The sequence below is a fragment of the Rhopalosiphum maidis genome, chromosome 3 (assembly GCF_003676215.2).
Source record: "Rhopalosiphum maidis isolate BTI-1 chromosome 3, ASM367621v3, whole genome shotgun sequence".
NCBI lineage: Eukaryota > Metazoa > Arthropoda > Insecta > Hemiptera > Aphididae > Rhopalosiphum > Rhopalosiphum maidis.
In genome coordinates, this window is record NC_040879.1 from 11,518,404 (window position 1) to 11,590,492 (window position 72,089).

The 72,089-nt window shown below is 28.9% G+C and overlaps 2 protein-coding genes and 1 pseudogene across 2 annotated transcripts; 2 read left to right on the plus strand and 1 right to left on the minus strand.

Moving 5' to 3' along the window:
- Positions 1–9,336: 9,336 nt before the first annotated feature.
- On the minus strand, positions 9,337–18,706 carry LOC113559717 (cullin-3-like). Its single transcript, XM_026965461.1, has 12 exons — positions 18,623–18,706; positions 17,783–18,004; positions 17,527–17,716; positions 17,237–17,331; positions 16,995–17,174; positions 16,720–16,914; positions 16,401–16,577; positions 10,622–10,792; positions 10,408–10,548; positions 10,199–10,323; positions 9,589–9,823; positions 9,337–9,518 (listed from the first exon to the last, which is right to left on the minus strand). Exons 1-12 carry the CDS (start codon positions 18,704–18,706, stop codon positions 9,363–9,365), a joined length of 1,971 nt encoding a protein of 656 aa, XP_026821262.1. The 3' UTR covers positions 9,337–9,362.
- A 9,834-nt stretch (positions 18,707–28,540) lies between these two features.
- Positions 28,541–36,637, plus strand: LOC113559718 (annotated as a pseudogene).
- A 6,635-nt stretch (positions 36,638–43,272) lies between these two features.
- On the plus strand, positions 43,273–50,544 carry LOC113559720 (peroxidase-like). The gene is made up of 11 exons (XM_026965462.1): positions 43,273–43,341; positions 44,896–44,992; positions 45,109–45,373; positions 45,464–45,690; positions 45,894–46,052; positions 46,138–46,337; positions 47,946–48,547; positions 49,285–49,438; positions 49,831–50,007; positions 50,092–50,281; positions 50,351–50,544. The coding sequence occupies exons 1-11, from the start codon at positions 43,273–43,275 to the stop codon at positions 50,542–50,544; spliced, it is 2,334 nt and encodes a 777-aa protein (XP_026821263.1).
- Positions 50,545–72,089: the final 21,545 nt, after the last annotated feature.

Genomic DNA, 72,089 nt, shown 5'->3' on the forward strand with positions numbered 1-72,089 from the left:
ATATGCCAGTACGTACATTTTAATAAAATTGATTGTGGTTAAGGTTTGAAAAAATACATTTGCAAGAATTTTGTTGATATCAATGAGTATTTTTTTTTACCATATCGTATTATGATAGTTAAAGAACCCCCACATTAATTTGCCCCGAGTCATGACCCCGAAAAACCTACGAATAGTCCTGATTGGGAGTTCAAAATACCGCCTTTTAACGTCTAAACCGGTCCGCGCGAGCGCGCATCGAACGAAAAAGATAATTCCAGAGCTTTTACCCCCTCTTCGCTGCAGTGCCGTCGATTCGCTCGACCGGGTCCGTATTGCCGTCGTACGTGTATCGCGAATACCCGTATAGTCATTTTTCCGCCTTTGCCAACGTCCGTGTACCTATCTAGGCATCGAGAACCATACTCGCGATCGGTGGAAATCACGTGGTTTTTGTACAACGCGTTTTTTATTTTATTTTTTCGGTAATCTATTTGCGTCGGCCATACCATTGTTGCTGTGCCGATCACAATGTTAACGTATCGTTTTAGGTTACTTCGCCAGGTACAGTTTTCCTTGTCCTCAGTTCAGGACGTGGACATAAAAACAGTTTCGCCGATTGTACTACGTGCGTGCCACTTATATTCGTCGTGTGCAATTATTAATAGCTGAATTTCCAATATTCGTATATTTATTTGAAAGTGCCATCTCGCCGATATTCGACGTAAGCATAATAAATAAGTGTGTTATCGGTATCTTCGTAGTATACGCAGACGGCGCATCGACGTTACTCGCCGCCTTTGCAGCCGTTGTTGGCGTCGACGACCTATAAATACCTATACAGCGAATAAGGGTCATTGCCTGGATACACATGGTCAACAGATTGTCTGCGTAGGATCGTCGTCACCGTGGGATTATCTACCTACCGATCAACAAAGATAAGTTATATAATTTAATATTATTATTATTATTATTTACACAATACTATATATTTTTTTAAATTTTATTATCGATATTATTATTTTGACTGTTCGAAAATAAATCTTCGTCAGTTGCTAAATAATTTAATTATTATTTGTCAACATGCAACATGTCAACATTCCATATTAATAATAATGCATTAAATTATATATTTGCATTATAATAATAATAACGGTTGTACGGTGCGAATTATCGGGCCAACTACTTCGAAGAGTTTAACAGCGCAGCGTAAACATTATAGGTGTATTTATTATTAAAATTCGGGGACTTATGCAATTATGCTCGATCAGTCGCCTCTTAATTATTTTTTTTAACTTCGCAGTTATAGTAGAAGAAAAGCTATTGAAACGACTAAACGAGTTGAAAAAGTTTATACTTTTAAAATTTTTTAAAAATACGACAATATTAATATACATTATACATTCGTATAAGGATGAGTTAAGAGAACCGTCACACGCTTATGTTGTCTCGGTCTTACAATAAACGTACAACATAACACGTTTTATGTTTTCAATAATTCATTTTATACTGTGAATACTGTAATAATTTTTAAAATTAGAACGAATTTACCTGTATTATAAATTTTAAAGGTAATATCATTATCTCTTCGTGCAGCGGCGGCTCGTAGTAATTTAGCACAAGAGTGCGATGAAAAAATTTAAGAACTATAATACATCACACAAAAAATTAAAATGATAAAATAATAATACAAAATTAAACACGTCGCGCGTCGTTGCCGTCCGATTTGAGCGACAAAATTCACCGCACATCATAAGCTTCTATAGCCGCCGCGCCATCGTGATAATATTATTATTACTCGTATATTAATATTATACCTAGAGTTTATACGGGAAACTGGTATTTTTATGTGCAATTCAAAATGTCGCACAAGCTGCAGCGTTGCATAGGCCTATATAGCTATCCATATACCCGTATAATAACATCGCGAGTTCGTAACGATATTCTAATAAATTATGTAAATCGTTTTAATAATAATTAAAAATATATATAATTGTTAATTTGTTAATGTATAATATACTATGTACTAAAATATGTACCTATTTATTTTGTAAATAATATATTTGTACTATAAATTGTTAATTTCTGTAGGGAGTGCGACCGCACCATCGCACATATGCACGAGCCGCCACTGTCTTCGTGTTATTATTATATTAAATATTCACTCCAATATTATATTGTTCCGACGAGCCGTTGATTCTGATTAAGAAGCTGTATAGTGATCGCGTTCTGTTGTGCTCGTTAATAATTTTCCGTCGATAAAGTCAGGGCTTGATTTACCAATTCGTGGGCCCTGTACAATTTACAATTTTGGGCCCCAAGTTGTCCATCTTTATTTTCTTCAATGCTGAAATAAAAATGTACGCATAATATATTTTTAAACTCATGCTGTAGGTATATAATTAGTATATAAGTAGTTGGATCATAGAATAAAATTGTATTGTTAAAAATATGGTTATTATTTTTAATATTTATTCAAGTAAAACAAGTAACATAATTATTATAAAAAAATTATCAAAAATAATTCACAAACGACTAATAAATATACAAATAATACGATTGACGTAAATCGCAGAACTGAATACACCACGAAAATACGCAAGACAACGTCAATAGTATTATATTACGATTATTATATTATTATTATATAATATTACGACGATAATAACGACAATGAGATTTTGTTATCGTTAATGCTGACTAAAGCCGTCGTTTTCGAGAAATCCCCATTATATTTTTTACATACTGTGCAACCCACCAAAATATCCAAGTAAAATTGTGTTTTCTCAAAATATTTTAGTTAATTATATAGTTAATTTTATATGACTGAAGTCGGAGGGGCCCCTCTTACGAGTGGGTCCAGTGCAAATGACCCATTTGTCCTTGCATAAATATGACCCTGGATAAAGTATAGCTGACGGTTCTTGTGAAATCGCGCGTGTACTGACTGCTGGGTAGGTATAGCGAGTTTATTCATCATGCCGATTTTTATAAACGCGATGGCGCTCGGCAGCGCTTGGAAAATCCCAACACTGCACCACAAGGACACCGTCCTGGCGACGTTGGAGAAATGCCCGGCGGCGCAGGAGAAAACCCAACGATATCACGCGGTAAAGGCCCAGCGCGGCACGACGGTTGTTGATGTCGTCGGCGTGATGGGCGAGTCCTCGCCACGTATGTCATCGGTTCCACCGGTGCTCCCTCGACTGGTTATGACCTATGATTCTATAACCACCTGGTAACTAGTAATCACCACCTATTAGTGACCAAATATGTTCGGTTTTAGCTCATACCGACACTCGGTATTATATTGTTGCGCTCATAACAACATTACGCGTAATGTAATAATCATTTATCGTCATTTCTAGGATTCGGAACTTGTTGCGCCAAAAATTATCGAATTAATTCCGTCAGTATAAACTATATTTTCTCCAAACTCTGTAATATATAGACTAATACGAGTTATACGACTAATATTTGATATTTTTAAACTCATGAAATAAAATACACGAAATTATGAATAGGTTAACTGATAAATCGGCTAAAATTCGTTTTCGCTTTTATACCTTAGTAAAGTGAAATAAAAACACAAAAATAAATGTATTACCTGATACAATATTGTACTCGTTGCACTATAAATTTCAATTTAAAATTTGATGCTCATTATATTTATTTCTTAAATATATAGTATTTTTATATTTCAAAAACAACAGTGATCGAGTTCAGTTGAACTTTAGTATTATAAGTATTTATAAGTAATTATCGTATTGTTTATTTTTATCGTAAAATTCGTAACAAATTACGGTGACGGATGACGGTTAATAATCATCTAAGATAACTAAACAGTATTTACAATATAAATTTATATATCAAATGGTATTTGATAACTCTAAAGTCAACTTCAGCATGGAACTTTTATTAACTTTACATAGAAAAAAAAATTCCAGATTGGACTATTCAAAAACTGTGAGCTTCAAATTTCAAATTAAATTTTTAGGTACTCATTATAATTATACTAATTATTATTAATATATAATTTAAATTTTAAATGTTCAACTTATTTTAATATCACTATAAAAATTATATGATTTTAAAAAAATATATTTTATTTTTGTAAAATCAATTACGTTTATGGTTTGTTAAAAAGGTATTTTTTTTACGCTTATGGAATATATATTTTTGCGATTACGGGCTACAACCTAAGGATGGTATAGAATTTTGCATTATTTTTTATGATACATAAGATTTGGCTTTTGAAGCACAAAATGTGATTTGGTTATCTCAACTTCATATATAATATAGTTTATATTTTGCATTTGTTGTACTTTTTAAGTTTTGGGTCATATTTTAAATTTTAAAAGCATTTTTATTTTTTAAATTCAATTTAAATCTAGGTATACCACTAATACGAGTATTTTTATTAGTTTTCAATTACACTCGATGTTTTTAATGATAGTTATAAATTCGTAACAGAAATACTATCGTAATTCAACATCAAATTTTTATAAAGATAATCTATTAAATAAATAATTGCTGTCGATAATAAAACTACTTTAATAATACAACAATAATATTCAATGGTCATCTTAATCGTTAAAATAAATTATAGCACTGTGGTGAGTACTTAACGTAACTACGTATGGTTTTGGTAAATACCTATTTAATCAGTATTTTAACTTTCAGGAGTGCTTATCGACATATTAATACAATATTGAATATTCAGAAACAAAAACAAGCCCAGTCGAGTTGTATGAGACTGTGTGTTTTAAATTCGGCGGAGCCGAATTTTTTAAGTTATTTTTAAGTTATTTTAGCGACATTAACATCTAAGCCCTTGTAATCATAATAATCGAGTTATTAAGTTTCTAATCGTAATTCTGTTCAATAAAATAAATAATATTAGCCATAATATTATGTCAATAAAAATATATTCAATAATTACTTAATAAGGAATTATTTAAATCTAAAGAATATAATCTATCATTTGATTTAATTTCTCGGCAATTGGGAAATTTTAAAAGTATATAAATGGTGACCTAACCAATCCATGCAATATGTTTAGTAAGCTCTTTTCTGGAATCATTGTTTCCTTCAGAATTCTCTGTGAAGTAATAAATCATAAACATAATCTTAATAATAATTTTTAATGTTTTTATAAATATATAAAAAAAAGTCAATAGAATACAGCACAAAACTGTAATTTAGAATGAACTAAATAGTAAAACAAGTTTAAATAATTAGAATTAAGTAATGTCAATAAATAAATAAATAAATAAAAATATATAAATATAAACGCGGGGTGGGCTTTAGAAATAAATAAAATGCATATGATTAATAAGTCTAGTCTGCTTAAAATAATCTGTATGAAAATAATATTGCAAATAATCAAATGTATAATACCTATTATATTTTAAAAGTAAATTATCCACTATTAAACTATTGTTTAATAAAAATTAATTACCAAAAGTGATATTAAATAACTATCTAAATATACGCATAAATGAAAAATCATATTTTTCTAAGCCCTTCCTCTTCTTAGTTTAAAATCAATAAATATAGATAAAAATTTAGGTATAAGTGAATTAAATTTTAAGAAAAAACCAAACTCACTACCAACAGTTTCATCAAATAATCTGTCATTGTTGAATAGATCTATCATTAAATTATCGAATTTATCTTTCAAATCCAATAAGCTCTGAAATCATAAAATGTTATACTAATTTTAAATATAGTTAATTAATTATAATATCCATTTAGAAATATATTAGTTTTAATAAATACATTTACTGTTAAACAATATTTATGTATTAGGTTAGTATCTGTAAAAATTATATTACCTGAATACAAGTGATAGCATCAGAATTCCCTTTTTTTTCTAATACAACTATTGTTCCTATTTCACGAAAGTATGGACACATACTTTCAAACATCACTTTTACACCATCATTCTCAGAACTCAAAAAATGGTACATCCATTTCAAATCCTCATTTTGGCTGTTCTTCAACATATATACAATACCACAATTTTTTATCTGAATAAAATGATAAGTATTTATACAAATGTAGAATTTGAATTTTACATGTACAATTGTTGAAATATTTATGTATTATTAAAATAATATAATATTCACCTCTAAAATAGTCTTCATATTTTTTATAACGAGTTCTGTTTTAATAATATCATACATTTCATTAACAGTTTTTATATCTAAATGAAATAGTATTCTGTCCATTTCTTCTGTTATTTTGGCATCAATATTTTTAAAATAACTAAATGCGCAGTATTGAAATAAATAGTCCTCACTTAATGGCTGTAAGTAATATAATGTTAAGGTTGAAATCAATAATTTTATTGTTGTTCTTTTATTCTTACTTGGAAAAACTTAGTTGTTAATCTCATAAACAATAATTTTGCATAACCTTTATAAAAAGTGTCCATTTTTAACATAACACACATTGTAAAAAACATCTTTGATTAAAAAACGATCAGAATTTAATAATATATTATCTCTCATTGTAGCTTTTGGATATGTTAAATGCCAATAAACTAAATTTATTACTTCTACATTAAGATCAATATGTTGTAGAGTATCCTTAGTATTAAACAAAGTACAGTAGAATTTTGATTATCCAAAAGCCTATCAACCAGATGTCCGATTAACCGGACGAGAAAAAAAGAACTATGAAGCAAACTATAATATCATCATTTTTCAAAACAAAATAAATAATGTGCCAAGACGGTTATTTCTTTTTTTTCTTTTAAAATATGTTACTGTAATTAAATCTTATTCTTTTTCAGTTAAGTATTACAATAATTAAAAATGATATAACTTTTGATATATCTGATGTCATATTATGTAGAGCATGCATATTGTAGTACTAAAAAACTAGTAAAATTGATTACAGTATTACACTAAGAAACATTAAAACTGCACTAAAAATAAATGTTTTGTTATAAATGTTTTAAATTTACTGTTATAATATAAAATTGATTTAGATAGAACTTTTATCTGACCTAACCTAACAGTAGAATAATTTAATTGATTATAATTTCTCATAAAAAAATTAATTACCATTCAATTTTAAGAAAAAACCAAACTTACTACCAACAATTGTAACAAATAATCTGTCGTTGTTGAATAAGTATACCATTAAACTATCAAATTTTTATTTCAAATCTACTAAACTCTAGAAATAAAAAATGATATAGTATTTTTACTTATTAAAAAAAAACATACTCCTTATACTTGTATATGATAGGTTTAGATAATACTAACCTATCCTTGTACAATGTACATCTCATCAATCTTGACGCAAATGGTAAATTGCTATAGCTATTGCCATGAGCTTTCTGCGTGAAATCAAATTGTATTGTTTAGAATTCAAAGCAATTGATGATATTTTGCATAATAATTTTGGGTATTTTATTGGCTAAGTGGCCAATATACCTACTTTCCTACTGAATTTATTGCATTAATGCTGTAGATGAGTACCCTAAATATTAAAAAAAATATATTACCTAGGTAATTTAAGTTTAAGCGTATAATACGAATATTCACTATAAATTAAATTTCAATAAATTATACTTACTAATATACATATACACTTGTAAATAAAAACATACTTGTGTATTGTTTATGATAAACTTCTACAACTATACAATTGATTTTCACAAAAAAATAATAATAAACAAAGTTTATTAGCTTATTTATAGATCTACCTATTGTGTTGTTTGTCAACTACTCTACTGTGTGAAGTGGACAACTGACATCAAGCAACAAAACTCTGCCTAGTCGTAGTGTACCTGTAAACCTACTGTATAACTAAAATATTTATTATGGATAAGCCATTTACTATTTAGGTACTTACATTAATGATAGGCTATCACTGATAATTCAACCAGAAATAATCAGAAATTAGAGAATCACTTGCACGCTATGTAACTGTTTATATACTTACCTATCACCTATGTAAGATATGTATTTCAAACTAAAACCATAGGAAGAAAGCCAAGGTCACTATGTATGTTTAAAATTATTTACACCAAAATACTCTTTTTGGATGTTCTTAAGAAAACTTTTTTTGTCGAATTGATAGGTTTATAGTAAATTTAAATAATATACTTATACATTTAAGCTAACAAATTAGTAAATACACTCATTAAGTCATAATACAATATTAAATTTTAAAATATTATAAAATATAATATAGATACAAATTTCTAGTTTGTAGCTCCCTATCGCACATTATTCTTAAAAGTGATATTTTATGCATCATTTTAAAAACTATGTACACTTAACTAATAAATCAAAAGTCTTATTTAGTTATGTTACGATTGTTATTGTTATACATAATACAAAATTTACATTGGTTTCTTATTATTGTATATTTCAGTGTGACTTTATTACAAATGTTCATGGGCTGTTGGCGTACTCAGAATGGCAGAAAATTAGATTTCTTATAAGATTTTTTCTATAGTCCCAAATAATAGGTAATTTTTATATTTTGTGATACTTGATAAATAATTTTTGATTTGGTACCTTTTTTTATATATTTATTTCATCTACAATTTTAGTACTATAATATAATTACTGATATGTGGACATACATAATAGAATAAAAAATAAAAATAGAACGATTATAATATACATTATATTTATTATTTCACAAAATGCAAATATATTGTGATGAGGACATTAAACGATAGTAAAGAATTTCATTTTAATTCTTTTGTTACTTTTTTAAATATTAATAAAATTAAAATAAATACCTATACAATTATATAAATTAACACTTTGTACGACAGTAACAATAATAATTAATTATATTCTAATAAGAAGTAAATTTTTCATGATTAAAATATAGTAATACATAATTTCATATTTCATAAAATAGTTACATAAAACCAAAAAAACAAAATTAAAACAACATATATATATATATTATTTAAATATTTAAAAAATTAAAAACATCTTATTTTATTAGTATATTTAGAGAAAATAAATATTACTAAGTTATGTTTTTTCACCTAACTAAGTGAATATACTTACATTTATTTATTTTATGAGATACAGGTTCATGCCCAAAACTTAAATCGTACAATGATTTGTCTTAAGTAAACAAATAAAAAAGAGAATAAATATAATAATTACGTATACATAATATAATATAAAACATTAAATAATTTAAACAAAATTAAATGAAGGGTTTTCATTAACAAGTTGTATGATGCAGCTTAATAACAGGTTATTTTTTAATAATTAGTGGAGAGGTATAAGAAACAAGGTATAGTCGAGTGTTCCTAAAAGATATGTTAAAGTTTAGAAGGGAACTTTTACCTAACTTATTAAATTAAACTGAATCCTTTGAATGTTAATAAGGAATTATTTAATTCTAAAGAATTCGTTAATAGAAAATCTATCATTTGATTTAATTTCTCGGCATTTGGGAAATTTAAAAAGTAAATGGTGAAATTGCACCAATCCATGCAATGCGTTTAGTAAACTTTTTTCTGGAATCATTGTTTCCTTCAGAATTCTCTGTGAAATAATAAATCACAAACATAATTTTAACAATACTTTTCATAAAAAATAAAAATTAATAAATTACTTCATATGTTAAAAAATCATATGTATTGAACATATCAAGCACAAACATCTGGTAAGTTGTCACTATAACTCTGTACTTTCGTTCAACGCAGCACTGATTATTGGTTGTTGAATATTCACCATCACATGAACGTTTACTTGACCTTGGCGCATCATAGAAAATTGCGTCCAATTCAACTGTACCAAACTGAGGTAATAACTTTAAAGTCTTTCTGCCTTCTATTTTTGAATAGAATCTGTTGAATGATAATGGTTGATCGTTATAATACATTACCAATACATTATATAAATAACATCTATATTTATAGGCATTTAAAAAATTAAATTATAGATTGGAAACCATTGATGACATAAGAAGTATAGTTTATACAAAATAATATTATTTTCTATATAATAACTTATCATCTATTATTAAAAATTATCTACTACTAATTATTATTGTACATTCTAGATTCTAGGATTTTAAAAATGGCCAAAAACTAATTTTTTAAATTACTCTCCAGCCACATTTTTTTTTATTAGATATAAATTTATTCTAATACAACTGGTATTCAATGTTCATAACAAAAATGTTTAAATAATAATATACAATTTAATATAAACTTGTTTACGTTTTGAAATCATTAAAAGCACTCAAAGCAACTGATGGTACTCTGCACATTGATTTTGGATATGTTACTGGCCAATAAACTGAATTTATTACTTCTACATTAAGATCAAAAGGCTGTAGAGTACCCTAAATATTAAATTAAGTATATTAGTTAAAATTTAGGCATATAATATGAATATTATTTGTAAATGAAATTACAATTTTACTTACTAAAATACACTTGTTAACAAAAACATACTCCTTATACTTGTACATGATAGGTTTAGATAATTCAAACTTATCCTTGTACATCCCCTCAATCCTTGATGTAAATAACGAATTGCTATATCCGTAGCCATTCACATATGCTCTCTGCGTGAAATCAAATTGTATTATTATTAAAAATTTTTATAATCTAAGTTATCTTGTTTAAAATTTAAGTTACTTTAAGTTTCATGATAACTCTATTTTCTACTTTCATATCGACATTCCTATAATAAAGTAACCTCTCGGCTAAATGAATTCGATAGAACTTTTCAAAATTGCTTTTATCTTGAAGATGTTTAATTAGAAACACAACTTTGTTCATTTCAATTTTGGTAAAATTTCTGATATACTGAAATAATTTTTAAAATAAAAACTAATAAATATCTAGTACCCATAGAATATTCCAATAAATACACAAAATACAAAATTTAACAAATAAATATTAAATATACCTATATAAATAAAAAAACTCAAAAAATAAACATCATTCACTAATATAACATTTAGGGGCCTCGCTACTGTCGTCAAAAGACGTTAAGTTTTGACAAAATTAAAGTTAGTTTAAGATGTTCGATTTTGATTTAAAAAAAAATTCTGAACTCGGCAAAAAATTGTCTATAAATTGTACAGAATAACTGAATACTTTGTAATAATTAAATCTTATATTCTAATGAAGTGGTAATAAAAACCTAAGAAAATATAATTTTTTTCAAAACAATATTAAATTTAAAATTAAAATTAAAACCGGAATGTTTCATACTATCTACAGACATTTTTCTGCTGAATTTAAATATTTTTTCAGAATTAAGATTGGACAACGTTAACAAACTTTAATTTTGTCAAATCAATAAGGAAGTTGTCGTAAAATTCGTAGTGCATTTTTATTGCTATTGAGTTATTGACATGTGTATGCGCGTACTCCAGTCGGTACTTGCATCGCATTTCACTTACACTAATAATCATTAACAACTAACAGATAGATCTCGGGCGGCTAAGACGTGATTAAGAGTTGCCTAAATGATGTACCTTAAATAATAACCGTAGCGAGGCCCCTTAAGTTATATTTTTAAAAATTCTAATTGTACAAAATATAAATAATCATTATAATAAGCTGTATATTTTTAAATGACAATTTCTTCAGTTAATTTTTTTTAACTCTGAAAGCTAATTGTAGTGATCCGTAATTTTTATATTTTTATTTTCAATTTTAGCCTTTAACAATATTGTGGAACTGTTTGCATATTATTGTTCTATTTTATTTTTATATCACATTCTTTGATAATATTATTCAATACTGTCAACATAGTTTTAGATGTCAACTTGAATAAGTGAACAGGTGGATAAGGAAGTGAATAAGGCGATTCGTTCAAAGGTTACAGCGTTTTAAAAATGACGCGTAATGTCATGTAACTCTACGGCGGCTATGTACGTTATTTTCCGGTAAAAATAAGACGCATTATCTGTTAGTAATTATCAAACGGCTGTTATTGTTATTAGTGAAAATTATTTATTTACATCTAACACGGACAAATTCTAGAAGTAAATGTTCATGAAGACATTAAAATATAATCTTTCATAATAGCCTGTTCAGTTGTATCGCCATTTATCAATAGCCGTGTGGTTGCTACGTCTACTTAACAGGAAATAAAGATTTTCAATTTAAATAAGTTACGATCGGTAGTCGATAAATATTTTAAGGCTCAACTGTTATTTGTTAACAATTTATAGTAAGTATAATAGTTATTATAATTTATAGTATAGACATTCAATTTAACTGTATACACTATACGTAATATATAATAATATTATAGTTGTAGTACAATATAATATTAACTTTCATATTTTGATAAAAGAATAAAAAAGAATACTTTTAAAATACGAAGAATATAAAATATTAGCAATTTTAGATAATAATGTAATAACTATAATACCGAAAATTCAATAGTTGGAGATAAAATAGTTTATTCCAAACCTTTAGGCAAGTATACTATAAAAAAACATTTATGAAAACAGAAGAAAAATGGAGAATGGATGTTATGAATAAAGTACATATGATATCGATGGAAGGCTATTCTTTCAAGGATCATTGGAGGTACATGAAAAAAAAATAAAAACCGAAAAGTATTATACAGAAGTCAAAGCCGGGTATCAACAAATTAAAATCCAAAAAATATTCTAGATTTAGGTGATGTAAATTCTATATTCAATTAGTTGGTATCTTTATTATAATAATATATTTGAATTACTAAAACTAATTTCACTAATACTATGCTAGAACGCGTGCACACTTCTATATATGTTGCATACAAACTACGATCAGACCTAATTGAGATTTTCTAGTCGGTTTTCAGTATTATCTTGGTAGTAACTAAGTTCGGAACGATTCGTTATGTCTAGTATATAATCTTATCAATTTGAACCCAAGTGTAAAAATGAAAGGAATTCAACAAATTTGTTTAAAAATAATAATTACCACAATGTATTAAATTTTTCTCGTAAATTATTTTTGAAATCCAAAGAAAAAATGTGCCTAAGTGAACCACAAAATAAAGTTACGATACTTGGCTTATAAAGAATTTATTGTACGGATAAATGCATGGATAACGATCGGATCGATCGGTAAACGCAATAGAATAGTAATTCCATTATGTAAAATTCATAAAATTAAACTGACGTATTCAAAAGAAAATTGTGTTTAAGTAGGATTTCGGCCCAACGATAAACTTCCTACCTAATTACTAACAGTGTGTAAAAATGTGTTTTTTAAATTTATATTGTAATTATATATTATTACTTTATTGATTTTTTTTAGAACAAATATTATAATAATAAGTTAAAACAGTTAATAAGAGGAAATCGCACCTGAATATGTTGTCTCCGCCTTGCACACGTACGTCATAATAAATGTTCACCAGTTTCAATAGTGTGCCTTTATAATTTTTATATTAGAGTGAATTGACCTATTATTAAACTTTTAGGTAAGAACATTATCGGTGTTCTCTCCTTGGGTTTTTAAGATATTATAATTTTTGAATGAATTTTGAGCATTTTCAATTATTTATATTTTTCATACTCGTAACTCACTTAAAAATTAAAATATCGTAAAAACCCAACGAGAGAACACAGATAATGTTCTTATCAAAAAGTTGGATAATAGGTTAATTCACTTTAATATAAAAAATAAAAGCACACTATTGAAATTGGTGAACAGAAATTTACTATATCGTACGTGTGTAAGACGGTGACAACACATACGGGTGCGACATCCTCTTAAAGGGGCCTCGCTACTGCCGTCAATTTAAGCTCTAAAGACGTAATGTTTTGACAAAATTAAAGTTAGTTTAAGATGTCAAATTTTGATTCTGAAAAAATTCTGAACTCTGCAGAAAATTGTCTATAGATCATACGGAATACTTTGCAAAAATTAAATCTTATATTCTAACGAAGTAGTAATAAAAACTTAAAAATATGATTTTTTTAAAATCATTATCTTAAATTTAAAATTAAAATTAAAACCAGGGACCTCGCTATGGTTATTATTTGAGAGACAGCATATAGGAAATTCATAATCTCGTATTAGCTGCCCGAGATGTATGTGTTAGTTGTAAATGATTATTAATGTAAATAAAATTCAATGCGGGTACTGGTTGGAGTCATCGACGGTTGCCACTCTCGTACGCGCATGCACATGTAAATAACTCGATAACATTAAAAATTCACTATACCAATTTTACGACAACTTACTTATTGATTTGACAAGAAAAATATCTGTAGATCGTACGAAACTTCCCGGTTTTAATTTTAATTTTAAATTTAATATTATGATTTGAAAAAATTCATATTTTCAAGTTTTTATTACCACTTCATTAGAATAAAAGATTTAATTTTTACAAAATATTCCGTACAATCTATAGACAATTTTCTACAGACTTCAGAATTTTTTTCAAATTTAAAATCGGACATTTTAAACTAACATTAATTTTGTCAAAACTTAAGAGAATGCCAGCGTAGTATTTATTATCTCTCTCTAACCCACGCGCAACATAGCAAATTTTAAGTTCACAAAAATTACTATAACCATATTAATTTCTCATATTAGAGTGAAATAATCGATTATACAATTTAAACTTAAGTACATTAGCTAGGGTATCTCATAAGCATTTTATTATATTTTTATTTTAAAGCGAGTTATGAATTTTTTAAGATATATAAACAATTTACAATTTTAAAATACTCACAACTTGCTTTAAAATAAAAATATAATAGAACACTTATGAGATGCCCTAGAATCTAGATAATGTTCTTAACTTTAAATTGTATAATAGGTTAATTCATTTTAATTTGAGAAAAATTAAAACAAAAAAAAAAAACAAAATTAAAACGTAAAATTTGCTATGTCGCACGTGGGTTAGAAAGAGATAACAAATACTACGCTGGCATCCTCTTAAAGTCTTTTGACCTCAAATTAACGGCAGTAGCGAGTAATAAAATACATTGTTATTTGCTATAAATTTATAAGTATTATTATTTGTATTAAATTAATAATATATTATATCGCAACTATAATAATACTAGTTTAGAAATACACAAGAAATTTTTATGCTTAAGCTTAACGTTGTTTAAACAAGCAATATAATAATTCAACAATCAATCAACTGAGAACGCACCAGATTCTCGTTAGCAAGCGTAAACATGTACGCCGCCGTCGATGAGTAGGAACTTATGACGCCACGCGTATTTTTATAATTGCTGTAACTCGGAAAATATTCAACGTAGACAAAAATATTATAGGTACTATTTTTTAACATTTTCTAATTACAAATCAATTTTGAATAATTTATGATCCTTTAACATTAATTTAAAATGTATATCTGTGGTTATAATGTCACCTCCTCCAGATAACAGACTATATTTTTCATATGTTTAAGTTTAAAAATCACACAATTTAGCCAAATCACAGTGTCTTAAGCTCTTTTCACAAGATGATAATCATAGATCATAGTATTACATATATCTAAAAATACTGACTAGTTAATATTGCCTATAACCATATGTAGTATTAGTACTAAATTGTTCACACCATAATGTATACTATAAAATGTACTAGAAAGTATGTTCTAACAGAAAAAAATACGAAGAACACAAATGATAAGAAAAAAACTATATTTTGTATACTATAGTATGTAGTTAAAAGCTACATTTTCTTTTTATAAAACTAAATTTTTTATGTTATAAAATAAATGTTTATACAGGGTCTTCTAAATAGTATGTGACAGATGATTATCCTATGAAAAATTTAGGAAAACATTACCCATGTGAAAACAGTTCTGAATCATTGAGGTAGTCTAGATGAATTTATATTAATTAACTAAGACTGTTAATATAATATCACATTTTTCATTGCAATTTTGTATTGATATTATAATATTTGATAATACATTTTTTTAGAATTTTGACTGAAAGTTTCAAGAATATTTATTTGGCATATCTGTCTTTATATAATATCTACATTTTATATTGATTACTTTAATTTAATTTGATTTCTCGCTTTGTTATATAATATAAAATTTATAACTTTTTTAAACGTTGAAGTTATATTTTAAGGTTATTCATACATATGTCGATCTACATATTGTATAAATGTAACTCAACAGTTTATTTAATAAATTTGCACTAGTGGATGCCATATCATTTATTTTTACTAATTTGTTAGTTAGTTAGTTAATTAAAAAAGGAGGACAATAAACTCAAATGTCTAATGTGTTATAAAACGAACCAAATTTATTAGCATTTGGGAGAATACGTTGTAGACCTCAGGTCATGAAGTTTTAATAATATAAAGATTATGTATATATTATATATATATTATATAATGATAATTACCTTTTCATTTTTTAATAAAACAACTATATATATAATATATTAAAATATAAGCATATATTAAAAATTATATTTACCATAGCCCTTTCTCTTCTTAGTTTAAAATCAATAAATATAGATAAAAATTTAGGTATAAGTGAATTAAATTTTAAGAAAAAACCAAACTCACTACCAACAATTTCATCAAATAATCTGTCATTGTTGAATAGATTTATCATTAAATTATCGAATTTATCTTTCAAATCCAATAAGCTCTGAAATCATAAAATGTTATACTAATTTTAAATATAGTTAATTAATTATAATATCCATTTAGAAATATATTAGTTTTAATAAATACATTTACTGTTAAACAATATTTATGTATTAAGTTAGTATCTGTAAAATTTATATTACCTGAATACAAGTGATAGCATTAGAATTCCCTTTTTTTTCTAATACAACTGTTGTCCCTATTTCACGAAAGTATGGACACATACTTTCAAACATTACTTTTACACCATCATTCACAGAACTTAAAAAATGGTATATCCATTTCAAATCCTCATCTTGGCTGTTCTTCAACATATATACAACACCACAATTTTTCATCTGAAGAAAATGATAGGTATATATAAAAATGTAGAATTTGAATTTTACATGTACAATTGTTGAAAAAATATAATATTCACCTCTAAAATAGTCTTCAAATTTTTTATAATGAGTTCTGCTTTAATAATATCATAAATTTCATTAACAGTTTTTGTATCTAAATGAAATTGTATTCTGTCCATTTCTTCTGTTATTTTGGCATCAACATTTTTAAAATAACTACATGCGCAGTATTGAAATAAATAGTCCTCACTTAATGACTATAAGTAATGTAATGTTAATGTTAAAATCAATAATTGTATTGATATTATTTTATTCTTACTTGGAAAAACTTAGTTGTTAATCTCATAAACAATGATTTTGCATAACCATTAAAAAAACTATCCATTTTTAACACAGTACACATTTTTGAAAAATCTTCAATTAATAAACGATCAGAACTTAATAATATACTATCCCTTATAGTAACTCGTTTCATTTCTGACAAATTTTGTATCATGCGGTTTTGTACCTCATCATCCTGAAAAATCTAAATAACAAAGATAACGTCACTATAATATTTGATAAATAAATATTATTCAATTTAAAAAGGTTAGGTTTTTTAAATATTACTCACCATACAACGAAACAAGATTAGTCCAAGCTTGTCAAAATGCTCTAGTTTGTTATGGCCAGAATGAATACTCTCCATATAATCCATAACATTATTTATTGTGGTTAGAGCTTCTATATAAATTTCCCAAGCAGTAACCAATGACTTCAAAAAAGTATGATTGGGTGCATTTAAGACATGTGGCTTTATCTGTTTACAATAAAATATGGGCTTTATTACCTTGAACTGTTTTGTAACCATATAATAAATACTTACTTCATTTTGTAAATGGTTTATAATAAACATTTTAACTCCATAATAAAAGTTGATACGAGAAGTATATCCAAAACATGACACGAAGCGGGCTTTTTTATATAAATTTGAATTAACTACTGATGGTCCCGTTTGTAAGAAAAATTGTTTGAAGTCTTCCAATAATAAATTGCTAATCATGTCTTTTTCCGCTAGAGAGAACGCAGCCATGAATACATGTAATATCTGAAATAATATTATTTTATTATATCAACTAATTAGGTACATCTATTGAACACAGTATTACTAAAATTATTTTAAAGAGATAAAATATTTGACTTAATATTCCAATCAAAAGTGTAAAATGATTTCCTACATTCCTAAACAACACAGCTTATAAAAGTAGTACTCATACAATTATTTGTGTTATTAACCACTATCAAAATCTTATAATGTATAACCTCCTACATGAATACTATGTATACTATATATTGATTAGTCTCATTGGATGTATAAACAATTAAATACATTAAATTGATATGATACATATTAAAAATTAAAAAATAGTATTATTTTTATTATTTATATTAGGTACAATATAATTTAACATCTTTGAAAACATATTACAGAGCAAACTAAACTACCTATAACCGAGTATCTCATGCATTTACAATTTCAGTCACGATTTTTGCTAGACCCAGGTTTCATTATAGTATTTTATTATTAATTTAGAAGTTACATCGTTAAGATAATGCTTTATTATCATCACCGTCAAATTGTTTGAAATGACCATAAATGCGTTGTAGACAATAAGTATGCAGTAGATCGTATATGACAAAAATACTTAATAAGTATAATTAAAGCTAAATTTAATAACATTACTTCATCTGGATTGAAATTTTCATCGATTACAACATCTTCCGCCAGTTTGTCGTTGTTTAATTCCATTTTTACCGCAAGACAAATGTTAAACTGAAGAGTTGACAAAAGAGGAAGTAGAAGTGCAAGATTTCACTTGTAACGTTACAGCAAAGTGTGTTGACTGGTCTGTGCGTAGCGATTTGCGTTAGTGTGTAACTCTATTACAAAATAACGCCCTGGGCGAAAGAAAATAATTACACACATTTATAATATATACATATATTCCATTCGAAAAAGGAAGACGCCAGGAAGCAACTGATTTTCATTTGCAGTCCACGTCAGTACGCCCAATTAGTGACCGGGGTGGGTATGGACAAAGTGCGCAGACCTGGTGTCTTCCAATTTGGAATTTTTATAAGTTTATATACCGCAGGCGCCTACGCCGTACACATACTTGGAACGGTGCTAGTTGTTTTTTTCTTTTTATAATATAGCCGGTTTAAATAATATGAAAACGAAACTTTTTAGAAAGAAACCGAGAAAAATAAATTAGGAACATAAGAGAGTTCGTGATTTGCGTCCTACCGTAAACAACAAAATGCCACTAACACTAATATCGCCAGCGTCCCGACTTCACTGAACTGTTGGCAGACAGGCGATAGGTAAGCTTTACTCTCATACGCGACAACAACACCAATGATATCATCGTTATTGTACTCGGGCAATACGTATTCACCAAGGAGGATATAAACAAAACAGAACAATAATAGTATAATAATAATAATAAATTATAATTACGTTTTTATTATTATTATTACGTTACAATACGATTATATTACATCGTTTTCTTTTTATAATATTTATTTATTTTAATAATTTATAAGCCTACCTTTACGATACCTAAATCCACAAAACGTATAGTGACGTGGCAGCGACAGCGCACACAAAGGATTATGTCTACGTAGTGCGCCAAAGCTTGTATAGTATACAAAATCGTGTATTCGGGGCCCACTCTGTACGTGGTCGTCTACCGCGTCGGAGCGCGCTCTGCATTAAAATGGTTCGTGAAAGAACACAGAACCAACGCGTCCGATCGCTTTTCCCGACGAGGCGGTTCGACTTTCGACTATAATAATCGATACGACGTACACGCGCCGTACACTCATGACGCAGCGTATGTATGTATTATCATAAAAAAAGTATTGAATCTAAGCCGCCGTCCACCGATAAACACGGTTGATTATCAAAACATATTTTCGCTTAATTAGCATCGTTATAATATTACCCATGTAAATGACATTATTATTAGTATGGAATATTGAGAATTGCATATTGTTGTGTCTTATTTATTTACATAACATGTTATGTGAATATTTATTATTTACTTTAAAAATATTAATAACACATATTTTCTACACACTTGAAGCATAGACACGTTTACATTTTAAAGTAAATAAAACAAATAATGTACCTACGCAAGTACGCAAATGTTTTAAGGCGAAACATATAATATACCGGTATAGTGTATACATTTATATTTTATAAAATTATATACCTAATCTCTACCTATATTTAAAGTTAAAAATTAATAAGACTTGGCCGAAATGTGTTTTACGTGGGTTAAAAAACTCATAGAAATCGTTAGTAAAATTTTCAAATCTTAAATATAAAAAAGAAATGTTTTGACTACAAAAACAGTAGGCACAATATTAAGAATAATTAAATGATGGTTTTACTTTTACATTATACCTTTGCAGAATACACGTATTAAAATATTTATTTTACATTGGTGTAAATGTTTTTAAGTCAGAGGTGTCTAACCCGCGAACCGTGCTTGATAATTTTAATGAAGACCTCGCTTGGATTTTAAAACTGACGATTAAATGTATAGTAGAGAAAAAATTATTTTAAGAATTAGAAACTCAAATATATTATAAATTAGATAAACTTTAAACGATTTTAATAGTGTGTTGAAGTGTTATCGTAATAAACTAATAAATTAGTATTCGATAGCGATGTGTTATGTAACACGGCCGTCGGGCACATGTTATTACTTACCGATACGAGTGATCAAATGTACGATCAGCTCGAATCGATTCAAACAACTACTCACATGTTGTGAAATAGGGTAACTATTGAGTGAAAAAAATATTAAAACGTCTGTTAAAATAATTGTGCGATTCATCTCCTTCGCGTGATTTTATATTAGGCATTACCTGGTATCTCGAACGGCTATCTAATATGTATTATGTACCTATCCCGCGCATATCGAGCAAAATTACAAGATTCATTTTAAATGCATCACATCGTAGTCATCGTATATTAAAATAATATGTAATATATACTATGCCAGCTGATTTATATTATTCGACCGGATCCCAAACAATTTATTTTAAATTAGTTGTTTAATAATTTTTTTTTAATTCTCGTTGAAATAACAATATTCTACTATGTCAAGGGCACGTAGAATGTAGATTATATTATAATATGTTATGGATTGAATCTTAACGACTTAACGGCCAAAAGGGCACGTATACATTGTGTATAGATAATATAAGAATCGAGAACCGGGGTCTATAATATAACCGGAGGACACCAGATTTGATTCTTTTGAAAAGAAAACGTGTGTGTCCTGCATGACATTGAATATTTGAACGCACACCTTGACCTGCATTCTATTATGTACTCTCTCAATATATTATATAACAGAAAACAGAAAGCGATTTACCATTCGTTTTAGAAAACCTTAATATACACGCACAACGCTACACGAATAATAATCAGATGTCGGTTTTTAAATTTAAGGAAACGAAAATAAATGTATTTGGTGACGAGCAAAAGACTATTACTTTAATATATTATACTGCAGTGCACAAGACTACACAAGGCGTGCAATTATAATATGTGAGCGACTCATCACCACAATTGTTTGAAATACATTCTAGATGGCCGATTGTAAATTGTACCGATTTTCATGTAGTCGATTGGCTAGTTCGTTTTACATTTTTACTCACAAAACACAACACGATTTCACTTTATGAAATATAGGTGTTATCCTTTTAACAATTTTTCAATACACTTTTTAAAATTATTAAACATGTATTTTCCCAATAGAAAATATGTATAAAATAAAGACTTATAATTTTCAAGACGGGCATTCTATTTTATATTATAAGAATATAACAATTGGGGGTATTTAATGTAAATTGAAGTATATATGTAATTATTACGTATATAGCCGTATTTATTACGTATATACTTATGTCATAATATGAAATAATTTTTGACAAATTCAACAATTTACTTTTGTTGTCAGTCGTAAGTCAGTAAAATTGAGAAGGGAAATTGTAAAAAGGTAAGACAGGCGCAATTGTTTTGCAGTGAGTGGATCTTAATGTTGGTCGATTGGATTTATATTACATGAAATTCCCTCGGTACTTTTAATTCAGCTGAAAAAATAATGGGAATTGTACCGACTACAACTATTTTTAGTATAGATATAGATGCACAGAAACTGTTGACTGTTTTAGATAAACGACATCATTACGCCGGCTCATAAATATAATATTATCGCAATATGATTATATGAACGCATTTGACAAAATATTATTATTATTAGTATAATACCTATTATATTAATATCAATAATATTATTGATATTAATAACATTAGGCGCATTTAGTTCGTCCGTTGATTTTAAGATAAATAAATTGAACAAAATAGTTAGCAAATGTGATAAAGTTTTGTTTTATTCAAATAATTTTAACTTTTATAAACCAAATGTTTAAAAGTACGAGGAAAATAACTATTAATCATTATTATTGGTTATATATTTTTTAAATTAATGTAAAAACATAAAAGTATCAATATATATTAAAATTCAATTAAAATTTAATGGGTGGAGTTAATATTTCAAGTAAAAAAAACATACCTGTGAAATTTACACGAAAAAAGATTTTAAAAGGTCATAATTTGCTCCAATTTACATGCACTCTCGTAGATACGTTCATATCATTATGTTATCTGTTACTTAATTACGTTCTAACTTAAAAACATTATTTTTCATATCTTGCCATATTTTTAAATACAATTTTCAGATTGTATAAATATCTAAATATTGTGTAGTCGTCTAGATAAAGCCGAACGCATTATTCGTGTATAGTCGTTTGGATAAGGCCGGGTGCAATTCTTGTTACCTACCCACTTATCGATGTTTTTATTTCGAAACGCAATTCGTGTACAGCCAAATATATTAATATGCTATTACATATTATTTACAAATAGATCAGATCAGCTAATAAATTTGACCAAATGACTTAACAATATTATAAGTTATAAGTATTGTAAGATGGTAAGTATTATAGGTGATCCTTACCCTTCACATTTACTCATCAGTGGACTGTGATTTATTTTTTTACCTACAGCGGTTCTAGTATTACGTTTTTGATATGGTAATCGCTTGGTGTAGCTGGTACTCTTCTAGACACAGAGGCAATCGCCCTTTTTTCAAATATAAAATTGCAATTGTTGTCTGCTGATATACCATGCAGTATGATATCGTTCAATTATAACGTACACCAATAACGATTTAAAATATCAGTTATTATATTAAATCGTGACACCAATATACCGCGAGGCGGCTGTGATGCGGATACAACCGAATTTAGAAAATACAGATGCGCAGCAATAATTTTTTGAAGTGTTTATTGTGTACATAGGTAAATTGGCGACTCGCGGGAGGTGATTAAAGTTTCGCCTGTTGCGTTTGGCGGTAAACTCCACTTGACCACATCAATCATATTATAGTCCCTATTCCATACCATTGTTAATAATTTATATTAGTTACGTACGGAAGTGTAATGCATTTTAACGTGTTAAATATAGATGTTATAATATATATATATTATATCTAAGAATCTAACGAGTGGTGTTCGGTGTGTGTTCCAGTGCCATGGCAGCACAGCCGTAAGCCGTTATATACCTATTTAAAAATTAAAATACGAATACCTACATATACCGAAATATCTATTTTATTTATTTATAAATATATGGATGCAAATATACTGACGGTATAGACACACGTCAAACGAGAGTAACAGTAATAATAATATATATATAATAATTTATTTTAATAGCTATGTGTCTGACCTCTGGCGTAATGTATACGTCAATTTTTGTCCATTACGACAATATGTCAATATATGACTGAATAAAAAACATTTACATACGAGTTAAGTATTGCGTAAACGGCTTTCGTGAATATTGTTGTAGGTATACCTTGTAAATCTGTTGACACCATGCGGATTCGTATAATAACCAATACAATATGTTATTACAATAGTATAAAACACTATTACCGTTCATAATATTATATCCTTCGTGTATAATATATCAATAATATGTATTTTACGGTAAATAACTACGAGCATTCTATCGCCGTATTTTACTGAAAATTTTTCTATCGAAACCAAAACCAATTGGTCCAACAAAAGATAGATATTTAAATTATACACGAAATAATATGTGATATTATCGTTATTGTTATTTTATATCATAAAATCGAAATGATCAAAACCTTAATATTACAATTTGTACACACCACCTAGAATATCTAGGTATACAGTATACACTATACCAGTCACCAGTGATCGGCAACCCTTTTGGACTCTCGTGCTACATTCACGAACTGAAAAGAATTCGCGGGCCGGATAAAAATATAAATTTTACATTCTTAATTTATTTACTATGAAAAAAAAAAATACTATTTAAAACATTGAAATAATTGAAATGAATAACAAAAAATTTTTTTGTCGTTCTAACACTTAAAGCGGGCTGTATATACAATAGCGGCGCAGGCCGGATGTGGCCCGCGACCCGCCGGTTGCCGACCACTGCACTATACAGTATACACGTCTTATTATTATTATAATTTTGGATCAAAGCGTATGGGCGCAGGCAAGCGGTAAGGACTGTAAGGTCCCCTTCGCGTTGTGAACACGCTATACGCACACATACTATACAGAAACTCGTTTATTTATAAAGCGGCACGTTTTGTGAGTACGTACGGGATAAAATATATTATTATTATTATTATTATTTTGTAGAAGTATAGAGTGTACGCTCCGTGTCGAATTTTACCAGATGTTCGGGCTCCTTGTCGTACGATGCTTAACGCGCGCGGCACACACACAATCGCGCAGGCACATATTGTGTACCATGGGTTTGAGTATTATTTATTTTACCCGCTTTCAATTTTTGTTTAGGTTTGACAGTACGAAATAACCTACGTTAAAATATTATCATCCCCTCAACAGATGCTGTACATGTTCGGTCCGTCGCCGCAGGGGTGTCGGTGGTAGAGGTATGCGTACTACATCGACATATCGTATATACTGTACGGCGTACGCTGTTATACGTACACGTATACACTATATTGCTATTCGCGTGCGTTCTTGTATGATATTATAATATTATTTAAGTACGAGTATAGTGAGTATACTGAGTCAGTAACACTGACATTACAATATGGCCGTATTGGTCATAACATTATACACCTCACAGGAAATGGAATTCGAACGACTCGTAAGTTGTTGGTGCCCACGGGAGTGGAATGAACGGTGACAGAATAATATTGACTCCGAAGAGCCATTAAAATTATTTTCATTGCACACCGCATGGCCGATGTTTCGAAATAATAAAATAATATTATATTTTCACGTGCGAGGCACATTGTACGCATTGTGAATGATATCACTAGTATCACCGATATGGATAACAAGTGGGTACTTCACAATCGTCGCTGTCGGTCGGAATTTCTTTAGCTATTGTTGGACGGAAATATCGAACTCGTCGCGCTGTAAATACAAAATCGCAGGTCGCCGCCGAAAATGTACGACGAGAATTATCGCTCTACAATAACATAGTATAGTCTCGCCGCGCCCCGCGGTCCCCGTCGTTCGTTGACGTCCACGAACATTCAGCTTGTGCTCGTCGCGCTGTACAATACAACGCATTGGTCGCCGCCGAAAATGTGCTGTGTGAATATTATCGCACTTGAACAACATTATAGTCCCACCGCGGCTGCAGCTGCCGCTGCTCAATATAATCATAATACGATAACAATGATAATATTATAACCCGTATGGCGTATATATATATACACGTTTGTGTGCGTCTCGGACCGCCGCACCATACAGTATACACGCGAGCACGTACGTGACCTCGTTACACTGTGTTACAGCCTATGGGCGTTGGTCGTTCCGCTATCGTCTAATATTTAGATTATTCTTATTGCATTTGAATAAGATTGCCGGATGATATTTTGCTTCGAATATTATTGTTTTACAATACAGTTCTGAATCATTTAAGTTATTTCGAAAGAAATATAGACCCATCATGATTCAGTCACTATAAGAATTAAGAAGTATAATACTGAGAATATAATTTTATTTTAAAATGTACTTATGGAGTTTGGCCGCACCAGCGCACCTTTTTCCAATTATTGTGTCATGTCCGTGAATCGACGTTTCTTACGATAATTCGACGGGACCTATATAGTTATAATATTTTAGATTAGATTATTATAATTCGTTGGTATGTGGAAGTATAATGCGTAAAACTCGAGTACATTGATTTTGATTATTTCGAATATACAGACGTCGGTGATACATATTTTAATAAACTTTTTGATAGTTAATATTTTATAATTTTGTATTTAAATTAGAGTGTTATAAAATGTATGTATAGGTATTGTAGAGTACTCGGCCTACGGGTTAGATTAAATTAGACTATCTGTGAAACCAACTCTAAAATAGAGGATCATTCTGCTGTACAGACAGTACATACGTTCAGTAGGTATCTAGTAAACCTCGTCATAAAGCAAGTCACTGTAATGCATGTGTTAAATTTGAATTCAATGACAAATCATTACATATGAAAAACGATTCTGAACAAAGATTCTTCGTCTATCACCTACGTATTATTGAGTATATTTTATGATGTATTCATATTTTATATTGCAATTTGTATTGTACAACACTTCAGTTTAACTTAGGCCCTAAGGGCTAATAAAAATCAAAAACGAATTACAGTGATAATGGGTTCGAGCCGTTCGAGGTATAAATAGACAATAAAATAATATAATTATTATACTTATTTTTGAAAATGTGATTGTGTCGTTTGTGATACAATATTATGTGTATACTATAGTTAATAGAGACCATCGAAAGCGGCTGCATACGAATTGCGTCTCCGATATAAAAACTACAATTAATAACGTGAACGAAATAACGCGATTTGATTATATCAAATATAATAATATTTAATATTGCTATATAGCTATTGACAGTCCCAAGTCTGTATAAAAAGGGAAGGAAAATAATGTATTTACATAGAACGTAATTTGCGAGACGGAGACAACACATGCAGATTTGACATCCTCTTATGTCACTGATAAAGTTATATTTTTAAAATTAGCGCGAAAAAAAATTTAATAACACGATCGTAGGTAGAAATATTATAGTTAAAACTAACTTAAATCTAACCAATACATATAAGTCGCATGTATACTACATTTTTACCTATTAAATTAGTAGAACGAATTAACTATTATAAGTTGAAATATTTTATTTTATTTAACTGTTGAATATAGTTGTCTAAAATTGTTCTCATACGTATGCAACTATTGTTATTGTTATGGGTTTTTCGTATTGTTACTTGTCCGTGTCTCCGCCGTTATCACCATAACGTCCATATACACCTAATGAAATAATGCAATCGTACAGCTACAAGTTTAGCCACGAGCCCACGACATTACTGCATAAGTGCGTTTTAATTGCAATTTTTTCAACAATAAGACATTACAATTTTTAATAATATTTGATCTCGATGAAAGAACGAGAAATCAATGATGGTACGGTAAATATTTTCGTAGGCATTCGTAGAACAAATGAAACACAAATACAGTGAAAACTCTTTACAGCGATAAACTCTATGCAACGCAAACATTAGATAACAACGGTTGGTTTCTACATGGGCGCGTATCGTACGCGCGCGTTTTTAGTTTACACTGATCGAGTTCATACGCGCCACACCGGCGAGGGAAACGCGCGCATGTATTTAACCTATGTAACCGAAAACGCGCGCGTACGATACGCGCCCATGTGAAGCGGACCCGAGGTCACATAACCCATTAGTCGATCCATTCTCTATAACGTATAGTCTGTACTCTGTCTGTAACGAAACAATGTTGTATGTTTCATAGCACAATTTACTTGTCAAGTATTATAAATTATAGAAATAATCGGCAAAAATGCGGCCATTTCCAAGAACTATTGCATTCTTTCGTTATCTACTTTTAATATCGTAACAATATCATTATTATCGATACCGAATATATTCATTTTACCGTCGACGTAATTTCTAACAAACATTTTGTTTGTTTTCTTAAACCCTGTCTACTACGAAAATTCTCTCCGACGAAAGAAACCCGTCGGTCTCTTCAGATTCGCCATAAAGAGTTTTCACTGTATGAACAAAACAAAAAAAAAAAAACAAAAAAACGAACGAATAAATAACCTTCTAGTCACAGGGATCCCCCAACAAGTCGTTTTTCGTAATATTATTTTTGTGATATTTAAACGTGTTCTCCCGAGTACCCGTGGCTACAGAACTCGCATCGATTACGTAACATGACTGATCTATACGCGTATAAACGCATAACGTACCCGTATACCTATTGTGGTATGCGAAATTATGCATAATAGCAATATGTGGTTTAGATGTGTTATTTTTTTTTTTTGAAGTTAAACTTCTTTACGCAGGGTAGTGAGGAAAAAAAAAGCGAACGGGCGGCCGTACGAACGCAAACACGGACATGTCGTTGTGCGCAGCCGCGGATTGTCGTAGCTGTATTTTGTAAACATGGGTTGTGTCGTTAAGCGACAGTAATTTTGGTTGGGTTATTAAACAAAGAATACTCAACAATAATATTAATGAGATAAATATTTAGATAAAAACGGAATGATCGTCCGAGATGATTTCATACGGTCGTCGGGGCGGCGGTGCGAAGCGTATCAGTACGTCATATACATAATATCACATAATAATAATAATATTACGTATTATAATTTCTTTTCTTTCTCTATTATCCTCATTACCCCATTCTATCCATGCCTTACTTTCTTTTTCACTCACTCAGTGAGTACCGTTCAAAAGAAGTTTAACTTCCCGCGCGCGTACTGGTAACACACACACACACATACACGAGTTTTTTTTTTTGTTATCGCCCGTGGTAATGAACAGAAGAACGCGTTTTCGTTGGAATCTCGTCGTACGCAGGTATGTATACAGAATGCAACCGTACACAGTTTTGACGAGTCGACGGGCGCCTGCATAAGATATTCTAGAACACGGCGCATATATACGCGTATACACACATCGATACGGTATATGTTGTACGCAGGTGCCTGGACACAGTGTACAAGGTAAAATCTGACCCTCCAAAAACACCGTACACATCGGAGTAGTCCGAAATGAATGTTTTTGGGAAACTAGCGTTGACGATGTTCTTTTACCTTGTTTTTCTATCGAATGGGTAATGGATTTACCCAAGTGGGCCGTCGTTTAAGTGACGGCGCGAAGAAGAGCTGGCATTCCTCGGAGCACCTGCGCGCCACGCCGGCGCCGAATCCTGTTGCTGTACGCATACATACACACACACACACACACACACACACACTCAAAGCCTGTGTACGTTTACTGCGCCTACTGCCGCGGTTATACGCATATGTTTATACCGACACGTCTCGATCAACGCGTAGAGCCGACGCCAGTCGCGTTATTTACATATCTGTGGACACTGACGCCGCGGGCACGGCAACGGGTCGACGGTCGCGCGGGGTAGTAACGCGACCGGTTTCCAAGCAAAACTCATTATATCTTACGTTGGGGTGTGTCTCCGGGTGTCGGCTCGACGCCAACGTCCTGCGGATAATCGGCGTCTACCTCCGCTGTCGTCCCCCTCGCACTTGCCCGCACATTTCGTATAACATTGTGACGTAACACAGTGAACGGACAAAAAAAACCGATGTCTCGGGTGTCCCTATGGGGTGGGTACAGTTTGTCGTGTATACAAATGACCTGGGACGTCGGACGTGCTCGTGCGGTCCGCCCGCGACGTGTACGGCGGCCTGTTGTATTGTGCTGGTGTGCGTTGTCCGACGGCCGGAATTCGACCGGAAAAACCGTTCAAACCGTTCGAAATAAACGCGGTCTAAAACAATACCGTACACCGCAATTAGCTCACGTACCGTTCGATATCGGCGTTTGTGGCCTTGTGCTTTTTCTCCATTTTATACGTATCGGCAAAATTACTATCGGCAACAACGAAAATATGTGTCGACGATTTTTTTTTTCACAGCTATATCACACTCGATGATACAGGTGACGGTTTTCTCCGGTATTACGCGTGCGGACCGAGTTATTTGTCAAAAATCGATAGGGATTCATTAATTTCTCAGCCCAATTCGAAGACATCGACACCGCGGGTCAATATTGTCGTATTTTTATGACGAACATTTAATACGATAAAGGCGGTTGTACAGAAATATTTATACGTACAATGTTTGGTACAACGTTCGCTCTAAGCGCGTTTTTCAAAGATTAACAATTAATGTCAACACCACAACACCTGTTGAACGATTTTTATTTTCCGTCGTTTCGCGGACACGTTTGACATTTTAATTTGTGTAACGACATTTATTCTTACTTCTTAGTGATCTGGTCGATAAGGATGAACCTGTAGCAGGTAATGATTTTGTTCATTACATATGATTAATATAAATTCCATAGTACATATTTTTGCTTTGTTCGTATAGCAATACGTTTGGGGCCGTTTGAACCACACAATAAATTTACATGTTATATTAATTTAATTTATTTTTATTTAAAAAAGTATACGAATAGTTTGATATTACCTATAACGATTAACACTGATATATAATTTTGTCTAGTAAAGAATACGAATAGGTAATGAAATCTTAATAGCGTTTGATTATTTATATTGAACAATAGGTATGTATAATTCCTACTAACTATACATTTCTCGTAACCGTATTATTTTTTAGTTTTTTGATAGTTTTACAGAAATTCTGTTTTAATTAAACGTCGCGTCGTATAATTCAATTAGCGATTTTACAGATTACTGTTTTAATTTAATTATAATTTTAACTTACTAAGGAGGTGTGTATGCGTAAACGTATAGTGCATAGTGATGATAAGAAAATATGATACACTGTGCAAATTTTAGCTGTGTGATTAAAGAATGATAACAATAAAAAACATTGCATAATATTGTATAACAATCGAAATATCGAATTGATTGTTTGAGATATTCAATGCAAATATTTATTCTTTTGATCTATCTACACTCGTTCTAGATCGATATAAAAGTATAATATCAGTATTGAGTATGTAATATCATGTATAGTATGCATTGAGAACTAATTGTAAGCCTTCTCTATTTTTTTAAAAGACATTTTATGTTTTATTTAATTTTAAATATTTCAAAAATGATATAAGAAATAACGCTATAGGTTAAAGGTTAAAGAATATTGCGATATTATTTATCATGCGGTTCTTAAAAAATAATAAAACCATTAAGAATTAACTTAAATTTCTCAGTAAACCATAAATGTCCTATATCTGCCACCGCAATGTGACACAAAGACATAAGAACATCGTAAACAAATATTTTGGACAACAAATTACAAAAAGATTGTTGATTATTGGATTAGCCGTGGAATAGTGAAACAATTTAGATGAATCAAATTAAAATATATTTTTTAACGTTAGGTACTTAAGGATGACAATTTTTTGAAATGCAATTTTACGGTCATGGCATGTAGTCAAAAATTTCCAAACCCTTTCTATATCATTGGCAATGACGATAGTCGATAATTTATGATAGATGGCATTCTATTATTGTAATATTTGTATACATGTGGTGAGTGTTTGCCCGACGCCGCCGCTTCTGCTCAAATGGCCAATTATATGCGCATCTACATATTATGCAGTCTAATATCGAAAATGCGGCACTAGTTAATAAAATATTAAAAGTACAGCATTTTTGCGATAAAAAAAATGATATATAATTAGTAGTATTACAATAATTTTTTGTCGCTTACAAACAAAACGTGAGACGATTTTTCTTTTATTCCAATTTGCTCGGCGCACATCATGGTAATATTTTTTTTTTACGAGTGCGCGTTTGTTAAACATTATTTGTGTATAATATGAAAAAAACCAAAAACCAATTTGTCTATGCACCAATTCGTGCGAACTTGAATTATTAAAAACTGTTAACAATATTTAGAAATTAATTAAATGCAATATAATAATATTAATAATAGTAATTTCAACTATATGAACAAACATAATATTATATAAGAACGAACGGGCCATTTTTAACTCAATACAATATACGTTTATACGACACTTGACAGAATAAAAAATAATATATTATATGATTCAATTCAGTAATATAAAAACTATTAATATTACAATAATTTTAGCGTTCTACAAAAAAAGGCTCAAATGAATAAAATAATGATTTATCAATCATTCAAATCAAATTTACACCTTATAAATAATAATATAATAATAAAAAATGTTTGTCAGCCTTTTACATTTTAACAGCTAGCACGTCTAAACAGACACAACACAAATTAACAAAAGACGGAGGGCCGGACTATACTTCATATAAATAATTTACAACCATGGTTGTTTGCAATATATTATAAAAGAAAAAGAAAAAGGAAAGGGTAATATGTTAATTTTAGCGAGTTAAAAACATTGAAGACATGAAAATACGATTTTTTTAAACGTTTAAAATTCAAGTGTTGAAAAAATGACGAATATTGCCAATAATTTTTTTATTTAAAATCGTATAAAATGTTTAATTTTTAAAGATAAGGTTTAAAAATGTAATACAAGGTTTCTTATAAATATTTTATACTGTAACCAAAATACCTATAAAAAAAAAAAATCTATAGTCAGATTTATTTTATCGACTTTTAAGGTTTAAGTTTAAATTACTGATTTGGTGCTTGTAGATGTATAGAAATCGATTTTTTGTGACAATGAACAGTGGACACTGAAGGTATAACCGATGCGATCTTATTATTGTTTAGGTATGTGAATTCGCAATTTTTCTGTTATTATTATTATTATGTTGATTTATTTGTATTGTGATGAATTTTACATATTTTCTGTAATTAGGTATTGATAATTAGTTTTAAAATTTTCATCTATCAACTGAAAGGGTTTAGCTATAGATATATAAATTATGTTAGTATATGCAATGTTTTCGCTATAATTATTATGTAATACTGGATTACTAAAGGTTGCATATATTTTTTATCGACATTTTCAGTTATTGATTAATGATTATTATTCTCATGAAAAATTGAGACGGTTGATCGTTCATGTTTTTTTTAAATTTATTTATTTTATAATTGTTACTTAGTTAAGATCAAAGTGATCACAAACAATAATATAATTCATATAATAGGTAATATATAACTCAACTGTTTTTTAAAAAATACTAAAAATTTTAAATAGAGTTAAGTTTGAGTTAGTTTGTTATGCTTTTTTTTTAAAATACTGTTTCTAATGCATAGAAACCACAATCTCCGTTATATTAATTTGTATTATACATATTATTATATGCTATTGAAAGAGGGTCGTTTTTTCGTCGTTTTTCGTGAATTTAGAGTTTTAGACCAATAAGTTGAAATATAAATATAATTCATTTGTTACTATAGTAATTAAACAATACAAATAAATCAAAAATCCATTTCCTACATAACCTAGAAAAGAGAATAAGGAATTCAAATATGGTTTTAAAATTGAACTTTTGGTACTGGCTATTTTTCTTCTGCTTTTTGAAATTTTAATGTAAAAACTTTTTTATTGTAAAATTTAGTGACGCGAGACTGCGCGTATGTACCTTACTGATTACCAAGAATGTTAGCCGCAGTTCACTTTTAATATTACATAAAGCGTTCGGGAAACGCTATGGAAGTAAATGTAACTAAGTCTAATTTTTTTTTACATTTCATTGAAAGTGTTCTTTAGTCGAAAACTCTACTCGAAGTTTATAATAAAAAAAAAACAATATAGTTTAATAAGCATTTAATGTCTAAATGTTGACGAGTAAAATAACAATTTTTTATCATACAATTTTCTTATTTTGTTGTGAATAAATAATGAAGCGACCAATGTATACGCGAGTGGATACTAAAAAACGCACAGGTCGATGATTTTTTTGGAAAGGCGTTTTATGCTATTTTTTTGGAGATCAAATCGTCCCCAGTATGTTATACATTCATCGAAAATAATTTTTACAGTTATTAGTATAATTAAATATTGTTTTAGTGTAAATAGTACATTGATGAGAATTTTATTTTATCTCGATTTTTTGTACATTTTTTATTTACTTATTCAGTGATGATATTTATAATGCTATACCTATAATTTAATATTTAATAAGACTGATAGGATTTTTATTAAAATATTACAATGTAAATCTATAGCTTATTTGTAAAAGGCGGTTCACGTGCAATGTAAATATATAGTTTATTTATAAAAGGTGGTTCACATTCTTATAAGATTTTTCTTTATGTAAAAGTGTAATAGTTGTGAGAATAGATTATTTAATATTACGTATAAACTATAACATTATTATATTATAAAAACTGTGTAATGGAGACCCTGAATAAAACGGAAAACTATCTAATACCGATTTTTTCTATAGTCTCGGCCGGCGTTCGTCATAACCGCACATTTTACATCGTTCAATGCCGCACGTATTTATTCTGTTGTTAAAAATGGAAAGGTCGATAGTTCAAAACCGCACACATTTAATTCACAGTTAAAATAATCGAATTGCACTTATTTTAGTCGAATTTCACTTGGGTTTAAAAAAGGTAATAGTCGAACTGCACTCGGGTAAAAAGCAGGTAGAGGTAGTGGTCGACTGCACTTGTGCTTTAAAAGTATTTCAGTAAAATTATCATGCATATAAATGATTTAAATCATTTTCCTATGTAAATTAAGTAGTTCTTCATGGTTTTGTTTAAACACACCAAAAAATAACTGTAGAACATTCGTCTAGATATAGTTTTAAAGACAACGCCTTTTAACACCATCATTTACATTTTTTTTTTTTTTTTTTGTAAAATGTATTTTTGATACACAATTAAGTCACAGCCTCATTCACTTTAATAATTTTACAATAATTTCATCATATTTACACAGCGATATAAAAGTGTGTGCTAATTGTAGTTTATATATAGGTCTAAATAGCATATAGCGTATAAAATATAAGTATTAATCTTATATTTGTATTGATTACAATTTATTATCCAGTTAGGTTAGACTTTTTGTCGATTTTTGGGCGACAATAATTATCTGCGTTATCTAAATAGCATTAACGAATTAATATATAATGTTATTAAATAGATAGCCCGTAGCGTTACACGTTCGACTCATAACAAATTCCCACGTTTTTTCTATTTTAACACTTTTTTTGAACGAGCGCAGTTCAACCACTACCTGATTTTTACCCGAGTGCAGTTTGACCATTACCTTTTTTTCTATCTAAGCGCAATTCGACTATTTTTTTGTAGGTAATAAGTACAATTCGATTATCTCGTAAACGATATAATATTATTTTATACGTTATTAATATATATCAATGTGTATGGTATTAAACGGTTTGATTTTGGGTAAATCTGAGTGATTCAGGAATATAAGTGTGCGGTTTTGAACGAAGACCATTTTTTGAAAGTGTGTGGTTATGAACGACACCCGGTCCCGGCATATTCTTAAAGTTTTATATAGACATTAAACCTTAATAAAACGGAACGGTTTTGTTGGTCCTATGCGAGTAAAATCCTCGCATTTGGTTATATAACCTACTTTAAACTGTTTGTAAAATAGCAGGAAATATTAAATTAGTGATATTACTTATATACATGAATAAATATTTTGATAACTTAATCTTTATTTTTTTTGAATTTATTTGTTTAATAGTAATAGAAACTGACATCGGTTGGACATAATAAAATATGTTAATGCAATTTCATTTCCAAATTTATTAACTCATTGGTCTGCCACTAAGCAGTACAGGTTGAATAATACAAAAGAAACGAATTCAACGGTAGAAATATTAAAGGAATGGAAAAATTATTTTGATCTATTAGGTTATAAACTTGTGAGTTAAAAATATTTATTAAAAATATTTAAATTTTTAAAATTTATTGTATTTTATGATTTAGGTTGATATTGATTTCAATGGATTGCATCAATCGTCAATTATTCCAGATTTATGTGAAGAATTTACAAAATCGTACAATAATATTCTACAAATAGTAGAACAATACATAAAAGATGATGATGGTAAATTGTTGCTTCAACAACTCAAAACAACAGATGATATTACACAAACTAATACAAATACTCAATTGTATTATATCATTCTATAAATTAATTCAAACTGTTAGTTTTTATTTAGATAGTAAAGACTGTACACTTTTTCATTGTTCATTGTTTGTACCAACATCACGTAAAGTTACAAAAGATGACAGTGGAAAGTATAATGTGACTAAATACTCTAAAAAGGATTTACAAAACAGTTTTATTTATTCACTATTTATTAGGTTTAAAAAATAAAAATTTATCAATACAGCCTTTTATCATAGTAATTGATACACCACTAAAACCCGATCAAATTTTAATCTACTTTAATTCAATAAAATATAAAGTTTTTATATTGCCCGTGCAATTGATAAATTTAATGTTTTCAAATTCTTCATTTGTTTAACTTGCAATATCTTTTGTAATCATGTGCAGTTTGGATGTTTATACAACAAATATTTTTATAATATATCTACTAAATATGATACATCACACCAATTAGTAACTCAAGTGTTGCACTGTTTAAATATAATAAAATAATTCAATCATATTATATTCATTAAATCTAATAGGTGTATTAGAGTAATTTTATGTATGTATTATATTATTTAGGTAATTAATATTTTTATCTATAATTTTGTTTAAAATGCATTATATTTAGGTGCCTAATATCTATCTAAAGTATTACATTATTTTGTTTATAATCTTTTTTTTTATAAAATTTCTTAAGATTTTTCATCTTAAAACATCTTCCATCTTTTTTTTAAGTTTTGAATTATTATAATTATCTGTAATTGGACAATCTATATTACTATATCATAATGAATAATTTTACATTAATATGTAAACACATTTACTGGTTACCTATATATGAAAATATCCTGGTTTCATCTCATAACCAATATGTAATATGTTATTAGTTTTATAACTTTAATATTATATAAAATAAAATATATTTTTTTTTTTTTTTTTAGTTACCTGACTTCTACCGTGTAAGAACTAATATACGTACCTTTTTTCGTGTAGGAACTTACATACATAGGTGTGCGTACGGAGTGTTCCGGATGTGCCTGCAGGGCACTCCCCGACATATAATTGGGGCCCTAAAATTTAAGTCCTATAGCATATATATATATGGGTCTGTATTTTAACTAATGCTATTAGAATAAAAATGGTATTTTTTCTAAAATATGTGGTAATAAAAAATTATGTTTCGAGATAAAAAAAATAATACAACGTAAAATATTTTAAATTTTCGTGGTAAAACTTATTATGATTATGTCATTGACTACAAAAGTAAAAAATAATAAACAAATATTGCAATTTTATTATCTTGAAAATAGATTTTAGATCCATAACTATCTAATGAAATATTGTATAACTTGGTACTAATGGTACTAGTAATACCACTGATTAATATGTGATATAATATAAGTAATGTTTATTCGTGCATTATAATTTATTAAAATATGTACATGTCTTGTTAAGAAAGGGTCCGAAAAAATTGTTGGCACCCTCGAAATTTAGGTCTGAGGACGCCTATACTTATACATTATATATGTAGGAATTAACGTATATGTAATTATTTACCTGTTACTCTCGTGTAGGAACTTACGATTTCCCATTTTCCCATAAACTTAAAGCCCATATTACACCATTGATATATATAATATGGTATACCTTTATAGTTTATAGTATATATTTTCAATTATTTATCTTAAGTCAGTGATGTTTACGTTGAGCGAATCATGTCTGTTGGCCAATAACTCTAAATTATTTTATTATATATTATAATTATATTGCTATTAGTAATACGATAGGTATAACTATTTTTTAACAAAAATAAAATCACATCTAATAATATTATAAATATAATATATTATAATTTATCATTGTTATTTCATATTATATTTCTAGTTGTTATTAACTTTTAAATTGGTAGTAATGTACCTACTACCGACCTTAGGCACACCGTATATTTACACCGATTATGGGTTTATGGCTTGTGGTATGATTACTAATCTATATTTAAACAATGTAGTTTGTAAATATACTTCATATTATAAATATTTTAAAAATTTCAGCTTGTACCTAATGTAAATAATAGTATACACATGCAGTAGTGATTAGTGAACATACATTTAAAGTCCCTATCAATAAATCTTTGGAATTCTATATATAATAACTAAACTCATTATTTAAGATCTAAATACCTAATTTGGTCAAAATTTACTTCAATTCCATAAAAATTAAAAAATTTTGCTTTTATGATTTTAAAGTTTTTTATCTATACAAAAAAAAATGGGAAGCTGTGGGTACTGCTCTGTATAGTAGATCAGGGGGTATATCCCAAGTGCGTCCCGTTTTTTATTTTCAAACTTTTTAATATAGAATTTTAGATTGTTTATGTTGAAATTTTGTTTTAGGCGTAATAGTTGGTCCGTGCCCATTCAAATTTACAACTATAATAATTTATATATGTGCTTAATTTTTACAACTATGATTGTGGAGCACTGGAAATGGTGGAGAAATTGCATTTAATTTTAACTTCGATAATAATTGCAGTGTACCTCTAAATTAATTGAAAAATGTGACCTTTTTTCTTGGGATGCACTCGGGTGATACCTTATTTAGGACGCACTTGGAACATTAAAAAAGGTAATTTCGGGACGAACTCGAGAAATTTACAATATTTTTTTTATAGAGGTATTATCTTTTTATCGCATACACGAATTCCAATAGTCTTATTTGTAAAGAAATCCATTAAAAACAAGTAGATCATTATTTCGTTATTTTTTATACATTCCAACGACATTTATATTCGTTATAGTTTTGTAAGTATCTCGACAATATATATATATATATATATATAAATATTGTCATGATACCAATAATATCATAGGATAAAATAATAATGCTATAGTTTATAACATTATAAGTAATATTAAATATTCTATTCTCACAACTAATAAAAAAAAATCTTATAAGAATGTGAAACGCCTTTTACAAATACTATATATTTACATTGTATGAGAACCACCTTTTACAAATAAGCTATATATTTACTTTGTAATATTTTAATCAAAATCCTATCTGTCTTATTAAATATTAAATTATTTGAAACATTAGAAATATCATCACTGAATAAGTAAATAACAAATGTACAAAGTATCGAGATAAAATATAATTCACATCAATGTACTATTTACACTAAAACAATTTTTAATTATACTAATAACTGTACAAATTGTTTTCAATAAATGTGTAACATACTAGGGACGCTTTGACCTCCAAGAAATAGCATAAAATCGCCTCTCCAAAAAAACATTTTTAGTATCTACTCGCGTATTCATACGTGATAGGTGTATAATGTATATACTGTGATTGTGATGGTGAATTTTCATTAAAAATACTCATTTCCGTGTGGATCACTTGTTGCTATTTTTCATATGGTAATGTATGTTAAGCTATTTAATAAGATCGATTTTATTACGCTATAAAAATTATATTATTTATTAAGATATTAGAACTTAAAATTACATTCATGATTGTATAGTTTAAGACCGATAGTATTTGTTCACTATGTTAAGGGCCGATTTCACCAAAAATGCAATTAACGCGATTACAGTAATCACGATTAAAAATTTATCGTGATTAATCTAAAAGTTTATTATTATAGAAAATGTATGTGGTAATATTAATATTTATCAATTAGTTGAATTAATTATTCGTATATATTACATATTACATACATAAATTTTTTATTAATGGTTAATTGGCCCGGATAATCAACTCTAAGTTTTTGAATACATTTTGTTATAATAATTAAATATGAATTATAATAAATGGAATGTTTCCAGCTGACATATTGACTCAACCTACCGTATTACCATTAGTAAAATTAATTACCTTAATAGCTTAACCAGAAAAAAAAAAATTCATGAAATAAACTTATAATGATATACTTACGGTAGAATAGTTAATATTTCGCATTTATTCTTATTGATATGTATTGTTATACTCGTATATAATATACATTGTTCGCATATAAATTATACATATTTTATTTTTATTTTTGAATAAAATAAATATGTTGACAAAAATATTATGTTACCATACAAATAATATAAAATATAAATAATACAAATAATCGATATCAATGAAAATCTGTAGGTTAAGTATTATATAATATAATAGCTTCTAGTTGAGCGGTGATTGCGATATAAACAGAAATTCGATAAATAAAAATAATTGTGATTTTGAAGTCGTTAATTTTTATTTTTACATTTCATTAGTGCTGTTACATGGATCCTTAATGTAATAATATAAATTCTAATAAATTAATAAAAATATAAAATTAAAATTAAAATGCCTTAGAGAAGGTGTGTATTTATTATTTACTCCCAACTTAAAAGTAGAATTTTCGTTAGTCCAGTTTTTATTATTTGTTTTAAATATAGGCAACAGACTGTTTGTATAATATTGAATTTTGTTGTTAAAATAATTTTACCATTTTATAGTCGGTAAAACTAAAAACAATAAATTAATTTTCGGACGGTCACCCATCGATAAAAATTTTACGAGTATTTTATAATGATTAACCTTTAAAACGATAATGTTATTTTAGATAAATGTATACGTTATTAATATAATTTATACGTCAATGTGTGTGGTTTTGAACGATGACCTTTTTTTCCGTCTTAAAAGTACGTAACATATCAAATTTACCTGCAGCAGATCACGTTTAGCTTCATTAGTTTAAAAGTTAGAGTGAAATAGCGAATTAACCTATTATGAAAGTTGATGGTATGAACATTATCTGTGTTTGAATGTTATTTTTTTACGATTATTATGTTTTTAAGTGAGATGAGCATTTTTAATTTACGCTATGTTATATACGCATAACTTGCTAAAAAATTGAACTATAAAAGTAAGATAATGTTTTTACCATCAAGTTTCATAAAGGGTCCTTTCACTCTAATTTTTAAACTAACGGTGCTTAAACGTGATCCGCTGAGCGTAAATTTGCTATGTTGCGTACTTGTAAGACGGAGACAACACTGCGGGTGTTGTGGCCTCTTAAACTTTAATTCGTATGCCGTCTATCGGCCTGTTTGCCTCCAATAACGAGATCTAAATATAAACCAAATAATGCATTGAAATGTTGCTGTATAGAGAGCAATGGACTTGGTAAAAATAAAAACAATCCCAAATTTATCATTAAATTTTCTCAATTAAAATATATAATATAAAAATGTATTAAATTGTCTTAAAAATGTAAGCAAGTAATATTATTAAGTTATTTAAATTTTGTTTTTAAAATGAGGTAAATTTTTTTGGTACAATTGTTTTGTATACTTCATACGAATATTTTTAGCGAGTACACGAGTACGTATAATATATGATTTCGGTATTTTCGATATTATCAATATATCTTATATTTTTGGTGTACATTATACATTTTAAATTTAAAAATACGATATACCGTCGATATACAGTGCTCGATAGTAATATCGTACGTCCTACATGTTAGGTAAAAAATAAAAAAAAATAATACGTAACAATCAACATGCATAATTTATTCAATATACTAAATAGATAACAAAATTAATAATTGTTGTTTTTGAAATAAAAAATCGTAAAATAAATTCGTGTACTTATACTAGAGACTTAGAGGAACTCAAGTTGGTATACGTATACCGGTATTACCAAAGCAGTTTGGAAATTTAGCTGTTTGTAAATTTTTTTTTGACGGGAGCCGTTTTGGAATAAGCAAACAATGGACGGGAGCCGTTTGGGATGCGCCGATATTAAGTATAGTAATATTTGTTATACTTATAGTCCGTTCATACACACTACAATGCTATTTACAATATTTTGTTTAGATAATCTGAACAATATGAATAACACTGCAGACTATTATACTATAATGATAATTTCTGGATTTTCAAAAATTTTATAGACATTCCTTTGTTTGTTCTATATTTATAATTCTCTATTGTTCCTCTTTTTATATTTTTATTCGTAAATTATTTTTTTGTTCTCGGGGTGGAGGTTTACCACTTGTATCTACACAACTGCAAGTCTAAAAATACTAATATAATTTAATTTTTATCTTTTTTAGTGTATGGTATTAAATTACTGTAATGTACGCAAATGGATATTTGAAGCATGAGTTAAATTAAACATAAATAAAAAAATGTCTGTGACATTATTTTAGGATAATATTGCGTAAAAGAGAAAACATTTTTTATTATAGATTATATATGAACGATACAATACGAAATTATATGTGTAGTATTTTGAATCTCATCTTCCTATAGATGAATATTTTAAAAAAAAAGATAGGTAAAATTAATATATTGTTATTCTTGTTTATATGCTTGAAGTCTACTTAATATCATAAACGTATATATAGAGAGCGTTTATTATACTAATTTTGTTTATTCACATATATTTCTTATGAAAGGTTAGTAAATTTAGTATCACCACGAAACAATAGAACGTGAAAAAATTAAGAAAGTTTAGACAGTAAAAAGTAAAAAAAAAATCTTTTATTAAAATATTATAATAAATAATAAGATGCTCCGTCGTGCCTGTATGTGTTTGTTTGGTTGATTAGTGGGTGGGTAGAAGGGATGGCAAACTGGTGGGTAGACGGTAGTGCAGTTCACCCAATAGGATTGTCGTTCGTTCGATACTCGGCAATGCGAACCACTTTCATAACCACCAACATCAGTTAGTCGATATCTATTCTACGCGCCTCTACCACTATCAGCCACAAATTCGGATAATGTACTACGGATTGTAAAAGGGCACGCCGTCGGTCTTTCCGACTTGTCATACTAACGCATCGTCAAACAGTAGTGATTAAAATATCACTGGATAAGTATTTTGACGTTAAATGATTCAATCGTATGATAGCCGTTGGAGGGTGAGAATCTGATTATTTAACAAAACATCTTATCGGTGAGTACCAAATGTTCACTTGAAACAAATGAATATGATTTTACTAATAAGTTATATAACGTTATGTTATTCTTCGCTCGTTGGGTTAAATGAACTACATACGTGACATAGTTTATTATTTCAATTTTTTCCTTCTTCGTACTACAGTATATATATTATGTATTTACTTAAACTTGCTCGAGTTAATGTGTGATAGGTGATTAGTCATGACCTACCGGAATCGGAATGATTATCCGTTGTGTATAGCTAATTCGAACGGTTTGGAACTCGCTGGGGTTTGTGGACCAGTATAGCTTTAGCTATCTGACCATTGAGTTTAAAAGGGACTGGAGGTCAACCTACTATAATAAATATAATGGGGCTAGGTCATTTTTATAACGAGTATATCTTAGGCTTTAGTTGATAGATAAATCATACCGTATAAATCTATGAAGCATTATTTCCATACACAATTGTTTGTTTCTAAAAATGCATTATAGGTTCTCACGAGCTATATTGGACTTAGCATAAATGTAATTTTCATTTTAAAATTTTGTAATTTCAAATACCTACCTAATTTTAATTTTTATATTATGTCACGAAATAATTAATTTTACTACTTTTATTTGATATTTATATTTATAAAAAATTTTTTTTTTGTAATTTTCAATATACTAATACTTACATTTTTTTAATATTTACATTTTTGGATTTTTTATTCCATATTTTCAGAAAAATTGATACATCCAATGTACATATATTGATTTTTTTATTACAATAAAATCCGTTCCCTAGTTATAAATGATTATTAGTGTGAGTGAAATGTAATACAGGTACCGGCCGGAGCCGCAGACGGATGCCACTACACGTACGCGAATACACATGTCAATAATAATACGATAACAATAAAAATTCACAAATTTTACGACAACTTACTTATTGATTTGACAAAATTAAAGTTAGTCAACATTGTCCGATCTTGATTTTAAAAAAGATATTTAAATTCAGTAGAAAAATGTATGTAGATCGTATGATAATCTTAATTATGATTCGAAAAATTTATATTATCAAGTTTTTATTAATATTTTATTATAATACAAGATTTAATTTTTAATAATTACTGATCTATAGACAATTTTCTGCCTAGTGAAATTTTTTTTTTCTGAACCAATATCGGACATTTTAAATTAACTTTGATTTTATCAAAATTTAAAGTCTTTTGAAAAGAATAAAGTTAACAAAATAACGAAAATTAAACAAGTAGATATATAATCACTATAGCGCGGGCTTATAAAAAAATATTTTTTGAACATTTAATTAACATACTATACTTAAAAAAATTACGGAACTCTACTATAGATACTTATCTACTTTTCGTTACTTTCATCATCTTATTGATTATTAATCTAATATATTATAAGGTCATATTTGGGAAAACCGTTTATACCTACATTCTACATGTATATCTATTAATTTATTTTGATAGTAATCGAAACTATAAAAATATAATAGGTACTTTTTCTTTATATTATAATGGACATTTCAAAAATGTCTAATAAACAAAAAAATTATCCAAGTGAAAAAATGAAATATGCAATTAAAATTGTAAATCCCTTAAAATAGAAAAATGTCGAAATATGCAAAAAAATGCACTAAAAATGTTTCATTATTTAAATCGTTATGTCATGAAACAAATTTTGTACTCACTTAATATATCATGATATACGATCAACCAGAATAAATATGCAAATTTCATACAAATCCGCACTCTATAGTAATAACTAATAAACCTACATATTAATATATGTATTTATTAGTTATTAATTACACATTTTGTAAAATGATTTCAGTTTAAAATTGGTAGAATGAGTTTCTCGATATTCATAAAACTGTTGATTTGTTTGTTGGTATTCTTACCATCGTGCTGTAAAGGATTTAATGATCCTTGTAAGACTCAAGATCATCACGTTCTTAAATTGTGTGAAACAGGTATATATAATAATTTAAGCTTTAATTTTGATTTTACCTTTACAAATTGGTTACAACGATATTTATAGTTTCAGCGAAAAAATATAAAAACTGGTACAGAAATCTCAAAATCTACGAAATAGAAGAAGAAATCCATAAAAATGTCGAAAGAATTCAACAAATTCGTCTTGCTGAGGATACTTTAATACCGGAAATTAATGATCATTTGAAAATTGAAAGCAGTCCAATTCGTGGACAACTGATCGATTCTCAGCCTTCCAAAGACGGAATTTCAGGATATCGGAATGCTGAACTTCTAATTGCGGTTACACGCAGTATAAAGAATACACATTGTATAAAGTAAAAAACAAAATAAATATCTTAATGACAAAACAATAAAATAATAAATATTTAATTATAATATATGCATAAACTAAATTATAATTTCAGGCACGGGATTAGTGACAGACAGTGTGCCAGAGATTTATCGAACGTGAATCTAAAAAAGACATCTCTGAGTGAAATGTGTTTTTCTGAGTATTACAACCTAACCGAGTGCACCGGGAGGAACTTGACGTTTCGTAGTGCTGATGGTTCTTGTAACAACTTAAGACGCACCTACTTGGGAAAGGCAACCACAGCTTATAAGCGTTTGATGTTTCCAGCTTACACAGATGGTAATATGTCTTAATTGTTTTTATTTTACTCGTAAACTTGTAATCTTTATATGTATATAATTTTTCTATTAAAAATTTAAGGTCTTCATCTAGCGCTTGTTCTTCAAGCACGTACTATGTGCTGTAAATACATACCTGTATCACGTATCATAATTTACATTCATGCGGACCTAATGCTATTGTTTAATCGATTGTTCATACAGGTATTAAAGATATTTCGGAAGAACTGCCCAATCCTAGAAAAATTAGTATGGGTCTTGTCGGCCACGAGCAGTCAGCTGACGACTTAAAATCAATGGCAATGGCGTATTGGGGGATTTTCATTGGCCACGATCTATCACGCACGGCAGTTTCTAGCATGGGTAGGATAAAACACACACACACACACACACACACACTGATTGTAATTATTGAATTATTGTATGCGTATGTATACGAAATCCATAGGGACTAATAACACATTCGTGAGATGTTGCAATAACAACGGATCGCTGCATATTAAAGTGAATGAATACGTTAAGTCGTGCAATCCCATAACTATCCCGGATGATGACGAATTTTATAGACCAAAATTGCAATCGTGCATGAACTACGTGCGTTCAGTGCCGGCGATGCGTCCGGATTGCACATTTGGACCCATGGAACAAGTAACAGTCTTCAGCCATATTATATAATAACCGTATCGATAAAATTTTATATTTTTATTATAAAATTAAAATTAGGTAAATAATTACACGCAATGAAGCTAATTTGAATAAGGACTTTGATGGTGGCTAGAATAGACCAAGTCCCAAGTCCCTTTAAAAACGTATACATCATAAAATCATGTATTTTAAGTAAATAATAATAACATTTTTTTTTTTATTTCGCAGTTCTGAAATTATTTGCGTAATAGTATTGTTGTATTAAAGTTACATTGTAACGTCAGTTATTAATAAAACGTTATAATAATAGTATTCTAATAAATGTTAAATAATATTAATTTTGCGTAAATTCATAAAAATAATAAATAAATAATGAAAAATATAATAAATTAAAATAATAGCTTGTAAATATTACTTATGGTTATGATATAACTATATAAATTTAATAAATTTAAATATTTAGTTCATTTGTCAATAACCATCTCTTTATAAATAATAAGTTATCAGACAGTTATCATAGTAATTAGACGATGTATTTATATTTGGAATAATTATAATTACAATTTTAGATATATATGATATGTATTACATTTTTTGTGTAATGTGTAATAACACTATAATAACTAATAATTTTAATATAATATTTTATAGTATTGCTTTACAATACCTATACAGTTAATATTTTAGTTTCGTATTTATTTTCGTCGTAATTTTCTTAAAAACTTATCCTTATGGTCAATACATGTTGCATTATCTTTCTAATACGTGTCAGTGAATGTATACAAGTAATGATATCATAAAAGAAATTAAACTTATTATGCAGTTATTATATAGTCAATCTAATATTATTTAATAAATAAATATTTATAATATCTCCATAAACATTATATTTTTATTTTCAACTGTTATATTGGATAAAAGGTCTTGAAGTTGTTCTAAAAATCAATTATTCGGAGATCTGTAGATTGAAACAATGCAATAATGCAATAAACATTACTTGTGTAATGTAATATTTGTTTTTTAAAATTAGTTTCAATCAAACAAAACTATTAACTTCTTTATATGAAAATAACAATCGTTTATTATAAAAATTATAACTCCATTATTTTTTTTCTAGATTATTAAATAATATAGGTATGAATTAATTGATAATTATTTAAAAATAGCTACTTATTTTAGATTCAAATATACCTATCGTCATTTTTTTCGTGAAAAATTTATCGTGTGATTAGTATTAGTCTAAAAACCAAAATTACGGGATAATTTTATATATAATATATATTTATTATACGTATTCGTGCAGTCTTAGATATGATGTGATATAAATGACATTTAGGAGATCACTGAAATTTGATGAGTTATTTTTAATTTCTTTATCCTAATACATAATGTAAATAATTGTACACTTTGATTAATTTATGTTTTTTTTTTACGTTTGTGATAATAATTAAAAAAGTGAAACAGTTTACATAAAATAGAGTGCGTCGGGTGGTGCAAATATTTCTAGCAGTCGAGTGTCGAGAACTAACGGTGCAAATTCACAAAAATCATAGAAAATAACAAATTTAGAAATTCTTGTCGATTAATAATTAAAACGTTTATGTTTTGTAGATGAACCAAGCTACTCATTATTTAGACGGGTCGATGATATACGGTTCGTCGGTAGAACAGACGATGGCATTGAGGACCATGAAGGGCGGTTCATTGAACATGGAGAAGTTTGTGTTACCTATCCCGCCCGGAGAAGAGTACAAATACTCATACTTCAAGAACCAAACCGTAATAGATCCACCATTTCAAACCTTGTCTTACATGCCGGTGGGATCGGAGGCGTGTCAGTATGGCAATGGCACGTGCTACAAGGCCGGCGACACCCGGGCAAACTCACTTCCCCAACTGACGGTCTTGTACACGTTGTGGGCTAGGCAACACAACGAATTCGCGAGAGAATTAGAACGGCACAACAAGCACTGGGACGACGAACGGATTTTCCAAGAGTCCAGGAAATTGGTGGTGGCGTGCATACAGCACATCACATACAACGAGTGGCTGCCAACGCTGCTTGGCGGAAACTACACTAGTAAAAACGGGCTGGATATGGTGAACGATTGGTTCTACGATACGTACGACGAGACCGTCGACCCGGCAGTGAGCAACAGCTTCGCGACCGCGATACTGCCGTTCGCCAATTCCATGTTAAGCGACAACATCAGGTTCGTACACACCGGAATACCGGATATGATATTATTATTATTATTATTATTATTGTGATTGATGTATGGTTAGAAATGGCTATTTCGGGATGATGATTTTAAAAACAGTTCTGAACAATTGTTGTTGTTCAAAAATATTTCTTTGCGGGCATATAATATACTTAAGACTTTAGAGTGTTTACACCAATGTGAGCAATAATACGAAGTTATTTTAATTCAACCTAGTGAATCCGTTATCGGCTTTTGATTTTTAAACGGTGACCTATATATAGTTTTAAATATTTTCTTAAATTATACATATACTGCGAGTATAATATGACAATATAACGTACTGACTATTGAACGAATAAAATATAAATTATGTTATTTAAGTATCTATATTCTATAAGCATTTAATTTTAGTTAAGTTTCAAATTTACGAATGTAAGGAAGTACACATTGCCAACTAAATGCCCTCTTATCAATAATTTCTACATACAAATGTAAGGTGAAACGTAATATTATACAAAAACACTACCATCATTAGAAAAAAGTAAAAAGCACTTCTTTATTTCGTTTTAACACATTTATGTATTATTTAGAAGTAAATATAATTGTCCATCTCAAATTTGATTATTAAATACATAATAATGTATTGAGATACTACGTGTTTTGGATAAAAAAAATCATATAATTTACTATTTAGTAACATACTTATTACGATGCTAGTTCTTATTTGTGTGCGTGTTTTTGTCAAGTTTATACTCGGAAAATCGACAGATCAACGGAAGTTTTTCGCTAAAGGAACATTACAACCGGCCGATGTACATAGTGAAGAACTACACGGATGAACTCATCAGAGGACTAACTACACAGAATGCACAAAAAGTCGATATGCTGTTTACCCAAACGGTAGGTTTAAGGTTTTACGTTATCAACAAGTGTACACCAAAGCGCTCGTTTTGAAATGGTGTACGAACACGCTGTTTGCTTTAAAAAAGTGTTACATCAGTGTACACTTTTTTCACACCGACCCAAGAGCAGGTGTAGCCGGTGTAAGTGTAGATCGTTATAATTTTTCATCAGTGGACAGAAATCAGTTGTTAAAATTGAAAAATTTATTAGCTGATTAATCTTCACCAAAAACGTTTGTTTTGAACACAGATATCTGATATACAGATATCTGATCACACCTCTTACACATTACCCAGACACTACACTATTAGTGTACAATTTTTTTCCAAACAAACAAATCTGTGTTGTAATGTTTTGTAACATTAGTTACCCGTTTTAATTTTTTATAGTTAACAAATTACTTGTACAGTACACATCCAGATGATTTGTTTGGAATGGACTTTATCAGTTTGGCTATACAACGAAGCCGAGATCACGGTATTCCTAACTATAACAAATTTAGAAAATATTGTGGACTAAAAGAAATAGCAAATATACAAGATTTGTCCCAGATCATGATGGAAGGAGTGAGTAAAAAAAAAAAAAATAGAGTCATTTAGTAATACTTTATCCGCCGTACTGATTATTTTCGTTCTGTGTGTTTTTTATAGTCAGTTGATAAATTAATAAAACAATACAAAACTTGGAACCATATAGATTTATTGATTGGTGCATTGCTAGAAAAGCACGCAGAAGGCGCAATGGTTGGCCCAACAATGAGATGTATGATTAGAGATCAGTTTGTAAGAACTAGAGCTGGAGATAGATATTTTTATGACTTACCAAATGTATTCCCAGAAAGTTAGTATTACTGTATTATTTTTAACAAAATTAATTTTATTCTAAATGATCTTTTTTTTTAAATTTAAGATCAACTGGAGCAAATCAAAAGTTATAAGCTTGCCACGTTATTTTGTCACCAAGGCAATAATATAACAAGGATGCAGAATCAAGCATTTTTGATACCTTCTTCAGCTAATGAGTTGAAAAATTGTAATTTAATTAAAGACTTAGGTATCAGTCCATGGTTAGAGCTGGCTGTTAAAACGGAACAACGACCTTAAACCTAATACAAATCATTGGCATATTTATTTATAATTTATTAATTTTTAAAAACAATAATATTAGTATTTAATATTTATTAGTAAATAAGTTTATAAGTTTTATATTTAATAATCAATTAACATTAATTAACCATTAGTTCAATTTTTTTGCTTTACATAGGTATGTAATATTTTTATAATATATTTTTTTAAATATATTTAAAGAATAAATTTACAATAATTATTATTATCATATTTAATTAAAAATTACTGCTAGAAAAATGATTCTTACATAAAAATGTATTTCATTTATTTTTTTAAAGTAATGGTCAATGTGTAATCATTATTTTTGCATTTTTTACTCATAAATGCCTTTATTTTATTTTATTTTTTTGTATTTAATTATCATATTTATCATCATAGTTTTATATGCAGGGTGTACCAGGATTATTTAACGAATATAGTAACATTTGAAATGGAAGTTTATTAAATAGTCTTGTTACACCTTATATATTTATGATACAAATCAATAAAAGCTTTTAAATAAGTCTCTTTGTTGATGTTATTCTTATATTTACCTTTAATAGGTAGGTAAGCGTATCAGTTAGATGTACCTATCTATTGATAACGTTATTTAGTGTTTATCAAAGTAGGTATCTATCTATAAATTAAAATGTATTTTTGATGAATAATTAATTTAAGATTATTTGTCAATAAATGATATTTTTATACATTTTAAGTGCTATCAAGTTCATGCTTCTTTAAAATTTGAACCTTACTTATAAATTACAGTAAAGTAAATAATATTTTTATAATTTTTCAAGTTATTCATAAAAAATGAAAGGTGTTTGAGCCAATAAATATTATTTTATAAATTCTTATAATTATTTTGAGGTACAAATGTTGTCGCAGCACAAACGATTAATAGTTTTAATAAGTAACCTTTCTCCATTGGGTCTAATAGAATATCTATTTGTTATATGACATAAATATGTAATAGTAAATATTTAATAAAATGCAAATATTTGTTTCTTGGTGGACTGTATGTTTGTATAATATGATAAAAGAATCGACTGTCTTAGCCATGCCATGACAATACAATATACAGACAGCTGCTTTAGTCAAGCAATAATATTATAATGTAAATCAATTATACGTATAATTAGTCAATGAGGTTATGGTATTGTGTGGTGCCGGTATCTCTAATTAAATAATTTTAAATACAAAAAAAATAACAAGTGTAATCTCACGTATACAGTACACACACAGCAGTGTCACTAGACCACATAACTTAGAACTTACAATTCACAATGTACAGACAAATAACAGGGATGTCGCCAAGACAGGAACGCTATGCGTGATACTACTGTTATAAAGGAATCAAACACATGTTGAATTCACACACTAAGGTAAGCTAATAATTGCTGTCTGTTGACCACCCCAAAACCATTTGAACATATCCCGAACAATTATTGTTGTCCATTTTTTATTCTATCTGCAGTGAATATAAAATTGAATATATGTATATTTTTTTAATTTTTAAAATATAATGTTCCTCTATAATCTACACAAAAAAATAAACAATTAATAAATAGGTTCAAAACAAATGAGTATAATTGGTAGGATTGAAGTACAGAAACTGACCAATGACCAGTAATATGACTCTCAAGCAATAATTTTATAGGTATGTACTGCAAAAAAAAAAAAAACAAATTGTTAATTTGTTATACATGTAAGATAGAAAACTTCGATAGATGACTACATAGTACATCTCTCTCGTGCTGCAAACACTCTTAATCTATAAATTAATATTTATTTAATTGAGTGTTACATAAAATAATGAAAATTCTTGTAAGGAATTTAATATATATATAGTGTTGTAATAATATACATGTATTTATTTTTTTTGATCATATATAATTTATAATTTATTGTTTATATATACAGTGGAGCCTTGATAACTCGAATCGGTTGGAGACAAAAATAAAATTTGAGTTATCGAAAATTCGAGTTATTGAAGTTCCACTGTATTACGTGCACACTCTAGTTAATTAGTAAACTCCTTATGTATACATATATGTGTACATGCATGTAAGTACATATATGTACACAATGATTTAACTATATGGTAAATGAATTAAATTAACTTTCCCTAATCCAACTGGAGGTAAACCATATATTAGCTGAACCAAGGAATGAGAAATAGGTTTGGTATTAATTAAAAACAAAATTAATGTGTTGAAAATACTTGTATAAACATTTTTATCATTTGAAAATACAAAATACTAAACTGAATTTATATTACACCACTAGCATATGCACGACCATAGCCGGAGACAAACGCAGGGAGAATTAAGTTATTGAAATTCAGTCGATGGGTATTGTCGGTAGAATCGTTTGTTTACATAAAGATAAAAAGACATAATAATATATTTCTATGTTGTAATATAGGCATTAATGTGACTATAAAGAGTGGCTGTCATTATATCCCTCACACTTTTTTTTGTTATGTTCTCATAACATAGTAATATCAATCAATTGTATATTTTTTATACAACTACAGAGGGAAACAAATGTTATTATATGTAAGGTACTTACTTATGTTTTTTTTCACATGTATATATTTTTTTATTTGTTAAATGTTTAGATAAATATTCATATTTCATAATAATAACAATAAAAATGAATCACAAGATTAAAATCTAAAATTAGGAATGTTCATAAAATAAGTTTCTAGGTATAATAGTTTTAAGTTTACAAGAAAAATAATATAAATTGCATTGACGCTTCATTCAAAATGCATGTTTAATACTTTCAAATTTCAATGAGTGATAGTAATCCTATATATGAATATTGTAGTTGATAATTTGAATATAATATTTAAAATGAAACTTATCAATAGATAATAATTAATAATAGTGATAAATTATGAGTGATCTTATCATTATTGTTTAATGTTTATCACGAAATTTGTAAATTGTTATGGATTTAAGTTTATTCAGTATATATTGATACAAGTTGATATTTTGTGAAATATTTAACTATTGTATACTATTTACTAGGTATTAAACTCTATTTGGACTATTTAGGATTAATTAAATTACTAAGTAGTGTTATATAAGTAGTGTTATTATAATGAGTGTTAAATCATCCATTTGTTACAAGAATTGGTGGTTTATGGACTCATTTTTCTTCTTGGTGTTGTTTTTGTTCTTTCTGTGCGTTTGTTTTTAGAAATAAGGCAATGTCGCCTTTTTGTTTATATCATATTTTTTTGTGTAAATTGTGTATGACGTAGCATTTTGTACAAGAAAATATTCCTGCTATGAGTCTATGAGTGCTCCAGCCAAAAGTTTGGCCAAAATTATAACCGTTTTTAAATATAAATTCACATTTAACTTGGTAATTTTGAAAACATTAAAACAATCTTTAAAAATGATACATTCATGATAAATTATTTATCTTTTGTTGTCTGCGTATTAAGTGCTGTCGCTGTGGTAATGTGGTATACCGGTATGAAGATCAAATACATACGAGTACAGTACAAAGTGTACATATTATTGTAAACACGAATGTGTACATTATTATTATAAGTATTTTGTCGCCACCCGTCGGATTATTTCGTTATTGATCAGCTAACACAACATGGCTATTATTAATAATTCAATATTCATAATGTTGTATACATTAATACGTGGTATGCTAAATACTATATAAACGACATTTGTACGTAAGTAAATTTATGCAATACGGCCAATACGATTAAAAATGTGTATAATAATATTTTCATATTAATCTTATTGTTACTAAAGCAGTTTTTCTAGTGTAACGTGTGTATATTTTTTCTGTTTCCAAATAAAGTAAAAATAAAATAAGAAATTATTTTTTTATTTTCCTATAAATAATAATTTATTATTTCCAAGCTATACAATACCTAATATTTAATATGTATTTTAAAAATTAGAGTGTAAATTTAAATCAAGCCATGCTGTATAAAAGTTTTTGTATTTTACACATTAATATGCATATTAAAGTAATATAATCAGTATCTGATTATTATTTATTTCTGTATATTATATTTAATTAAAAATTGGTCGGTGGGCACCAAAGGCGGACATTTGATTGAATTTTTAGGAGGGATATGATGTAAAGTGATCCCTACCCCCTTTCAATATACAAGTATAACATATAACTTTAGATTTTTAGGAGACTAAGCCCTCCTAAGTCCCCCCTCCAATGTCTGCTTATGCTGGAACATAATTATTTGTTATTGATACTTGAAGAAATTCTAATTTGGACGAAATTACACGTTTTATGATAAATAATAATGATATGTTAATTATTCTGTTCTAAATCAAAAACATTAAACATGCCTCGTGGGTAAATGGGTAAATAAATGCAATATTTTCAAAAAAATATATCAATATACCGTAGCACTATAAGTAAAATAAATAATTTTAATGACTATAGAAAAAAAAATATATCATAAAATATACTTTGTAATAGACTGACAGATCGTTTCCAGCTGCAGGGTTGGGCTGGCCCACTGGCCTATTGTCCTGTAGGATAATAGACCTTTGTAGAACGAGGCCCCCTTCATCAATACCTAATCTCCAATAAGAGGAATTAATTAAAACATTGCATATTATTTGCATTTTTAAAATCTTTAATATTCTCATCCGTGATATTTGGACTTGATAATAGAGAACAATAAATCGATTGGATCCGTTCCTGGCGAAACATATTTATATCAATTTGTTTTGTTTTGATCATCTAACGGTCCGTTAGAAACAGATAAATAAAACGGATTGATCGTCAATCGTGTATTATTAAATATTATATAAAATAATATCTTGTTATTATTACCAAGTAATATAACTCTTAAGTTAACCAAAAAATAAAGTGGATTTGTGTAAAAATTCTGGTTTTTCCTTTATTTTTTTTTTGGGTTTTTCTGATTATTTTGTAAAAGTAAAATATTAGTAATTATAAACTTTTTAAAATAAAAACTAAATCCAATTTGCAATCGGAATTTACTCGAAAAGTTAAAAATTGTTCATTGTATGTGTGGCGGGTAAAGTATGAAAAGTAAACACTAGTACACTACTTGTACGTATTGGATAAAGTAAATGCTATTATATTATATTATATTTCTTAAAATATAAAAATTGAAAAAATACGCGACTTTAATATTTATAGCAATACAATGCCGGATAACTGCTTGCAATTATCTAATAGATAACGTTGAAAATTATATTGAAAATAATCTTTATTAGGTATTTACTATTTATAAAACGTTTATTCCGAACATTACTCGGGTATTTTACACATTATCTACGACTGATTGGGTAAAGTGCTTTTATAAAATGTATACGATAAAATAATGATTGTAGATAATTGCTTTTGATGAAACTCACGGAATAATATTTAGCACAGTGCCACAGTACCTACTAGTTCGTCTTGGTGCACACGTCGTGCATATAGGTTTTTAAAATGACTTCACGCGAAAGATTTCACGAGTGTTTTTATAAAAGACTTAAATAAAAAAAAAATAATAATTTAGTTTTTTTATTGGCAGTTAAGTATAATGAAATAGTTTCGGAAATTAAAAATATGAGATCAAGTGGAATAAATGTAACAAGGCATATCGGATTTTGAAAAGGTACGACCTCATTACTATTGCCACTATTGGAGAAGTAAATAAATTAATATTGCCGCTATTGGAAAGTAAAACAAACATTTTGTACTATATTACTGTGATTAATACTAATAATATTTTAGCCTATTTAATTTGTAGTAATGTGTTTTATTTGTATAATTGTAAACAAATTTTTGCAATAGAGAAAAATCTTTTGATTTTCATCAATAATAACTTTTCTGTTAGGAAAATTAAGTAGATTTAGGTTTAAAAAGTAAAAATTTCCAGTACTTGGTAATTGAAAAAAAAATATGCAACTGCTCTGCTGTACAGCACTAATACAGTAAAATAGTATAACTAATAGTATAAACTATAAATAACATACATAATCTAAGTGTTTTTAAAATGTCATTAAGTGTAAAAATGTAATAATATATTATGTCATAGTTTCAAATTATCGTGGATAATATTTTTGAATTACAACAAAATTATTAGTTTTTGTTATTCATTTAAATATAAAATCCAAACATTGAACTCAAATATTAATAATATATCTCGTAATATATATAGATATAAAAACAAATTTTTTTTAGATTTTTTAGTTGCAGCATTAACTACTTAACAGGAACTTTGTGTTACATTTTAATTTTAAAGTTAAAAATTTTATTTTATAATTTATTTTTAATACACAATATTATGAATACAAATTAATTCGCAAATGATCGTGATTTTGACTTATATTGTCAAAATTCGTACTCCAAATGCTTATAAAAATTAAATTCCACTTTTTAATTTATACATAGTCAAAACTAAAACTTATTAAGAATCTTCTTTAAATTTTCACTGTTGAATGAGTACGAAATTTTGTTTAATGGTATTAGAAAATATACTAAAAATATTTTATAAGTTTTATATAATAATTAATAGCTCAAAAAGAACCAAAATATTTTGAAAATTATGCAAAATTATGTTATTTGTAGATCTAGTAGTTCTACACTAGTTAAGAATTTTTAGCTTTAAAATCATATGCAAATGTTTGTGATTTTATTAAATTTGGTTAAAATGTTAAGTTTAAATGCTTATATAAAAATAATTCGTAACTAATGAATTTTCAATATTTTTTAATTGGCATATGAACAATTTTTGAGCCATCTTGTATTCGATTTCCTAGAAAAATCAATTTTAATTAAAGATAAATTACCGGTAAATTTACCAATTATTTTTTTACCGTAAATATTAGCATGTGACACCTCAAATTAAACGTCTTAACGAGGTAAATATTCATAGCATATCACATGTCCACAACTACTGATAGTGTATTAATATAATATATAGTATATATCTATATGTATATGCTAATAATAAATTGTATTTTATTATTAAATTATAATAGTAACTATATATATATATATATATATATATATATATATATATATATATGGGTATAACTAGAGAAAAGACAAATAAATTAAAAACTAGAATTGATTTTGATTTTTGGTGTTAATTTTATAGGTACTTACTACTTAATGAATCTGATTTAATTAATTTGCAATTTATTTTATAGGTACATTTTTAATATTTATGTACATATAAAATAATTTAAAATATAAATATAAAAGTCAATAATACACTACAAGGTACATAATATAAAATCATTAATTAAATTTATAGTACCATAAACATCCTACTATTCAGTAAAATACAAAAATAAGCGTTACAATAATTATAAGATCATGAAAGAGGCAGTGAAGAGTTCCTGTGGGTGTCCTTATGGTGATATACAAAAATTAACAAAATTTATCAAATTTACAGAATACAGTAAATTTACAAAAATTTTTCTAGGTAAATTACCCACCGAAAAAATTACGTACATTTTACATTTTTAATTTTAATATAAAAGTATCAAATATATCCAATTTACCATCAGAAACTATTCTCAATGTTGAAGATCGAACTTTTTTCTAATTTGTGGTATTGTCTACAGACTTTTCGACTTGTCTATTTTTATTTATTTTTTAGTTTTTTTGCTAAGTCAACAAATTTAAAAATTGATCGTAAGGTTCTTTATAAGTGGTTTGATAATAGTACCTACCTAGTATGAATAATACATGTATTCAGGACTCGACCCTCTCCAAAAGTCTAAAACAAAATAATTTCTATTTATAGCCAATTTAAAATGTATTATATTATAATAATAAAATAATTAAATCCCAGACTATATTATACCTAAAAAAAAACCTTAGATAAACTGGAAAAAAATTTAGTTTTTAATAAATAAAAATACATAAATCTTAATTTGTATTAATAAATAAATTATAACAGTAGTTGGACACAAATGTTCTTTCTCCCATTCCACCCATGTCCCGTAGAAACAATTTAAAAATACGCCACTGCATGTAAACACATAAATTATCAACCTTGAATAATAACTGGCGGAACACTTACCCTTATACACAATGTTATATGCTCCCCTTTGTGGATCCGTTTACTCGTTATTATACAAAAGTATTATTTCGACGATACTGCGCCTTTATGCTATATTAGTGTGCAGTGGCGGACTGGGAAAAAAACACAGCCCCGGAAAATCATAATTTTAGCGGCTCTCAGTACACTAAAGGCCCTTTATATATATATAATTATTATATACTATTGTGAACACAATTTAGCTTTTACATTTTTAAATATTTTAATTAATTGATATAAAACAAACTATTTGATATTCTATTTTTAGCTTGTTACAATAAGTTGTCAACAAGTGCGGACTGGCCGAACACAAGCCGGTCCCGCATTTTAATATAATCATAAATCTGGCTTTTTATGTTCAATAATATTACATACTCATTACTTATTAGCCATTAGGTAATATTTTAATTTATAATTTCAGAATAATATTAATAGATATATTTTTTATACGAGCAGCGGCTCACCGGGAAATTTCCGGTATCCCGGTTTTGTCTAGTCCACCACTGTTGGTGTGCGAATAATCGACGCCTTAAAGCTTTAAGTCGAATACACATTACGCGTTTTATACACTATAACGTATGCGATTTACCGCCTATAAAATTATACACACGCGTCTAAAATTTATTAGCAATAGCAATTTATACAATTATAAGGTATAGGTACTATCTACTATCTAGTTATCGTCTCGTTATACGCCTACCACACGATTATTGACATCGATCAATATATCATACACACACACACACACACACATATATATATACATTCAATATACAGAATATAAATAACTGAAAAGTTCACTGGCCACTGCGGTTAAAATTAAAATTATGGTTTTAGTTGGTAGTGATATCTCACACGTATAACATATGTAGTGTATATAATATACAAGATACCTAAAACATACATATACATAATACATTTTTCTCGCCGTTATGGAATAATTCAAAATTAAATCAGAAAAAAATCAGCATACACTTGTCTTGTAGTGAAAAATTATATCCATTATATTATTTTTTTATTTCTACATACTACTGAACAGTGTATACAATGGACGAAATTACTACGATCGTTGTACAGTGGCTTAATTGTTTCGATGATACTGCGCCTAAACATGATATGTATTATAGTTATATGGAAAAGTGCCGCAAATCAAACTGTCGTGTTTGAAGCGGCGGCCACATATACCTATTTAATTTATATGTACTTCTACCTACAATGTATTGTACACATGACACGTATCAATATTATTATTATTATTATTATTATTATTGTACGAGTGTACGTCATACATCATATTCAAATTTATTCCTATTCACCCCATCGTTAATTGCTAATTTTTCATACTTGGGACTATTGCGACACTGACTTTTATGCTCCTAAGCTTTAATCGGCATTTAGATATAAATATAATAATTTTTTTCATTTAAGTACTCACTTTTAAACATCTTGAATCAAGCACATGTAAGTAGTTGTAGGCACAATTTGATCGATTTTTTAGTTTATCCGGACATCTGGTTAAGTGTAATAAAAGCGTTTTTTTAGGCATTTTATGTCCGGAATTAAATGGACAACATACTAGTTTTCTATAATAGAACAAAATACAATTTGTACTTGTGTTCTGTGTTTCGTCTATAATTTCTGCGATGTGGAACCTGTAACTGTACAACAATAATTATAATAATCTAGACTGGCATCCCTTTGACGTATTATACCTATATATAATATATAATCAACATAGGTAACCACACATTTTACGAGATCATAATAAATAATCAATAATAATAATAATAAATCAAATATAGGAGTAACTCACCATCTCATTTAAACAGCTTTGATAGGGATTAAATTTCATACTGAAGTTCTGCAATCTATTGAATTTCGGCTCTAAGTCCACGTAATACCGAATTAAACTTGGGCAGATTAATGCACCATTGGTTAGGTTTAAATCCCAATTAAATTGTGTCGTTTGTGTCATCGATGTCGGTGTTGCGGTAATTGGCAGCGGGGGCGGGGGATGCGCTACCGGTGTATTAAATACGAATTGGTTTGTTTTCGGCGGCGGTGTCTTAGGTCCGATCGGAACGTTGTAGGCGGTTTTTACCGCGGACAACCACACTTTTGCCATATCCGGTTGATTAGGCATGTTACACGCGGACAGGTCCAGAATTTTGATCAGCTCGGCCGTTAGTAGATGTGGGTGTGCCAGCGTCTCCATCTGGTCGACCAGCACGGTACACAAGGGCACGGTTACGGTGCCTTTCCGTATAATCAAATTCCAGACGTTTTTGCTTTGTCGCTGACGCTGACGACTATCTTTAGACTTCTGGCTGTCTGGCTCCTGGCTCACTCGTGGTCCGGCGTAAGATCGGTGAGTTTGTTTGTACTCGTCTAGCTGCCTGTTGCTGTTGGCCAGTTTTCGGAGCGACCACATCACGTACCGGCCATAACGGTGTCCGCGTCACGTTCCAAGTCTAGTTGATTGTCCGCGTACGTGCACCATAGGCACCTCCGGCGTTCTTCGAGTTTGTCTTCGTGACGCAGCTCACCCTGCTCGTTGACGCAAGTTCGTTTATCGTAGTTCAATCTATCGCTGTGTTCTATTTGTTCTTGCGATGTCTATTGGGCGGCCCGACCGCCAGCTGCGGAATCCTAATGGCGTCAGTAAGTGAGTATATCGGTTTTGTACTCGTTACCCAAATCCTCTTGGTTCCTCTGTTCTGAATGCTCCAACTCAGGGACGTACACAGGGGGGTGTTTTGGGTGTTCAAACACCCCCCGAAATATTCGGTTTTTGTATGGTTATTTACTTATTCTATTTCAATGTCAATTGTCATAATTATTATTATACTTTGATAGACAGGTATGATATTACAGGGGCTAGGTAAATTTACATGCTTATCTACTATCTGTTATGAGAGAAATGTGCTTTTTTTGCTTTCAATATCTAATATTATTCACAACATTGTACATAAAAATCACAATTAATTATGTTTATAATTGGCATGGTTAAAAACGTGCTTTTTTTTGTTTTTAACATCTAATATTATTCACTACGTTGTACATACAAATCACAATTAATTAAATATATAATATGAATATACAAATTCAAGTCAATTTTTTTTTATTTATTACTATTTATTATTATGTAGGTATATGGTAAACATTTATTTGATATGTTCTTAACGAATTCAAATCTTGAAATATTTTTATTTTCATATTTCAATATTTCTTGTCTCAAAAAAAAATTTTCCATTGTTATTTTTTTCATTTTAATTATGTACTTTTTTGTTACGTATTTTTACATATGTATCTATTTGAATGTATTTAAGTAAACAAATCGATAATTGATAACCATTAATTGGCGACTAGTCACTCATATAGTACTCATTGAATGTATCGACTTTTTATTTTTAAGTAGGTACATCGTTGTTATTTATAAATTATTCTTTCGAAAAATGTTATTACTTGGGACTCAGTTTACCTAACACGTTAAAGTTTTAACACTTTGTGTTTGTGAAAAATCGGTTAAAGCAAAATAAAAATTTAATATTGACAAATTAAAATAATTAATATAATTTGAATAAAAATAAAAATACTTAAACAGGATTTATAAATATAATAAAATTATACCTGTGTATTGACGTGGGTACGTATTTATGTAACAGAACTGGCGACAAAAGATTAGATGAACTAATATTGTTAAATGTACATAGAGACATAGCCACATAGGTGTTAACTGTGAAGATATTCTTAATATAATGGTTAAAACTTCGCGAAAATTAGATTTAGTATTGTAATTTTTTTTTTAATTTGAAATTTTGTTCCAAGTTTGGCGTTGGAAGGCTCCCGGAGATAATGTCCCACGATAAAGCCGCAACTGATGTGTAGCAACTCGTGGTCCGGCTATCGTTGTTCTTCGGTCTCTTTTTTTCGTCAGCGTCGTAACTGAAACACGGTCGAAGACAAAACGCTGTATTGCAATAGCATTTTTTTCTCGTTGAAAATTAAAATTGTATTATTATTATTTCGAGTACAGTGGACCTATTTTACATACTAATAAACCAATAGATTAAAATTTTACTACCAAGGATGTATAATATTATAATAATATGTACGCCTATGGTAATATTTAATACGATATCACCTAATAATTTGATATAATATTAATGTAATCATATTACGATTTAATTTTATTTGTACAATTAATCAAGACTTAATAATATTAAACCGACACACGACAGTATTAGCAATATATAAAATGAAAACGTTAATATCAACTATTGAAATATAAATATTATTTTTATTGGCTGAAATACATCATGCATAAGGTTAGGTACTTAAACGCACATTTTGTTTTAAGAATATAAAAAAAAAAATGCATTCGTTGTGTTGAAAAAAAAAGATTAAGGAGATTTAAAAATAACATTTTACTATAACATTTCTTAAATATCAGCTATTGGTCTATTATCATTCATTCAATATTAATATTTTTAGTTGATTAACTTTGTGTAATATTGTTCATTGAAATTGAATATTAAAATGTATATAATATTTATAAATATTAATTATTATTAATTTTGAAATAAAAAAAAATATTCCTAACACATTGATAAATATATATTATGAATTATCATGATAAAATAATATTTGATTATTACAAATTTCAAATAATGGAAATAAAAAAAAAACAGGTAACTTGTAGGTTTCAATAAGTGTTTATCGTTGACGAGTACGTATTGTATGCCACTGACTATACTTAAGCACCTGTCTACACAGCCACGATCAATTTTTTTCACCAAATAATAGTATGTGCCTTTTAAAGAATACATAGTATTATAGTATATACGTCATCATTGAAAAGTCACTGTAATATATGTTTTACATTTGAATTAAATAATAGATCATTGCATATAATGAAAATTGACTTGATCGGAGACAGTTTGTTGTCATAATATATTGCCAAGTTAGGTTACCTATAAAATTGTATTATATAATAAGTAATATTTTGTTTTAAATTTATTTTTACCGAAAATATTGCAAATTATACTGTTAATTATTATAATAGTATAAATAAGTATACTATATTTTATGGGCGTATTTAGAAATTTTTTTATTACTAAATGGTTTTTCGTTAGGAGTATCTATTCGTATTATATTACAAACATACATGAATAAATACTCGACAAAAAAAAAAAAAAAAAACATGTTTTGAAACGTTTACACTGTACTATGCTATAGAATTGCACCGTTTCATATCTGTTGTATTCTGAGTTCTCCGAGTGTCGTACAACTGATCGACCGAACATTGTGCGTTTATTGCACGAATATAGACGCATAAAATTATAGTAACAGGTAAGTGCAGATTGTACCTACGCTACAAATTATTGTCGTGACGTAAAAACAAAATATAATAGTATTTTTATAACAGTACGGGATATGTAAAATAGAAGTAAAAAAATCAAAACAACCATATAGGTACAAGCAAATTGTTGGATATATTAAAAAAATAAATAATAAAAAAAGTAATAACAATAATAATATTAATATCATAATGCATGCAAATTCAAAATTATCATTTTGAATGAATCAACGCGATGTAAGTATATACGACAACGTCAACAATATTTACGGATGAATAACAGAAGCAAAAAAATTTAAAATAACCTTATGGGTACGAGCTGGATAAAATATGAAAAAAAAAAAAAATAATAAAATTGCTCGCCCGAAATACCGTATGTTATGCGATGGTGCACCGCATGCACTGAATAGTGAATTGCATGCATATTCCATCCCGCATCCGCGGTCGTTGTCCTTCCGTAGCCTTCGCCGTCACCTTGTGGCTGGTTGGCCGTGCGGTCTCACTTCTTGCAGCAGCCGTTCCATTTCTTGAGCAACCTCTGTGTTTCCGGATGCTATCTTCGCCGGCTTTTTCGTTTTGACACCCAGAGGCCATGTGTTTGGCGCGAGTGTAGTGTTCCACTGGTGCGGCGTTCGATTTGGACGGATGTGACTGCAGCGGCGCAGGCGGGGACGGCGCCATCATCGGTGGCACGTGCGGGTGCATGCAGAGCGGTTGTGAGAATCCGAATTTTACGGAAGAACTTCCGCGTCCGGCGGCGAGTTTGGCTGAACCGGACGGTCCGTCCCCGATCGTGAGATGTTTAATACGATGCGTACCTCGACAGGTGACCGGCTTATTTGAGCGCGGTCGTGGCTTCGGCTTGGGTAACGTCTGCTGCTTGGATAGTAGCGGCGGTCGCGACGACGACGGGGACGATGGCGGTGATTTCTCCAACGGCTTATCCAATAGGTCGTTAATGAGCGCCAACACGTCCGTTTGTTTTTTGGGTAGCAGTGCGGGTGGTCTAGGCAGTTGCCGCGGCCGCGAGCGCCGCAACACAGCCAATTGGTGTACCTTTCCACGTTGACGAACCGTAGGCTGTGACAAAGATAAGCCAGGAACGCGGTGTGGTTCGTTTTTCTCATCGGTAAACACCACTTGGAGTTCCGAGTTGAACCGAACGGTTTTCTATACACGGGTCCTTTTATGCAATTGTCCATAATTATATTACACTAAATTTGATAATATTATGTTTATAAAATAAACACGAGTTTTCGATAAAAGTGAAGAAAAAAATGAAAACCTAACCTAATCCTGGTATTTTTTATGCAATCGTCCATTATTATAGTACATTAAATTTGATAATATTATAATAATAGTATGTTTATAAAATAAACGCGAAGTTTCCTATAAAAGTAAAAAAAAAAAAAATCGCTCTATCTTCCCTGCTCAATCGTACCGGTACGAGTGACAACATGCAAGTCCGAAGATAACTGAACGACTAACATGCGTTAACGTTCAATAGTGTAAGATTTATCGCCTTATCGTCTGCCGGACAGAAATATTTTTTATTGGCTATAAGAAATCGATCCGATTGTACCAGGTGACAATATAAATCGACTTCTATTGCGAGCGTCGCGCAACAAGCCGATTGGTATACCTTAACACGTTGACGAACCGAAGGCTGTGCTAAAGATAGAACCGGAACGCGGTTGTGACCTTGTGGCTGGTTGGCAGAGCGGTCGCACTTCTTACAGCAGCCGTTCCGTTTCTTGCAGCGACCTTTATGTTTCCGGATGCTACCTTCGCCGGCTTTATCAATTTGGCACTCGGTGGCCGTGGTTATGCCGTCAGTACCGTTTTCCACTGCTGCAGCGTCGTTTGACGTTGACGGCTGTGGTCGTAACTTTCACTGTCATCGCCGTCATCCCCTCGTGGCTGGTTGGCCGCACGGTCACACTTTTTGCAGCGGCTGTCCCGTTGTTTGCAGCGACCTTTGGGTTTGCGGTCGCTACCCTCGTAGGCTTTATCAATTTGGCACTCAGTGGCCGTGGTTATGCCGTCAGTACCGTTTTCCACTGCTGCAGCGTCGTTTGACGTCAACGGCTGTGGTAGCCGCGGCACGGGCGTGAACGGCACCTTCCTCGGTGGCACAGGCGGGTTTACGCAGAGCGGTTTTAAAAATCCACTTCTGGTGGCGAGTTTGTCTGAACCGGACGGTTCGTCCTCGATCGTGAGATGTTTAAAACGATGCGTACCTCGACAGGTGACCGAAAACGAATTATTATTAGCGGCGGCGATGACGACGACGACGACGACGGTGTCACCGCCGACAAGGACGAAGGAGGCGATGGCTCTAACGGCTTTTCAAGGATCTCATAGATGGGGCCAACACGTCAGTTTGATTCTTAGGCGGCAGTGTGGCTGGTCTAGATCCTAGATTCTAGACTGTTGCCGCGGATGAGAGCACCGCAACAAGTCTGACTGGTACACCTTGACACGTTGACGAATAGGTACAACCCATACAGCAAAATCATATCATAAAAATATCTACTAGATATCTTGACTGTGTTGCTATCACTTATTAATATTAATTTAATATCTTCAACGTGGAGTAATTTTTAATATTCTAAGGATATTGTATAGTTGTCTTATGAACCAATTTTTCATATTAATGAGATAATAACAACACAAAACATAATAATGATGTTTTATACAACATAATATCTTTAAACATTCAAATTAAAATAATATACAAATATTATTATATTTTTATTTTGTGAATATGTAATATTGCATATTTTAATATTATACATAATAATATATTATCATAATAGTTATATTCAAATATTTATCTGATATAAAATTATTTATAATTATTAAATATCTCATCCATGCATTATTTATAATATAGCAAATATAAAAATAAAATAAAAAATGAATATATTTATAATATATTTAAACAAATATTTTGTGTATATATATTATGTATGTATTATATTATTTGTATTAGACAAGAATAAAAACATATAGAACGGGTAGTTATAAAATAAGAATAATAAATAATTAATAAATATGATTTAGATTGATTTTATTTCAACGGTACAATGTAATTATGCTACTCAACAAGAAGCGATATAGCAATATTAAATACTATTAAAAAATATTACTGTAGAAAATTTGTAGTCACATCATTCATAATATGTTTTTTATTTTCTATTCTGGATTTAGCTGTTGTTAACCATTTTCCAATAACTGAAATTATTTCATCATCTTTAACGACGTTTTGGAATTTAGATTGTTTTGTAACATCTAAAATACATTTTTATAATTATTATTCATCAATTAAAAATTGACTTAATAATATTACCAAAAATTACTCTGTTGATTAATAATGAAGAAAAATTATATTTATTTCTTAATCCAAAATTAGTGAAATCTTTTAAAACATGATCGGAAAAAAGTTTTATCATTATTTTTTGGAGCACTTGTTTGGCTAATTTTCCTCCTGTTCTTATTCTCGAGTAACATTTAATCATACAATTAATAAATTAAATTAATATTTTTATTTTAATATAAATAATTTGATTATAAATAAAACCATTTACATTTCAGAAAATAAATTTTCTTTTATAATATACTTTCAAATTATTTGTAAAACAAATTTTTTGAAATAAAATTATATTTTTCACTATTTCTTATGGTTATCATTTTTAAAAATCAAATATCGGACACATTACTTGATTCACCAAGTTGAAATGTGGAATAATGGTGATATAAAAGTTTAATATGCTGTGTTACCTATTGATGAGAATATGTCAGTAGCTACATCAATTCTTCATTTTAATAATTAAATAATATAATAACTGTGGGATTAGGTTCCTACTTAATATATTTAATAATAAATAATATTTGTATATATATTTTATTCATACCTAACCTACCTATATAATATATTTTAATTTGTTTCAATTTTTAATGTTAGTTTAAGGTTAAATAGTAAAAATTACTATTTATATAGAAGAAAAATGTGAGCAATAGTTCATTTCTGAGATGACAACAGTATAGAAAGTTCACTGAATTGAAAATTACCAATGTGCTTGGCCCAAAAATAGTCATAATATACATAAACTAAGAACAAGCTGTGTCAAAACAAATTCATTTGAATTTAACTTTTATTGCATAATAGTTCTTGCAAATAATGTTAGTAAGTATAATCAATAAGTAATACTAGTAAGAAATATCACTAACTTTTTCTTTAAATGTATGCAGATTCTATTTGTGGTGGATAATAACAGAATCTATGTATTGAACACTTTTTTAAATTAATACTTAAATAATAAATTAATAAAAATACATTTTTTCACAGAATCTTTAATGAAAGCAGATGAAAAAGTACTTACTGTACAATACACATCAGACATATCTGATGGTTCTTCATTTTCAAAAAAACGTAAAAGCAAAAGGACAATTGATTCAATAAAATTAAATGCCGAAGCTGGTATGATATTTTTGTGTTTATATGTTTTTATTTTAAACAATATGTTAAGTATGAACCAATTTAAATTTAAAATTTTAATAGATTGTTCTAATACTATGAAAATTAAAAAGTGCAAAATTAGTAATGGTGATACTGTGGATTCAAAATTCACAACTAAAATGTATAAAACAAAAGCTATATCGACAAAAGTACAATCATCATCAGAATCGGATGACAATATGTCAGATTTCTGTAAGCATTTTATTCAATTTCAATTAAATTGTGTTACCTACCTAAATATGAGACTTTTTCAAGTTATTTGTATGTTGATACTAATAGTTTTAATAGTTTTTGTAGACAGCTCATTATTTTTGATAAAGACTTAATTTTTATTTATTTAATTTAATATTTTGTCTATTGCAATTTATTTAGCTGATCATGATTCTGACAAGGATAAGGAATGTATTCTAGATATTCAAAATAAAAACCAGATAATTAATGATAATAATTCTGATGAGGAAATAATAATCGTTAATAGTTTAGTAATACCAGAGGTTAAATCAATTAAAAATAATGAATCAAATATTGTTGAAAGCCAATAAGCCATATTGAAAAAAGTATGTATAAGTTTCATATAAGTATATATTTATATATTTGTGTTAAACTTTTTATTTTTGTATTATACAAGTACTCAACTGTATTGTTCATTGGCCGCAGTTAACTTTTTTATTTGTATATAATATATTATTATAATTCCTGATTTCAGCAACGTATCTTGATACTAACAAAGAATTGTCATCTATTTCAAAAAATATAGCTCATCCATGTACTTCGTACTTCAGTTAACAATAGTAAGTAATATACAGTATGATCAATTTTAATAAAATTCTGTAAATGTTTTTGTTAATATAATTTATTTGTTTTAACAAAAATATGTTTTTGGGTTACATACAAAAAAATCATTACCTGGTTTTTATAGTAACAAAAATAATAAAAATGTTTTTGATGAAGAGAAAAGTTTTTTTAAAATTAATATAATTTATAATAGCTAGCAAATTTTTGTTAAGAAATCTATACTTATCTTTTCTATTTCTAGAAGTTATAAAAAATAAACTTGATTAAAAATATTTATAGGAATTTAAAAATAATTTTGAACTTACAGTTTATTATTTTTAAAGTTGAAGTTTAATTATATGATAAAAGAAATAATACTATTATTTTTTTTCAATTTTAGTAAAAACAAATATGATAAATTTACATAAAGAAAAATCTTGTATTTAATTTTATACTACATAATAACATTGCATGTATTTTTCAGCTATACTAAAAAATATTTGGAACTATCTGGCATACTTAAAAGTCGAAGTTACCAAAATTTCTGATACTCAACGAGAATTAATTCAGGCGATTAACAATTCAAGTTCATCTAATATTATCATTACTTTCAATTATTTTTAAACTAATAAAAAAAGGTACAATAGCAATAATAATATTAATATTATAACGCATGCGTCGAACGATTCAACGCGTCGAAGGTATACGATAACGTCAAAAATATGTAGAGATAAATTACAGAAGTAAAAAAAAATCAAAATAACCTTATGGGTACGAGCTATGTATATTATTATGATACATAGAAAAAAAAATGATATAATATAATAGGTCATTCGAAATACCGTTATCTACGCGACGGTGCACCCCATACATTGCAGGATAGTGAATTGCATGCATATTCCATCCCGCATCCGCGGTCGTTGTCCTTCCGTAGCCTTCGCCGTCACCTTGTGGCTGGTTGGCCGTGCGGTCTCACTTCTTGCAGCAGCCGTTCCATTTCTTGAGCAACCTCTGTGTTTCCGGATGCTATCTTCGCCGGCTTTTTCGTTTTGACACCCAGAGGCCATGTGTTTGGCGCGAGTGTAGTGTTCCACTGGTGCGGCGTTCGATTTGGACGGATGTGACTGCAGCGGCGCAGGCGGGGACGGCGCCATCATCGGTGGCACGTGCGGGTGCATGCAGAGCGGTTGTGAGAATCCGAATTTTACGGAAGAACTTCCGCGTCCGGCGGCGAGTTTGGCTGAACCGGACGGTCCGTCCCCGATCGTGAGATGTTTAATACGATGCTTACCTCGACAGGTGATCGGCTTATTTGAGCACGGCCGTGGCTTCGGCTTGGGTAACGTCTGCTGCTTGGATAGTAGCGGCGGTCGCGACGACGACGGTGTCACTGCCGACGGGGACGATGGCGGTGATTTCTCCAACGGCTTATCCAATAGGTCATTAATGAGCGCCAACACGTCCGTTTGTTTTTTGGGTAGCTGTGCGGGTGGTCTAGGCAGTTGCCGCGGCCGCGAGCGCCGCAACACAGCCAATTGGTGTACCTTTCCACGTTGACGAACCGTAGGCTGTGACAAAGATAAGCCAGGAACGCGGTGTGGTTCGTTTTCCTCATCGGCAAACACTACTTGGAGTTCCGGATTGAACCGAACGGTTTTCTTTTCACGCGATCGTTGTCCGTCTTGTGAGTGAAATGCCAAACACTAAATTCCATAATACGAGAGTATTTTATGTGTTTATATATTATATTAATTCAATGTATTTATCTTAATGTTTGTGTGTATAGTTAATTCACTTAATTCTACCGATAGTATTTGTCGATTTTACATACAAACTTTCTTAATTCAATAATATATTTCTCAAACTAAAATAATAATAATTATTTTAACATATTACTATTTGTTAATAAATGACAAATTAATAGTAAAGTACTAAGTTGTAAAGGTGTACTTTTCCACAAGCCTATACTTAATATTTATTATTTATAATATTATAAAATAAACAAACATTAATAACAATATATATAAAGGCTTAAATTTATATCTATAAAAGCATACAATATAATAAATATAACAACATAACCTATAGAAAATCGTTATATACAGGTGAAATACTATGTAACACGTTTAATATAGAGATTTGTGAATTATTTTAACTTTATATTATATCATTGGTGGAAATATAATTTTACCGAGGCCCATTATTTAATATTTGCCGGCCGCGATAGCCCCAAAGAAAGTCCCCGTGCGCACACCTATGATGGACGGGGAAGTGGCGGTGTCGAAACATTTGAGGAACGTTCCTTTACTACACCTCTCCCCCAAGAGATTGATTTACCGATGCATGGGGGCAGTAAAATTTACAATTTTTGGCCCCAAATTATTCATTTCTATTTTTTTCTATGTCAAAATAATATTTATACGAAATATATTTTTAAATTAATGTTATATGTAATTAGCTGTTTATAAATGAGTAGTTGGATCATGGAATAATATTGTCAAAAATATGATTATTTAATATACAAGAACACTACGCTTTAAGTGTGTCTAATTAATGTTTAATATTTATTCAAGTTAGTATACAAATTAAAAAGTTAGTTTTTTTTTTTAAATAAAAATTAGTATTTTGGTTATTAATTTTTTACACCTATATATCAAACTAAATGTTTAATGTTTTAAGGCCTCGTTACTGCCGTCAATTTGAGCTCAAAAGCCGTAAAGTTTTGACAAAATTCAAGTTAGTTTAAGATGTCCGATTTTGATTCTGAAAAAAATTCTAGACTCGGCAGAAAATTGTCTATAGATCGTACG

Coding starts and splice junctions, on each gene's coding strand:
- LOC113559717 (XM_026965461.1), bottom strand. CDS start 18,706: ATGGAATTAAACAACGACAAACTGGCGGAAGATGTTGTAATCGATGAA. Junction 18,005..18,622: donor AAGTAATGTTATTAAATTTA/GCTTTAATTATA, acceptor ATATTATTTCAG/ATATTACATGTATTCATGGC. Junction 17,717..17,782: donor TAAACCATTTACAAAATGAA/GTAAGTATTTAT, acceptor TATTGTAAACAG/ATAAAGCCACATGTCTTAAA.
- LOC113559720 (XM_026965462.1), top strand. CDS start 43,273: ATGACCTACCGGAATCGGAATGATTATCCGTTGTGTATAGCTAATTCG. Junction 43,342..44,895: donor ACGGTTTGGAACTCGCTGGG/GTTTGTGGACCA, acceptor AAATGATTTCAG/TTTAAAATTGGTAGAATGAG. Junction 50,282..50,350: donor ACCAAATGTATTCCCAGAAA/GTTAGTATTACT, acceptor TTTAAATTTAAG/ATCAACTGGAGCAAATCAAA.